Source organism: Nicotiana tomentosiformis, chromosome 2 (assembly GCF_000390325.3).
Source record: "Nicotiana tomentosiformis chromosome 2, ASM39032v3, whole genome shotgun sequence".
NCBI classification, from domain to species: domain Eukaryota; kingdom Viridiplantae; phylum Streptophyta; class Magnoliopsida; order Solanales; family Solanaceae; genus Nicotiana; species Nicotiana tomentosiformis.
The window spans coordinates 81,364,813-81,436,901 of NC_090813.1; the positions used below are offsets into that span (position 1 = coordinate 81,364,813).

Sequence of the window (72,089 nt, forward strand, 5' to 3'; positions counted from 1 at the left end):
ATAAAACGGCTGTAATAACCAACCAAGCCGAGAAAATGCCGAATCTACGTGGCTGAGGACGGTTGGGGCCAACTCTGAACCGCCTCTATCTTCTTCGGGTCTACCTGAATACCCTGGACACCACGTGTCCCAAGAACGCCACTAAACTGAGCAAAAATGCATACTTGAAGAACTTTGCATAAAGCTTATCTTACCTCAACCTCTGTAACACAATCCTCAGATGTTGGGCATGCTCCTCCTAGCAACGAGAGTACACCAGGATGTCATCAATGAATACAATAATGAACGAGTCAAGATAAGGCTAAAACACACTGTTCATCAGATGCATGAACGTTACTGGGGTGTTGGTTAACCCAAAAGGCATCACAAGGAACTCATAATGGCCATATCGGGTCCTGAAAGCTGTCTTAAGAATATCTGAGTCCCGAATCTTCAGCTGGTGATACCCTGACCTCAAATCAATCTTTGAGAACACCATCGCTCCCTGAAGATGGTCAAACAGATCATTAATACGTGACAAAGGATACTTGTTCTTGATTGTGTCCTTGTTCAACTGCTTGTAATCAATGCACATTCTCAAAATACCTTATTTCTTATTTACAAATAGAACTGGTACACCCCAAGGTGACATGCTAGGCCGATTAAACCCCTTATCAAGTAGTTCCTGAAGTTACTCCTTCAATTCCTTCAACTTCGCCGGTGCCATACGATATGGTGGAATGGAAATGAGCTGAGTGCCCGACACCAAATCAAGACCGAAATCAATATCCCTGTCAAGCAGCATGCCCGACAAGTCTGCCGGAAACACATACGAAAAATATTGTGCCACTGGAATAGAATCAATAGCAGGGGTCTCTACACTGACATCCCTCACAAAGGCCAGATAAGATAAACAACCCTTCTCAACCATCCATTGAACCTTCAAGTATGAAATAACACTACTGGGAACATAATCTATGGAGCTGCTCCACTCAACCATCGGCAACCCCGGCATCGCCAATGTCACGGTCTTAGCGTTACAATCTAGAACATCATGACATGGAGACAACCAATCCATACCCAAAATCACATCAAAATCGACCATACTAAGCAACAAAAGATACACTCTAGTCTCTAGGCTCCCAATAGTCACCACACATGACTGACATATACGGTTCACAATAATAGTATCGCCCACTGGAGTGGACACATGAATAGATGAAACTAGAGGCTCACCGGGCATATCCAAATAATGAGCGAAATTCGAAGGCACGTATGAATAAGTGGAACCGGGGTCAAATAAAATAGAGGCATCTATATGGAAGACTGAGACAATACTTGTAATCACAGCATCCGAAGCAATGGCATATGGTATGGCAGGAAGACCATAGAAATAGGCCTGACCACCCCCTGGTCGGCCTCCCCTTCTAGGGACACCCCAAGCTGATTAAGCCCCACCCTAGCTGGCTGGGCGGGTGGTGAAATTACTGGTGGTGGTGCCATCGGCCGAGAACTCTATTGTGGAGTCCCACCCAACAACCTACGGCAATCTCTCTTAATATGTCCAAAATCTTCGCACTCGAAACAACCCCTCCTCTAACAAAACTGTTGCTCCTGATACCCCAAAGAACTACCCGTAGACACCTGAGCTGACGAGGCAAGATGAGAACTCTGTGCTGGTAGTGCACTGAATGAATACTGGCCCTACTGATAGCTGTGTGCACCATGGCCAGATAATGTACCACGGTGAACTTGGCGAGTCGTCTGTACATGTCTAAAGGGACAACCCCTACCGTGGTGGAACTGACCCCCAGAAGGAACACTGCTGAATCCACCCTGTCAAGAGGGCCTTTTGGCCTCCCTCTCAACCCTCTCCTAGTTGCAAACCTTCTCAATCTGACGAGCAATATCGATAACCTCATCAAAAGTAGCACCATACACTCTCTTTAGTCATAATCAATCGCAGCTTAAAAGTGAGGCCATCTATAAACCTCTCGATCCTCTCCCTTTCTGTGGGAACCAACCAGATAGCATGACATGCCAACTCAGAAAATCTCATCTCATACTGCATCACAGACATATCACCCTGATGAAGCTGCTCGAACTGCCTGCACAGCTCCTCTCTGCGGGACTGAGGCATGAACTTCTCCAGGAATAGACCGGAGAACTGCTGCCAGGTAAGGGGTGTTGCGCCGACCGACCTACGCCTATCGTATGCTTCCGACCAACTGAAGGTAGCCCCAGAGAACTGAAAAGTAGTGAATGAGACCCCATTGGTCTATAAAATACTTGATGTATGAAGTATCCTCTGACACCTATCCAAAAATCCTTGTGCATCCTCTCTCTCGGTACTACTGAAAGATGGAGCCTGGAGTCTCTCAAACCTCTCCAATCGACGTTGCTCATCATCAGGCATGACAAGAACCACATAGTCCTGAGCAGCTGCAACCAGCTAGGCTGGTGGTGCAACCGGTGTCTGGAGTCCCTATACCACCTGCTCTGGTGTGCGGGCGACGGGAGTCTGAGCATTTCCCCCGGGCTGAGAAGTGGCTCATATCGCCAAAATAGAGACCACTTGAGCAAGACTGGTACACACGGTCAGAATCTGAGCTAAGGCCTCCTGAAGGCCTGGAATCACAATGGGTACGGGTGGTGCGTGAGCTGGTCCCACAGGCTCATCCACAAATGGAGCCTACTCCTGAACTGGGGCAACTGGTGTATCTGTAGGTGCTGCCCTAGCTGCTGTGTGAGCTGCACCTCTACCCCTACCGTGACCTCAACCTCTCGCGGCCCCGACTAGTGGTACCGGTGGCCGTCCATCCTGCCCCGTAGTACGCGTCCTCGCCATCTGTGAGAGAATTAGAACAACACAAATTTAGTTACCAGAATCAAAAGATTCACACGATAAGAATTCAAGAATGTAAAGTTTCCTAAGGGTTCGGCAGCCTCTTGAAGATAAGTACAGACGTCTTCGTACCAATCCGCAAGACTGTACTAAATCTACTCATGAATCGTTAGACCTATGTAACCTAGGCTCTGATACCAGCTTGTCACGACCCAAAACTCTAACATGTCGTGATGGCGCCTATCGATGGTATATGCTAGCCGATATTTCAATATACTCCAAATATTTCACAAACTAAATCAAAAGCTTGATATGATAGAGTTTTCATAAAAGTAGGATTTAAACTCAAAATACAATGCGGAAAAATAGACAGCAACATCGGGGTGTCACCAAGTCATGAGCATCTAAACAACCAGTCTAAGAAACAGTTTCAACAAGAGTCTGTGTCTAAATGCCAATACAGAAAAGAAAGATAACAAGAAAGGAGAGACAAGGACTGCGAACACCGGCAGCTACCTAGTGAAACTCCGATACTCAACCACGCACGAGATCAACATCCTCCGTAACCGGGTACACCTGGATCTGCACATGAAGTGTAGGGTGTAGCATGAGTACAACCAACTCAGTAAGTAACAAAAATAAATAAGGAATTGAGAAAGTAGTGACGAGCTATACAAATACATTTCATTTCAGTAATTTCAGCAATGAAAGTAGACACGTCTTAATTCCAGCAATTTAAGTCAAGGTAGTTACACATTACCAAGTTCAGGTAAAAAAAACCGGATACAATATTTTCCAGAAGTTCTAGAACAATGACCTAAATCATCTAAGTGCAGCAACAAATGAAACAAGTGTAACCTCTCGGGGAAACAGTCCCCCATGCTCTCTCTCACTAGCTCAACACTCGGCTCTCAGCCCTCAATACTCACACTCAATAGGTACCTGCCCTCACTGGGGGTGCGTAGACTCCGGAGGGGATCCTACAGCCCAAGCGCTATAATCTGCATCGACAACATAAGTGCTGCTCGGACAACTCACATGCTATAGTATCAATATATGGATCCTCACAAACAACTCACGTGCTATAGTATCAATACCGCACAGACAGGCCCTCAGCCTCACTCAGTCATCAACCTCTCTAGTCTCTCGGGCGCTAAGAAATCATAAAGATCATCTCAAATAAAAATAACATGGTGTATCAACAAAACTCAAGAAGAGATTGAGTATAAGACAACAATAAGCAAATAATTCAACAAGTATGCGACCTTTGCGGGTCCCAACAGTACCATCATATAGACTAAGCATGATTTCTAACATGATTTGTAGTAAAATTCCTATAACATAGGGAGAGCATATAGTTAACAACAAGTTATTCAACTTTATAGTTCAATTTGGTCAAAGACGATGCAATAGATGAGAAGCCTTCCACGAAGCGACGATAATAACCGGCTAAGTCGAGAAAGCTCCGAATATCCGTAGCTGAGGACGGCCTGGGCCAACTCTGAACCACCTCTATCTTATTTGAATCAACTTGAATCCCTTCACTGGACACCACGTGCCCTAAGAACGCCACCAAACTATGCCAAAAATCACACTTGGAGAACTTGGCATAAAGCTTATCCTCCCTCAACCACTACGACACAATCCTCAAATGTTGAGCATGCTCTTCCTAGCTACGAAAGTACACCAGGATATCATCAATGAATACTGGGGCGTTGGTCAGCCCAAAAAATATTACAAGGAACTCATAATGACCATAACGGGTCCTGAATGCTGTCTTTAGAATAACCGAGTCCCGAATCATTAACTGGTGATACCCAGACCTCAAATCAATCTTAGAGAACACCCTTACTCCCTGAAGCTGGTGAAATAAATCATCAATACATGGCAAAGGATACTTGTTCTTGATTGTACCTTTGTTCAACTGCCTATAGTCGATGCACATCCGTATAGTACCATCCTCCGTCTTCACAAACAGAATCAATGCACCCAAGGCGACATACTATGCCTAATAAATTCCTTATCAAGAAGTTCCTGAAGCTGCTTTTTCAATTCCTTCAACTCAAACGGTTCCATACGATACAGAGGAATAGAAATGGGATGAGCGCCCGACACCAAGTCAATACCAAAGTCAATATCCCTGTCGGGCGGCAAGCCCGACAGATCTGCAGGAAACACATCCGGAAAGTCTCGCACCACCAGAACAGAATTAATAGTAGGAGTATCAGCACCAACATCCTTCACAAAGGCTAAATAAGATAAATAACCCTTCCCAACCATCCGTTGGGCCTTCAAATATGAAATCACTCTGCTGGCAACATAATTTAGAGAACATCTCCGCTCGATCCTTGGCAACCCCAGTATCACCAACATCATGGTCTTAGCATGACAATCCAGCATAGCATGTCATGGAGGCAACCAATCTGTACCCAAGATCACGTTGAAATCAACCATATTAAACAATAAGAGATCAACTCTAGTCTCCAATCTCCTAATACTCACTACACATGACCGATATACATGGTCCACATCAATAGTATCGCCCACTGGTGTAGGTACATGAACAAATGAGACTAAAGAATCACGGGGCATATCCAGATAACGAGCAAAATACGATGATACAAACGAATAAGTGAAACCAGGGTCAAATAATACAGAAGCATCTCTGTGGCATACCAAGACAATACTTGTGATCACTGCATCTGAGACAATAATATATTTTTCTCTTTTCCTTCATCTTCTCTCTTCCCTTGACAGTTATTTCCACCACCATAACTACCAAATCTCTACGAGCCTGCCACTACCATATCACCAGATGCAAAAAAAAGAAAGCATACCATTAAGCAACTCTCCTGATTCAATAGCATAAAAATAAATCTCTGCGTCATTTTTTCCTCTTCCTATCTCATTGTTAATTCCGGATAGATTTGCTTGCTGCCAATGTAAGTCCGACAACGTTACTGCCACTACAAAAAGGAGAAGTAGTTCGTCGTTCTTCTTTTTCTTATTTTTCTCTACATTGAATTTTTCTCTTTGGAGTTTTAAGGCACAAACATTTTACTTCCATTTCAAAAATCTCTGGCAACTCTAAGCTTAATTTACTGTGGATGTTTACTGAAAAAGTAGTATTTTCGAAGTTATGATTCATGGCATGAATGGATTACTCATCGTTAATGGCAGTAGCTAATATTAGAGAGGTTTCTTAGTTTGACTTGCTTTTACAGTGGGTAGAATTCTCGGATTATCTTAAAGTGAGGGAAGGTGGTCGAAGGTGGTCTCAGGCGTGGGTAGATAGTGGAGCCGGCAATAAAGGGAGGAGCGAGAGATTTTGGAAACGTAATTGAAGAAGATGTTTTTTATTTAAAAGAGAAATCCATGTGTCACATATTGATTGGTCCATTTTTTGAATTAAAAAAAAAATCAGGCGTTTGAGATTCACACACCTTGTTCTGGTAAGAGGTTATCAATTAAATGTTTAATAGGCATATTTTCACCAAACATTAGGTATTTAATAGGAATATGAGCTAGTTCAAGTTTCTCAATGAAAAAATAGGAAAATGTTTAAGAGGCTGCATATGTATTTGGCCTTTTTAAAAATAATATTGTTAGAATTTACTATATTACATTTGAGGGTGGTGGTAATGGTGGAGCATGAAGACTATATATATGATAATGTTCATGATTTATTATAATAAGGAAATCTTTTACATGCTAGCTAGTAGGACCACAAATATAAAAATAAAGTGAGGAAGAAGTTGTTTTCCTGATCTAAATATTTGTGAGAGAAAAACTATGTAAACAACTAAAGACAACCAGAACCACTAGTAGTTCAATTATTGTCTACGGTTTAGTTTAATCAATAGATGATATTAGGTGTTTGTCATGATTTTTTATTATATTTGGTTTTCTTATTCCTTGAAGGGAGGATAACATATTTACCATAATTAATTTTATTTTTTACGAAAAGAAAAATATAATTTTTTCATATTTGGCTAGTCCTTTTTTTAGGAGAAAATTTTTTTAGACTTCTACAAATTGACGATTCTTCCTTCTCATTTAGTAGTATCCACAATGTAGCCATAAGGAGTTTGGGAGTATTGTTTATGGGTAGAATTTTTAGAATAAGTGTTAGCCTACCACTTGTGTGTGCCTCTTTGTGAGGTTGTTCTCTCGATATTTTGTACTCTATTTTATATAGTGGATTGTTTATCTCCGCCTGTGGACGTAGTTCAATTAACCGAATCACGTTAAATGTCAATGTCTCTTTTGATATTTTCTTTGTTTTCTGAAATATCGTCATTTAAGGTTTGCTTTGGTAGCCGCCACATGACACCTGATAATTTCGACTCTAACACTTTGACACAAATTTGACTACAACGTACCCAAAAATAATCGGTGGGCAGAGTTTTGCAAAGCACTGCTTCTGGAAGTCAAATGGGATTCAAAGGGTTATACACCGTATTTTTGGAATATTTAGATAACGGGTGGAAATCATCAGGAGGCAATGTGCTATCTATTCATGTAATTCTTGGTTTAGCTCAAGATTTCTCACAAGTTATAGGTTTCCTGGAGAATGAACAAGACATTATACACTTCCTCCTTTATAACCTGACTATGTAATGACCTTGGGACTTTAGCTGTAAGTAATTATTATATTTAGTAATTATATTTTCAATTTAATTTCTCTCCTTGTTATTTGTTTGAGATCTTGCCTTATGATTTTTTTTCTTTTGATGAATTTGTGATATTCTCACATTTCCCAGTACTTAAATAACAGGCTGAACAGGAGAGAGGTGATGTGCCTTCATCTATCTTGTGTTACATGAGGGAAGCATATGTTAAGGAGGATGTAGCAAAATGGAGATATATTTGGTTTTCAAGATCATAAACAAATCTTATCTTCCTTGGTTGAACCTCTTCTTCTCAAATGAGAGAAATAGTAAAGAAATTAGTTTTCAAGTATCCAAAGAAACAAAAAGGGATAATGCATAATTACCCCATTGGGTTGTCCCACTTTACCAGATGCACTTATACTTTGCGGTGGTCCTACGACCCCTGACTTTGTTTGAACTTGTCACGATCCCAAATTTCCTCCATATGCTATTGTGACGGCACCTAGTCTCTAAGACTAGGTAAGCCTAACAACGTGCGAAATAATTGAAATAAAAACTAAAATTTTTAAAACTTCAACAACTGCATAAATAGAATCTGGAACTCAAAATGTACAACTCCCAAAACCTGGTGAAGTATATAAGTCACAAGCTCTAGTATCATTTCTGAAAAATCCTATTCATCGTTGTCTAAGATAGTATAATGACATAAGGAAAAACATGATAGAAGGAGACTCCGAGGCTTGCAGACGCGGGCATGTGTACCTTGAAGGCTCCAAAGCAACCTCAACTCACTAATGTCGGGACTGATAGAAAGAACTTGAATCCGTACAAAACGATATGCAGAAGTGTAGTAGGAGTACACCACAGCGGTACCCAGTAAGTGCCAAGCATAACCTCATTAGAGTAGTGACGAGGTCAGGTCAAGGCCCTACTGGAGATAATATGAAACAAGAAGAAAGATATAAGAATATAATGACAATGACAATGACAATAGAAATGAAACAATAAGAAGTTTATGAAAAGTTAACAACACAAAATCAAGGCAGTTAATACAACACAGAAGGAAACAAGGATTCACATGTTAAAGAAACAAACAACCAATGCAAATACAGCAAATAGAGAAAGATCAACAAGGGCCACTACTGAGGTACCGCCTCGTAGTAGCCCTGTGAGCGTCCAACCTCTTATCTGTCTTGATAATGAAGGCCTTCATTAGATCTTCTAGACCATGCTGCTTGGACTGCTGAGGCTAAAACTGCTACCTCTGCTGATTTTGGAAGACTGGAGCTCCTTGCCCCTAAGGTCTAGAATTATTCTGTTGCCACGCATTTGCAGTACCTATAGGTGAACTCCATGAAACACTGGGGTGCATCTTACCCATTGCACTATAATTTCCCAAAGCATTCACTTCCTTAGTTGAGTCTTGACACTCATGAGTAGGATGTCCTCTTCCACATATATCACAAGCTGTATGAGGCTCACTTTGTATTGTAGCTAAGGTCAGCTTCCGTATTTCTTTAGCCATAGCATCAAGCTCTACCTGCACAGATGTGTTAGCATCAACCTGGTGAACACATGTCGATCTTCTTCTTTCAGCACTCTCAGAGGGCCACTGATTAGCATCTTCAGATAACTCATCAAGAATTGTTACTATCTCCTCTAGAGTCTTCTTCATCAAATGGCCTCCATTTGCATTGCTTAATGTTCTACGTGAGGCCGGTATCAATCCATCCTGAACGTCATGGAGTTGCATCCAGAGTTCAATTCCTCTATGTTGACACTTTCTAGCAACCTCCTTAGACCTCTCCCATGCTTCAAACACAGTCTTAGTATCTTTGTGGAAGAAGTTGTGGATTTTTCTTCGAAACTTGCCCGTCTTAGCTGATGAGAAATATTTATCAAGAAATTCTCTGGTCATCTCATCCCACGTTCGAATCGATCCATTAGGTAAGCTTCGAAGCCACTACTTTGCATCATCTTTGGGTGTGAAGGGGAATGACCTTAAGTAAACTGAACCTTGTTACACACCATTGTATTGAAAGGTGTTCATAATCTCCTCGAAGTCCATTAGATGGTTGTTTGGATCTTCGTTCACCTTCCTCCTGGAGACACAACAGTTTTGAATGGTTTGGAGTAACCCTTGCTTCAACTCGAAATTATTAGCTGCAATTGGAGGTGGTCAAACACTGGATAATCCTTGATTGTAGACCAGTCTAGCATAACCGCCAAGTGGTCTCCCAAGCGTGGGAGCTATATTTCCGAACTTATCTGCACCCAAAGGTTGATTTTGAGCAATTCTACGACCCCTCTATTCTCTCGCAGCCAAATCCACATTATCATCATTGTTCCCAGCCATGAGTTCTTTGATTGAGGATTGTCCAACCTTTTTTGTTGTCTTGGTGGGATTTCTTTCCTTCTTTAGCTATCACTGTTGCTTTTCTATCTTGGGTTCGTATGGTAGCACTTCCTTCCCAGAAGCTTGAGTCATGCACCAATCTAACCTGTAACCTGCGCACATTCAAAGAACACCAAACGTAAAAAGAGAAAAATAAAATAAACATAAAATGAAAGATTCCTCAATTAGCACTACAAACTATTTCAAACACTATTGATTTCCAATCCCTGACAACGATGCCAAAATTTGACGAGCGCAAATCACACATTTAAATATGTTCGCTAGTCTAATATAGTATACTATAATATTGTATCCACAAGGATTGGAGTTAAATAGTATTATCATAGTTTGTAGCTAGATTACTATCCAATATGATCAACAATTTTGATTTATGTGATTAATACTAAAATTAACTAAGAATCTAGAGCTAATTGACTAATGACAATCAAAGCAAGTACTAAGCAAAGAAAGATATCAATGGGAGAAAATAGGGTTTTGATAGGATAGGTGCAAGATAATTATCTACGATTTAACTCTAGAAAACTCGCTTCTAATGTTTAAGTGAGTCTCTCGAATTCACTTAATTATCAGTACAATTGTTTAGTAGAAACTCCTCTCTCGATTAAGTTTCAAACACAGAATATAAACCAATTGAAGCTCTGTGAAGATATGCAAGAATGCCTAATGGATTGTTGTTTAGGAGAACCTCTCTCGATTATCCATCTAACTAGGTTTAATCAATGATTCAACTAGCCTCTTTCGATTACTAAGAAGAATTAATGAACTCAACCAACAAGATAATGCAAAGATATCACAAGTTATGCCTCTCTCGATTACATGAACATGTGAATTTATATACAACAATTAAATCATTGAAAGCGATTCAGTACATAAAACTAGAGTTATAATCCACAAACAAATATCTATACACCAAATCCATCAAACACCTAAAGGGAACTACTCCACAGGCATGGAGCAATTCATCACAAATATGTTTAAAGTAAAGGAAAACATAAAACGATCCAAACTCGGGTCTTGAGTGAGGATTTAATGATGAACTCCTTGGGTTTGCTTCTCCAACTCCCCCTTAGACTACTTAGGTGTAATATCTGTCAAAAATCCAGGAAATAACCTTTTCCATGTATTTATAACATGTAGGGTTGGGCCCAAATGAAATCACCTTTTGCTACGCAGATAGGACAATTACGCTATAAATTTTGCAGGGGCCGCATGGGGCGACGCGCCATGCGGGGCATTAGTGGGAAAATCCAGAGAGTTGAAATCTGTCAGGCAACAGAAAACTACATACGTGCGGCGCCCCACACGCCGTGGGTGTGAGCTTTTCTTAGAGTACAGAATTTTCCTCGCCTTTTGATATCCAAGTGTGGTTTTCGACCCTCGAATGCGATCTCGGATTAAGTCCTTGGGCCTTTACTCAGGCTTCAAAGCTCGAAATCACTCGAATTCATTCCATACATCTACATAGCTCGGATCACTCCTACAAGGCATAAAACACACAATAAGTGCAAAGCACTATCAATTAAAGCTCAAACACAATAAAAGTGTAGTAAATTAGAGTGCCATAAACGACTAAAACACAAGATTATAGCCTACCATCAACACCCCACAATTAAACCATTGCTCGTCCTCGAGCAATCAAACTACACTTCACATAGACACGACCTTTTTAAACAACTCTTATAACTCATCATACCAAGAATATTTAAAATAGATTAAACACTCTAACGTAACATCCTCACCTCATGATTTGACTCAAAAGCACCATGCATTTTTCAAAACCCGCCCACTCACTTTAGCATAAAGGTCAACGACACTACCTTTCCTTCATGAATCAAGTGCCCTCACACCACAATAGAGAGTAGTTCCACATACCATGAAATTTAAGAACAATTAGGAACTCAAGATAGAAAGAATCCACTCACTCTCAGAAATAAGATTCATCTGCCACAAAAGATGCACCATAGGCTTGCCCGTAGTGTAATACTCTACTAATTGAGCTTATTTAGTCAAGGAGCAAGTAGGGTTTTCATTGGCTGTAATATAGGCTGCAGGATGGGTAGGATACATTTGTATATGAGAGTGACTACACCTCCCTAAGTACTTTTAATACATACAATTAACTATTGAAAATCCACACTTATGTTCGACCACAACTCCACCTTCACATCAATATACATTAACTCTCTGCTTCTTTAAGCACAATTACATCAAGAGTTACCACTATCAACGAATATTTTGCACAACAATACAACACTTCTTTTTTCTTTTCTTTTTCAATTCAAGTGGCTCTTACTTTTTTAACAAAGTGCACCTTTCTTCGAATTTCATTAATTCTACTCAAAAGCCAAACCAACCACCCCACACTTCAACTTTTACAAAATTCATCATAAATTCAAGTACTCACGCGAGGTAAAAGGTTCAAATATATGGTCAATTCGAACAAATGGGTAGGGCTTGTAATGTGGTTGCCAAAGAAACATGCTTACATGCTCAACAGGGTTAACAAAGATACTTAACAATTAGGTGGGTAATAGCTTATAACTGGCTCAACAAAGAAATGCCTTTATCACTTCCACGACGGAACAAAACTACTATGTCACTTTGCAAACACACGGGGCAAGTTCTAGACATCAAATGCAATTCACAGAATAACCAAAAACCTCAAACCCACATGGCACATAACTCACTCGGGATCGGACTATCAAGACACTTTAGTCAAAGCAATTAAGCAAAGTTAGAATCATATAGTTTAAGGTACTTGTACAAGAGTAAAACAAACAGAGCCTAAGAGTCATACTAAAGCACTTACTATTCTCAAAGAATAATAAATTTAAGAGATCTTGCCTTCAATTCAAATCACAGCAGAAGGTTTCCTACTACTAACAAAAATAAAAACTAACTACACCCGATTCAAACAAAACCCTTGGAAAAGAACCGCGACACAAACAAAAACCAAGGGGGAATTAATACACTACCTAACAGAAGAAAATATTTTTGTCTATTTCTTCGACTTTAATCCCTCGAAAAACCCGTCGAATGATATCCGTCATCAGGAATAATCAAATATTTTAAAATTTTTATGGTTTTTTCAATTTCTTTCCTATCTCTATCTACTAAAACAAAAACTAAACTAACACATATACATACAACATTGCAATTATCCCCCACCCCACACTTTAAGTTGTGGCATGTCCCCATGACACGCAATTAAAAAGCATAAGGTAAAGGACACTTCCTTGAATATCTAGTCGGGGTCTGAGTCGAAGTCGGGATCCATTCCTCGCCTTCGAACTACATCCATGCAGACAGCTTCTTCTCAGCTTTCTTGGGGTTCACCCCACACTTATCTTTTTTACTCACCACAACCTTCTCTTATGATCTCTTCACTTTTCACTCAATACTGGCAGCTGGCTTCTCCTTTTTCACCCCCGTTTATACATTCATCTCGAAAGTTACAGTCTTCTCACCCACTCTAAGCATGAGCTTTCTCTAGTGTATATCTAATATTTCTCTACACATTTCTAAGAATGATCTTCCAAATATGAGGGGGACCTCCTTGATTTCTTCCATATTCACCACTATAAAGTCTACAGGAAATACAAACTTATCTACCCGAACTAAAATATCTTCCACTATTTCCTTGGGTATCAAAGTCGTTTGGTCCGCCAGCTACAAAGATATTGGCACTGACCTTATCTCTCCAATCTCCTTCTCCAACTTCCTATAAATAGATAGAGGCATTAAGTTAATTGAGGTAACGGAATCACATAAAGATTTATCAAAATTAATAGAGCCTAAAGAACAAGGTATAGTAAAACTCCCTGGATCTCCACACTTTTGTGGGAGTTTATTTTGCAATATCGTATTGCAATGATTTGTGAGCTTGACCACTGAGGTCACCTCAATTTTCCTTTTCCTTGTCAGGATCTCCTTCAAGAATTTGGCATAGACATGCATCTGTGAGAGCATCTCTATAAATGGAAAATTTATATGAACCTATTTTAACACTGTCACAACCCAAAATCCAACTAGTCATGATGACACCTAACCCAATCCGCTAGGTAAGCCAATTATCAATTATCCAATTCCAATGAATTTAATAAGGTAATTAATTAAAAGGAAAATATATGAAACTAATACATCTCCCAAAAAACTGGTAGTACCAATCATGAGCTTCTAAGAATATAGTTTATAAGGATGGTATGAAGTAAATACATCATCTATTTGAAAAGTACATAAACAAAGTTTTATTATCTAAGACTACCAAGAACAAGAGGTAGCTACATCCGGAACGTAGGTACATCTTCAATTTCAGCTCCCATTGAGTACAACAACATCAGCATCCAAAATCTGCACGCAAGGTGCAGAAGTGTAGTATGAGTACAACCGACCCCATGTACTCAATAAGTAACAAACCTAACATTAGGTTGAAAGTGGGGACGAGCTTGTTCCAAGGTCAGAGTCCAACTCCAATAACCAACAACAATTTATAACAACATAACGCAAGTAATAAAGGAAGTAACTCAAAGATAAAATTCTCAGCTTAAACCACGATTTCTGAATATAGTTTTGCCATTCAAGTACATTAGTGAAAATCCCATGTCGTTTACCGAAGTTGCCAAAAATATAAGTAAGTCTGAAAACTGTAATTTTCCCGAAAATACTTTCAACAATGATAAGATGTTTCATTTCTTTCCAGATAGCCAGTGTAAAACAAATACATATGTCACGACCCAAAATCCATTAAAGGTCGTGATGGCGCCGGACACCGCTGTCAGGCAAGCTAAAAATAAATACTTAATTTGGTTCTCATTTTAGTGTTTCAAAATCATAATTTCCTTCAATTAAATAGTAAAAGATAGAATTTACAAAGTAAATAATAATATTTTTAATAAGTTCAATACAGGACAACCTATAATTATCCCAAAATCCGGTGTCACAAGTGCACGAGCATCAACTAGGAAGATAAAATAAAATACAACACCTATCCAGAATACAAATTGGATAGGAAAATACATAAGTAACTCTGAAGAAGACTCTGCTGGTTGCGGATCGTAGAAAGAAATGCAGCTCACCTAAGTCCCCGCAAATAACCACACCTTTACGCCCTCGAGGCCATTAGGTATATATGTACCTGCACAAAATGTGCAGCAAGTGTAGTATGAGTACGTAAATCAATGCGTACCCAGTAAGTATCCCGCCTAACCCCGAAGAAGTAGTGACGAGGGGTCGACTTCGATACTTACTATGTGCTATAAATAAAATACCAATGATATAATTAAGTATGGATTTCGTAGAATAGCTGTAAGCTCAATATCATGAAATAAGTAAACAATTCTTTTGTTAATAAGAAATTTCCAAATTTATTTTTCATCGTTTATCATTTTGTATCTCAGGCCAATGAAGCAATATCGATAATCATAAATTCCAAAGCAAACAATTTAATCATGCGCAAATCATGCCGAGGTCGTACGATCCGATCCAATATAAATATTTAAATTGTGCACCGCCGAGGGTCGAACGACACAAACCATAGATGTATCGATCTGCTACCGAGGCATTCGGCCCGCTCCACAAAAGAGAAAAACACATTAAGCAAACAATTCAAGATTTATTAAGGGGCAAATATGCCAAAAATTTACAAATTCTCATCTAACGGTCAAGTAAATGAAGTTCAACCTTTTTAAAATTCCTCTAACAAGTTTCTAAATGTTTTAAACAATTAAATTAACAAGTAGGGCGCAAACATCACAAGTACAATATGATATGGGTCCTAGACTACCAGGACATAAGCATTATAATAGCTACGCACGGACTCTCGTCACTACGTGCGTACGTAGCCCCCATAAACAGAGCACATAATGATTTGATTCACCTATGGGGTTAATTCCCTCTTACAAGGTTAAAAAGGAGACTTACGTCACTCCGCAATTCCATAACCTGCTCCGAAGCCTTTCCCACAACTCAAATCGATGCTTATCGCTCTAAAACTAGTCAATAAATGTGCAAATTCATAAATATATACTCTAATACTCATTATAATTCAATTTAGAACTATTTCCAACTTCGTTCGAAAGGTCGACGAAATCACCCTCAGTCCCACGTGCCCGGATTCTAAAAATATTCGAAGACAGGCATTACCCATAGCATTACGAAATCAAATATATAATTTATACTCAATATCATGCCCAAATTCGTGATCAAAATCCAAAAATATCATTTTTTAGGTTTTTCTTCAAAATCCCAAATTTCTACAAATTTCCATGTTTAAATCCATATATAAACCAAGTATTTAACTTGCAATAGGTGGGGATTACTTACTTTGTCATAGATGATGAAAAACTCCCCTTGAAGCTCTCCAAAAATCGCCCAACCAAGTGAAACATGGGAGAAAAATGAGCCAAGTCCCGTTCTTAAATCAATCTGCCAAGCCGACCTTCCGCAACTGCGGTACATCAGCCGTACCTACGGAAATTTCATCGCAGGTGCGGCTCTAGCTCGGCCCAACAGTCCCGCATCTGCGCCTCATGTAGCGCATCCACCCTTCCGCTTCTGCGGCGCATGCGCCGCACCTGCGCCCATCGCCTACTCCTACGTTGCGGTTGCTGGCCAGCCTCCTCTCCTTCGCACCTGCGACTCATGGCTCGCACCTGCGAGCTGGCACCTGCGGCCCTTTTCACGTAGGTGCGATTGCACCAGATATCAGTTGCCTCATCATTTCTTCCTAGTCCAAACTCGATCCGTTAACCATATGGAATCCACCCGAGGGCCTCAGGACCTCAACCAATTATACCAACACGTCCCAAAACACATTACGAACTTAGTCGAGCCTTGAAATCACATCCAACAACGCTAAAAACATAAATCACCCTCCAATTCAAACTTAGTGAACTTTGAAACTTCAACTTCTACAATCGAAGCCAAACCTATCAAATCACGTCCAATTGACCTCAAATTTTGTACACAAGTCACATTTGACATTACAGACCTTCTCCAACTTCCGAAATCAGAATCTGACCCCGATATCAAAAAGTCGACTCCCGGTCAAACTTCTCAAAAACCTTCAAATTCCAACTTTCATCAAATGACTCAAAATGACCTACGGACCTCCAAATCCACATCCGGAAGCGCTCCCAGTACAAGAATCACCATACAGAGCTATTCACAAGCTCGAAATCCCAAACGGACATGGATAACATTGAAATGCACTTCAACTCAAATTTATGAAATTCTTCCAAAATGCCAACTTCCATAATAGGCGTCGAAACGCTCCTATGTCCTTAAAAATGCGATCCGGACATACGCACAAGTCCAAAATCATCATACGAACCTATTGGAACCTTCAAATTCCGATTCCGAGGTGGTTTACTCAAAAATCACACTTTAGTTAATTCCTCCAACTTAAGGTTTCCAAAATTCAAATTTTTTTTTCCAAATCAAGTCCGAACTTCCAGATATTAAATTGCGACCACGCGTACAAGTCATAATACCTGAAGTGAAGCTGCTCAGGGCCTCACATCGCTGAACGACGCGCTAGAGCTCAAAATGACATGTCGGGTCATTACATTCTCTCCCACTTAAACATACGTTCGTCCTCGAACGTGCCAAGAACTGCTCTGGAATTGTCCAAAATCACTGTTTAACACCTCATGCACCTACACGTGCTATCACAACCCAGCTGAGCACATTAGCTCGATAAATTATGAAGATTCTCCCCTTTTATTTAGGAAAATAAGCCTTAGATCTAAATTCCAACATCTGAAATCCTCTACTAGGCCTGCTTCCAACATACGAACACCGTTTCAATCACTACACGATGTACTAATACATGATTGTAGACATTTACTAGATTCTTACCATGCACTGTGTAACTCACATGACCATAATAACACCCTCTGACAACGATAGTCGAAATCCCACGAATCTGATGCCCACAATGCAGCCCAAGAAGCATATAAGCCCCGTTTCCCGCTCTCGCAACACTGCCACGACAGAAGAAATGTGTAGAAACTCATAACCACTTGTCGAATCGCAATTCATGAGTCTCTCCCCCCGACAAGAACCATTGCCTCATTTTGGACTGAATAACTATATTAACTCTTCAATATGCCTTATATAAATCTGATCGCATTGATCCCAAGTCCAATAATCTTGTCTCACCCCAGTACAAGGTGCTCAGGCAATAAGCCACCTCAGACACTGCCAAAGCCTCATATGATGCCACAATGTGCTAACGAGCTATAAACTTGAATGTGATACATAAGGAAAACGAATTCCAAAAAGAACTACTCAACCTACATAGCTGATTTAAAAAACCAAAAAGATGTTATGAAATTTCCCAAAAAATGAGAAACAAAACACATACGGATAGATATGGGGAACTGTAGTCAACGTCACACTGTTGCAGCATGCAACCCGATCCACACATGATACCATTGTGGCATGCAACCCGATCCAACCATGATACTCATGGCGGCGTGCCACCTGATCCAAATAACATATTCGTATACCCAAGGCGGCGTGCCACCCGATCCACACATGAGCATAAATAGGGAAGTACCCATCAAGCCAAAATGCTTATGCCTACGAAATACCCGAATGTCAACACAAGCACGCCAAGTGCACAATACAATCCTTGGGAAGATAGATAGCGCCATACGCTACAAAACTCAAGCACGACTAAGGTGCAATAAATGACCTGCATCTCGAGAGCCCTCCTGCTCATATAATACCACAAACTATATGGGTTCTCAATACGAGTGCAAATAATCAAACCGTATCACAACCCACATGGCACAATAGAGTATTACATGAAATATCTGACGACAACAATAACATCCAAGGCCCGAAGACCCATCTGAAAACAATGTTGTGCTAAAATGAACACATCCGGCCTGATATTGAGCCAGCATTCACACTTAGATCCATCCACGAAACTCAAGCCATTTCTGATCGTACCACACAGGGCTAATAACCTTTCAAAGATCCACAATAACCATTTTTACCATCACACACAAGAACATCCGTCAATCCGGAACAAACTCTTATGGTCCACAACCCAAGAAATAGAATGCCTCTTAGGCATAAACCCTCGCACTTGCGATATCACCATGACCTCTTATATTCGGTCTCAATCTCTAACAATCAAGTGACTGACATGTCACACTTATACAAATCACCTCGTGGGGAATGCTCCCACAACCATTCCGTCCAGGTAGCAAGGTTCGCAAATCCATACCACCAACCATTCTAATTCTGTAGAGTGAATAAAAAATCTACAAGTAAATACACAAGGCTTATTCCACATGACACCGATCTCAGGTGATGCTAAAGACAATACTAGCTTACACTAAACATCTGAATTCTTCCCTGCTCATCCGATCCCTTGACGTTCTTGTCAACAGTGAACTGCTACCTTGTTCCTCAGCTTTCAATTTCCCATGCCGCTCACTGCTCTTAACATGACGATACGTGAGATACCTGAATTCCATAATAACCCCTGATCCACTAATAGAATAAACACTTCATCATGTAGAGACCTTTTATTTAGGTCATTCTAGAAGAACCAATGCAACACGCAACTAAATTCTCAAACCGCAGAAAAATACAAACCTCGAGTAGTGGTCTAAACCACCATAATTCTTCCGGGTTCCATCTACGCATAACATGCCATAATACTCGAATGCCACCACATAAAATCAATTACGGTGACTGTCAAGCCTCACACGTACCTCTACAAATCAAATGTATAACTCAACACACTGAAGGAACTGATCATTGCCACCATCATGCCAGTTCGGCCATTGCTAACCAAACTGACTTCTTCTAATTTACCCTGGACTTGCCTTAGGAATAATAATGGTTCCATTCAAAAAATAACGAACCCAAATCCGCACTCATCCCGAGTGACCTTATTTCATGAGACCACGTTGTCTCAAAACCCATGAACCATCTGATACCCCTCATTGTGCGCATATTCATATCTTTTACTGGTACACCCATTCTGATAATTCCTCTATGAATCCGAAGTTACTTTCCCCCATTCCTCCAATGTTGCACCGCAGACCGAAGATAACATAGAACACTCCCGGCCCCTTTCATAATCCACTACAAAAGCTCAAATACTTAACCATACTACTAGCTCTAATACTTAGGCACCTCACTTTGAATTGTTTTTTTAACCCACTATAACCATTGGTGAGAGCCACCCACTCTGACTTGTTACCCATTATGATCAAATTCCAAGGCCCTGTTAGCACATGAACACCCTCTCAAAGAAGTAACCAGCTGAATTTCTTTACTTATACATCACATCCTCACGAAGCATAGGCTTTGAGTCTTCTCAAAACGTGAACATGAATCACTAAGGCCAAATATAAGACACATTCCTGAAATCCTTTGCTCGAACTACCACCGATGTTTTCTTTCCTTAGTCATGGTAACCCACCAATACACCGATAACCAGAAACTGCACTAGTTGAAAACTACGCAATCCAATCGTAGACGGTGGGGCTCTCCCACTTAGCTTGAAGGCACTATTGCATAACCCTAGAACCCACCAAAATTCCTTATCCCATATTGACATGATCTTGCACAATCAACCCGTCACATTTCCTCGAAATATTTATGTTAAACATTTCATGAACATTCTGAATCACTAGCCGCATTCACATATTTGACCTCTTACTGGACAGTCAGTAAAATTCTTTGTAGAATTTTCAGCTACACCACACAACCGCTAACCTGTTCACAGGAGATATCCCACATGTGGAAATTCCATACCGACATCCTCCAACAACGTTGCACCGAGTACAATTACCATGAAGACAATAATACATCCCGAGTTCGTGCTCATTCACCACCTTTACAAGTCCTTTCACTCCTCATGGACATCAACTAAAGGTGCGACAATACATTTAAAATCCAAAGACTTGTTGTATCCTGCTTCATATTAAGCAACTCCCTCCTATCACACCCAATATTCCTCAATATAGTAGCCAATATTCCAAATTAAGCCCGTAGACCTAGTCACTGTCCACCATAAATGTCACGCCGCAAAACCGAGTAGCGTAACCAGTGTTCAACGGAGTGAACCCGACCGAGCAAGACTATTATATTTCCTTCTACCCAAACTCATTCATGCATAAGGAGAATATATATATATCTTTTTAAATCAAAATAATAAAGTGATCATGTCTACAATACCAATTTCTTACCATTAGATACTTCATTTAAAGTCTCAATTTCACACACAGTTTTCATAATCTGAAATGTGAATATTAATTCAAACACAACATGACAAGTTTGACATTCCAACACAAATATACAACCCACACTATGTCTACGGAGCCTCTAACAGATACAAAAGAATACTATGATAATGCCGCAAACAAGGCCCTGGCAATACCTCAAACAGAATACACAAAGTACAAAAGATTCATGACCCCGGTATGAAGTGGGGCTCACTAAATCAGTTGGGAAGAAGGTGTATTGCGATCACTGATCAATATCTCCTGATGTGGAACCACCTGCATCCATTTAAGGATGAAGTGCCCCCGGAAAAAGGGACGTTAGTACCGTCGAATAGCACTAGTATGTATAACTAAACACCCTCTCAATAAAACAAATAATACCAACAAGAATATCATAATATTAATGACATCAAACCTCAATTTAGGATCAAGAGAGTATTCAAATTAATTTCCATATCTCACATTGGGAGATTTTTAGTATCGATATACCATTGTTCACAATATCATTATTCACAATACCAACACCACCGTACTCTCAGCACGGAGTTCGATCACGAAATAATCGGCTAGGCTATCTCATTAGAGACATCAACCACAATTACTCTTAATATCAATACCACCATCTTTAACATGGTGTTCGATCACGACCCGATCGGCTATGTTATCCATTAAGGACATTGACCGCAATTACAATTTTCAGCACAATCACGACCATGTGCACGACATGGTGTCCGATCACGACCCGATCGGCAATGCTATCTTATTCGAGACATCAACCTTTTTATATCAATCATCGCATTTCATACTTGTTTTACATCTTTCGTCTCATTGGCACTAGTGGACATTTAGTATTTCTTGCTCACCTTTTCAATTTCAAATTGCATCATCATCATTAAAAACAACAAATTCAATTGATATAAAGGTGTGTAGTACACATGGGAGCAAATTAGAGTCTAAGGCACATAAAGATATTTCACAAAATTTGGCATAATAGCCTTTGTTCGAACTTGACTTGAAGTCGAAACATTATTAATGCACAACTCATACTCGAACACATCCTCAATTGATAATATAATATGAATAAAGAATTTAGGATACTTATTGAACATATATCTTTCAACACAAACTTACTCGGAATAACCAATTTTATAATGAACCACTCGGGACTTACATAATTTACATGAATATCATGGGATTCGATTCTTAGAGAAGAGTTTAGCCAACATACCTTAATTGAGCTTCCATAAACTCTAAAATGTTCCGGAATTCTTAGCAACTTCAATCTATTGTAAAAATATAACAAATTGAATCAAAATTAGGAAGATGCTCATGGTTCAAGATCATTTGAGCATTTTATCAAACACTAGGTGTGCATTAAGGTTTCAAGGTCCTTTTATGGAGGATTCCATCATCCCACAACCAAATCTTTACCATTTTTAGCTCAAAAATCTTCCTACACCCTTTGATAACAGATGGATGTAAAATAAACAACTCTCATGCCCAAAAATTATCTTGCTAATTACCCGTTTCTAGAAACATTCGAAATTGAGGGTTAGGGTGTAGAATCTTACCTTTAGGATGAAGACCTTGTGGGTTTTCCTTGTTAATATTCCAAGATTTGAGCAAGAATTGAAGAATCAATTATTAAGGAACACCTTCTCACTCTAGGGCACTCTCTCTCACTCTAAAATGTCAGATTTTGGCTAAGAAATGGCCCAAATCCTGTATTTAACAAAATAGGGGTTTTAAAACCCCAAAAATGGGGCTCCAGAACAAGGTCTGCGATCGTACAATCGATATGCATACCGCATATCGGTCGCATAATTGGCATCCAGAACCGAAAAAACTCTATCTGTGTCTGCGGTCACTATGCGGCTAACAGACCTGTTCTGCAGTCGCATAATGGACCGCAGAAATGCATTTCGCTGTCAAACGTTTTCCTTTACTTTCCAGTGCATTGTTCAACCCAAATAGCCTAGTCCGGCACCATGAAACATTATTTTTCCCTTGCAAAATTTTACGGGGCCTTACATTCTCCCCCACTTAGGATCATTCATCCTCGAATGAGGCTCAAACTCTGTTATTAGCATCTTATGCAACTCAGTTTTCATACCACACACCAGCAGCCCCAAATTTGACTAACTCCTTAAATTTCCAAAAAGTTCACTAGAGTTTCCCCTCTAATTAGGCCTATCCCCATGTCATAGAGCCCTAGAACCACATCCTAACAGTATATACATAATCCAACAATGTAACATAATACAAAACAACACCAATTATGGCCTCACATGCAATATATTACAAGAAAGGAACACTCTTAACGCCAATTGTAAAAATGATACAAAATTCATAGAAAGTAAGTCTTATAATTTTCCTAGATCACAACTTTATAAATACATGGTCATTCAAACAAATAAGGATACTTTTTCTTCATTTCTTCCTCGGCCTCCCAAGTAGCCTCTTCAACCTGTTGGTTTGGCCATAGCACTTTCACGGATGCAATTTCTTTGTTTCTCGAACTTTCGGACTTGCCGATCAATAATAGAAACTGGAATCTCTTCATAAATCAATTCTTCATTAAGCTCAATAGTCTCAACTGGAACAATGACTGTCGGGTCTCCAACTACTTGCTTTAACATAGACACATGAAACACCGGGAGTACTAATGACATCTCAGGTGGTAGATCAAGATTGAACGCCACCTCACCGATCCTCTGAATGATTCTGTATGGTACGACATACCTCGGACTCAATTTCCCTTTATTACCGAATCGCATTACGCCTTTCATGGGGCAACTTTCACGAATACCCAATCATCTTCTTTAAACTCCAAATCCCTACGACGAACATCTGAATAGGATTTCTGACGACTTTGAGCAGTCTTCAACCACTCCTTAATGATTTTAACTTTTTCCATAGCCTGATGCACGAGGTATCGCCCTATCAACTATGCTTCCCCAATTTCGAACCACCTAATTAAAGATCTACATCTCCTACCATATAAATCCTCGAACGGTGCCATCTGAATGCTAGCATGATAGCTATTTTTGTAGGAAAATTCTATGAGTGGTAAATGATCATCCTAGCTACCTTTGAAGTCTAGAACACAAGCGCGCAACATATCCTCAAGCGTCTGAATAGTCTGCTCTGCCTGCCCATCAGCCTGCGGGTGAAAGGCTATACTAAGATTCACCTGAGTACCCAAACCTTGCTGAAATTTCTTCCAACAATTAGCAGTGAATTGTGCTCCCCGATCAGAAATGATGAAAATCGGGGTGCCATGCAACCTGGATATTTCTTTGATATACAACTGAGCATACTGCTCCGCTGTGTCGGTTTACCGGCAAAATGTGTGCTGACTTCGTGAGTCGATCCACAATCTCCCAAATTGAGTCAAACTTGCGCAGAGTGCACGGTAATCCTACCACAAAGTTGATATTAATCATTTCCCACTTCCACATTGGAATTTCTATGTTTTGTGCCAACCCACCAGGCCGTTGGTGTTCAGCCTTCACTTGCTGATAATTTGTACACTTCGCGACAAATTCAGCAACATTCCTCTTCATATCATTCCACCAATAGACTTCCTTAAGATCATGATACATTTTCGTTGAACCTGGGTGCACGAAATACATAGAAGTGTGAGCTTCATTCATAATTCTTTCTCGGAGAACATCCACATTTGGAACACATAGTCGCCCTTGGTACCTTAGTGTACCATCATCCATGCCAAGAGAAAAGGCCATGATCTTATGTTTATGAATCCCCTCTTTCAATTGCACCAATAATGGATCGTTGTATTGCTTTTCTTTGACTTCAACAACAAGCGATGATTTCGACCTATTTTGCACAACTAAACTTCCTTCACTAGAGTGCGCAAAACAAACTCCCAAACTAGCCAATCGGTGAACTTCCTCGGCCAATGGTCTTTGATATGCCTCCAAGTGAGCCAAACTACCCATGGATTTCTGACTAAGAGCATCTGCCACAACATTGGTCTTTTCCGGATGATATAGAATATAAATGTCATAGTCCTTGAGTAACTCACGCCATCTTCTCTACCTCAGATTCAATTCCTTCTTTTTGAAAATATATTGAAGGCTCTTATGGTCTGTGAATATATCCTCATGGACCCCATATAAATAATGATGCCAAATTTTCAATGCAAACACCACCGCCGCAAGTTCTAAATCGTGTGTTGGATAGTTTGTTTCATGATTTTTGAGTTTCCTAGAAGCGTAAGCTATCACCTTGCTATGTTGCATTAATACACACCCAAGCCCGATCCTTGAAGCATCACAATATACCACAAATCCATCTATACCCTCTGGTAGGGTCAACACCTGTGTCGTAGTCAGTCTTGCTTTCAATTCCTGGAAACTCATTTCACAAGCATCTGACCATTTGAACTTAATTGCCTTCTACGTCAATTTAGTCAATGGAGATGCAAGAGTAGAAAACCCCTCCACAAACTTTTTGTAATATCCAGCTAAGCCTAAGAAACTGCGAATCTCTATTGAAGTTGTAGGCCTCGGCCAATTTTTCACAGCTGAAATTTTCTGAGGATCAACCTTAATTCCCTCACTAGAGACTACATGACCCAAGAATATGAACGATTCAAGCCAAAATTTATACTTTAAAAACTTTGCATATAACTGGTGCTGATGTAGGGTTTGTAGAACTACCCTATAATGGTCGGCATGGTCTTCTCGACTTCGTGAATATACAAGAATATCGTCAATAAACACTATCACAAAAGAGTCAAGGAATGGCTTAGAAACTCGATTCATAAGATCCATGAAAGTTGCTGGGGCATTTGTTAGCCCAAAAGACATCACTAGAAACTCAAAATACTCATACCGGGTCCTAAAAGCTATTTTCAGAATATCCCGCTCCCTGATCTTCAATTGGTGATACCCGGATCTTAAATCAATCTTAGAGAAGTACCTGATACCTTGCAAATGATCAAATAAGTCATCTATCCTTGGCAGTGGGTACTTATTCTTGATTGTGCCCTTATTAAGTTGCCGATAGTCAATACATATTCTCAGTGACCCATCTTTCTTTCTTACAAAAAGAATCGGTGTTCCCCAAGGCGACACACTTGGCCGGATAAAACCCTTTTCTAACAAATCTCTCAATTGTTCCTTTAGCTCCTTCAATTCTGTCGGTGCCATTTTGTAGGGTGGAATAAATATAGGATGCGTGTCTGGCATCACATCAATCCCAAAATCAATCTCTCTGTTTGGTGGGATCCTAGGTAGTTCATCCGGAAAGAATCCCGGAAATTCATTCACAACAAGCACAGACTCAAGTGTAGGTACCTCAGCATCGGTGTCCGTAACCCATACCAAATAGTAAATACATCCCTTGTTGATCATCTTTGTGCCCTTAAGGTAGGAAATAAACCTACCCTTCGGAACTACCTTGTCACCCTTCCACTCAATAGCTGGCTCGTTTGGAAATTCGAACCAAACAGTCCTGGTTCGGCAATCAAGCTTGGAAATACAAGAATAAAGTGAATCCATCCCCACTATAACATCAAAATCTACCATTCTCAATTCAATAAGTTCGGCCATGGTGTACCAACCACATAACATGACAACACAATCCTATAGACCCGCGCGGCCAAAATAGACTCACCAATCGGAGTAGATAAAGAGAACAACTCATGAAGCTGTTCCGGTTCTAGCTCAAATTCCATAGCAACATAAGGGGTGACATATGGCAAAGTAGAACCTGGATCAATAGGAGCATACACATCATGATGTTGGACAGTCAATATACCTGTGACAACATCTAGAGAAGCCTCTGAATTCTGGCGACCCTTTATAGCATAGAAATGGCCGAAACATCCTGAACTCTGTGCTCCACCCCTAGCTCCACCACGCCCTACGGGTGTTGGAGTGCCTCGAGCTGGAGGTGGTGTTGTGGATGTAGTAGCTGTAGAACTAGCTGGCTGTGCCATGCCCCTGCCCACACCCTGGCGGGACGAACGACAATCCCTCTAAAAGTGACCCCTCAATTCGCATCCTTAGAATATGGGTAAGTCCATGTAGCATATTCTTAGGTGCATCTTTCCATACCTTGGACATTGGGGCCTTCTCTGCTGCTTGAGTCTACCACAACGACGACCCTGCTGGCAGGAGTGCATATTGCCTAGACTGGGCCTAAAACGGCTCCATTGCTGGTGCTGATTGGGCCATGATGGCGGTGCACTAGCCGAAGACTGAGCAAAAGACTGGGATGGTCCTGACGACCCTCCCCTGAATGTAGACATGCCACCACCAGAAGAACCACCAAAGTTGCTAGTAGACCGGGCCTTATTACTACCCCCTCACTCCATTTTGTTCCTCAATTTGTGAGTCTCTGTGGCTTGAGCGAACGCCACCATCTTTCCATAGATCATATCAGAATTAAAGGCTGTTGTAGCAGCCTCATTAATTACCAAGGGACTAACTCGCTGCACAAAGCGGCGCACTCCAGCCTCCATAGTGGGCAGCATGTAAATAACATACTTAGACATGTACGTGAATCTCATATGGTAATCCCACACACTCATGCTACCTTGCCTCAAGTTCTCAAACTCAGCAGCATGGGCTGCCTTAGTCTCGGCAGGCAAGAAACGATCAATGAAGGCATCGACAAACTCACCCCACCTCGTTGGAGGGCTCCCTTCTTCACGGGACTTCTCCTATAGTTCGAACCAAGAATATGCCACCTCTTTCAGGCGGTATGAGGCCAATTCCACTACCTCTGTCTGAGTAGCACGCATAACTCGGAGAGTCTTGTGTATCTCATCAATGAAGCCCTGGGGATCTTCCTCTAGGTTAGTACCAGTGAACACTGGAGGATCCAACTGGAGAAACTTGTTCACCCTGGAACTAGCAAATTCCCTTGGATAACTAGAAGAAGTAGGCCCAACACTCGATCTCTGGGTCTGACAAGCCACTATCTATTTCAACATTTGTATGGCTCCCTTAAGATCAACATCAGACACACCAAAATTAGAAGATGGAGCTGGAGGTGGAACTGGAATATCAGTTGGAGGAACCGTTGCACCATCTGTAGGTGTAGGGACAGATGTGTTCTAATCAGTTGTGGTAGAATGAGGCAGTGTGGTAACTGGGGGAAGATCCTCACCCCTCAGGTGCCCGCATAATTAAATATAGGATCAACTACCACTCCTGGGGTGGCATTGGATCTTCGACCAGTTCTTTCCTTCTTCATAGGTGTCATGTACTGAAAATCAGAGCAACTCAGTAGTTAAAGGAGGAACAATCTTACAACCAACTTTATCGCATGATCAAGAACATGAAAGAAGGGTATTATTCCTAAATGCCCATGTAGCATCCTAATTATAGATGTGGTCGACAACATGCCGATAATAAGGACTCTACTAGACACGGCTCCGAGACATTCTAGGGCACTTTAAAACCTAAGGCTCTCATACCAAGTTTGTCACGCCCCAAAATCGAGGAGCGCGATCGACGCTCAATCGAGTGAACCCGGCCGAGAAAGCCTATTAGATTTCATTATACCCAAACTCATTCATGAATGAAGAGAATATATATATATATATATATATATATATATCTTTGTAAATTAAAACAATAAAGTGATCATGTCTACAATACCAATTTCTTACCATAAGTTACTTCATTTAAAGTCTCAATTTCATGTACATTTTTCATAATCTGAAATGGAAATAGTAATTCAAACACAACACGATGAGTTTGACTTCCCAGCACCAATATACAACCCACACTATGTCTATGGAGCCTCTAATAGATACAAAAGAGTACTATGATAATGCCGGCAACAAGGCACCGGCTTAACCTCAAAAAGAATACACAAAGTACAAAAGATTCATGACCCCGGGATGAAGTGGGGCTCACCAAGTCTGCAGGGAAGAAAGTTTACTGCTATCACTGATCAATATCTCCTGCTGTGGAACCACCTGCATCCATTTAAAGATGCAGCGCCCCCGGCAAGAGGGATGTTAGTACCGTCGAATAGCACTAGTATGTCTAACTAAAAAACCGCTCAATAGAATAAATAATACCAACAAGAATATCATAATATAAATGAAGGCCTTAATCAACATCAAACCTCAACTTAGGATCAAGACAGTGTTCACAATACCATTATTCACAATACCAACACCACCGTACTCTCAGCACAGAGTCTGATCACGACTCGATCGGCTAGGCTATCTCATTAGAGACATCAACCAAAATTACTCTTAATATCAGTACCACCGTCTTTAACACATAGTCTGATCACGACCGTCAGCTAGGCTATCCATTAAGGACATCGACCAGAATTACCATTTCAATTACAATTTCCAGCACAATCACCATCATGTGTGCGACATGGTGTCCGATCACGACCCGATCGGCTAGGCTGTCTTATTTGAGACATCAACCTTTTTATATCAATCAACGCATTTCATAATTCTTTTACATCATTTCGTCTCATTGGCACTAGTGGCCAAAATTATAAAATCATTCTTGGCACGTTGGCCGTATTTAGTATTTTATGCTCACCTTTTCAATTTAAAATATCATCATCAACAACAACAACAAATACAAATCCAATCAAGGTGTGTAGTACGCATGTGAGCAATATAGAGTCTAAGGCACATAGAGACATTTCACAAACTTTGGCATAATAGCCTTCGCTTGAACTTGACTTGAAGTCGAAACAGTATTAATGCACAACCCATACTTGAATACATCCTCAATTGATAATATAATATGAATAAATCATTTAGTATACTTATTGAACATATATCTTTCAACACAAACTTACTCGGAATAGCAAATTTTATAATGAACCACTCGGGATTTACATAATTTACATGAATATCGTGGGATTAAATTCTAAGAGAAGAGTTTAGCCAACATACCTCAATTGAGCTTCCTTAAACTCTAAAATGTTCTGGAATTCTTAGCAACTTCAATCTATTGTAGAAATATAACAAATTGAATCAAAATTAGGAAGATGCCAATGGTTCTAGCTCATTTGAGCATTTTACCAAACACTAGGTGTGCATTATGGTTTCAAGGTCCTTTTATGGAGGATTCCATCATTCCACAATACAATCTTTACCATTTTTAACTCAACAATATCCCTACACCCTTTGATAACACATGCATGTAAAATAAATAACTCTCATGCCCAAATATTATCTTGCTAATTACCCATTTCTAGACAATTTCGAAATTGAGGGTTAGTGTGTAGAATCTTACCTTTAGGATGCGGACCTTGTGGGTTTTCCTTGTTAATCTTCCAAGATTTGAGCAAGAATTGAAGAATCAATTATTGAGGAACACCTTCTCACTCTAGGGCACTCTCTCTAACTCTAAAATGTATGATTTTGGCTCAACAATGGCCCCAAGTGCGTATTTAACGAAATAGGGTCGGGTTTTAAAAAATTCAAAAATGGAGCTCCGGAATAAGGTCTGCGATCGCATATGCGATCGTATAATCAATATGCGGACTGCATATCAGTCGCATAACTGGTGTCCAGAACCGGCAAAAATTTGTCTGTGTCTGTAGTCACTATACATCCCGCAGACCTGTTATGTGGTCGCATAATGAACCGCAGAATAGTTATGCGGTCACATAATCGACCGCAGAATTGCATCCAAACGGACCCTCTCCTTCTTCACTTCTGCGGCCATTGTGCGGCTCGCAGAGTGATTCTACGGTCGCATAATGGACCGCAAAAACACATTTTTTTCTACAATCCTCACACACGTAAGCCTAGTCCGGAAACATGAAACATTATTTTTATTTTGTAAATTTTTACGGGGCCTTACATTCTATCCCAAATCACTCTAACTTTCCCCAAGGCATGTAGCTATCCTACCACTAAACCCGTTTGCTATTCTGCCAATCTCACACTTTGGTAAAACCCTATCTTTTAAGCAACTAATCGACTTTTGCTTCCTTACACTTGGCCTTCTAGAAGTTTAACCACCGCAAGACACCCCCCACATGTCCTTCCACATCCTTCGCTACCCAGTTGTTTCCTTAACTAAAAATTCATCTCTGTAGCACCCGAATCAACAGATCGCCGCCAACTCCAAACCTCCCTGAAGATCATCTTCCTTGAGACATCAACATTAGGATTATCGATCCGATTCTGAACCACAACACACTGTGACATCTGACAGTCGCTTCCCCGGCACTATTCACAACACTCTGCACCAAAGGCGATATGAAGAAGGCCATAACACCGGCGAACTTAACACATTAAATCAACGACGATGACACCACATCTCGGATGAAGAATCCACCACAATTGAAAATACCAAGTCTCGTTACTCCATTAATCCAACCTGAACATTCTTAGTCTGATTGCCAATCCCTCTGCTGGAAATAAAACACTGAACCTCTGAATCAATCATTGAGAAAAACCTTATTTAAATTCATTCACTACCCCTACACATAGACAAATATCCTGCCATTACTTTAATAATGTGAGATAAAAACTCATGAACATCATAGCAACTGGTGCATAGCCCCAAAACCATCAGAAATACAGCTACTGAGCTGAGATGACAGAACATAATTCCATAAGGCGACGACATTAGCCCAATCCAATACGCAGGGAGAAACATCCTGCTCTACATCAGTAGTGCCATTAAAGTTCATCGATTCCAAATTTATAACAAGCGCTTAACGTCGCACCAGATTGAATTGGAAGGAAATAAAGGCATAAGCCTCAAAGGAATCAAATCGAACGATGAGGAATCAAAAAGGGAAGTGCTCCTATCAGCCTGGTAGTCTCTCGAAGATAAGTACAGACATCTCTGTACCGATCCGCAAGACTCTAATAGACTCGCTCATGACTCATGAGACCTAAGTGAACCTAGTGCTCTGATACCATGTTGTCATGACACAAAATCCATTAAAGGTCGTGATGGCACCGGACACTGCTGTCAGGCAAGCCAAAAATAAATACTTAATTTGGTTCTCATTTTAGTATTTCGAAATCATAATGTCCTTCAATTAAATAGTAAAAGATGGAATTTACAGGGTAAATAGTAATATTTTTAACAATTTCAATACAGGACAACCCATAATCACCCCTAAACCCGATGTCACCAGTGCATGAGCATCAACTAGAAAGATAAAATAAAATACAACACCTGTCCAGAATACAAATTGCACAGGAAAATACATAAGTAACTCTGAAGGAGACTCTGATGGTTGCGGATCATAGATGGAAATGCAGCTCACAAATATGTACCCAGTAGAGGCTACTAGAGATATATGTACCTGCACAAAATGTGAAGTAAGTGTAGTATAATTACGTAAATCAATGCGTACCCAGTAAGTATCTCGCCTAACCCCGAAGAAGTAGTGACGAGGGGTCGACTCCGACACTTACTATGGGCTATAAATAAAATACCAATGATATAATTAAGTATTGCTTTCGTAGAACGACTGTAAGCTCAATATCATGAAATAAGTAAACAATTCTTTTGTTAATAAGATATTTCCAAATTTATTTTTCATCGTTTATCATTTTGTATCTCAGGCCAATGAAGCAATATCAATTATCATAAATTCCAAAGCAAACAATTTAATCATGCGCAAATGATCCTGAGGTCGTACGGCCCGAAACATCATAAATATTTAAACTGTGCACTGCCGAGAGTCGAACGACACGAACCATAGGTGCATCTATCTGCTACTGAGGCATTCGGCCCGCTCTACAAAATGAAAATCTCCCCTTGAAGCTCTCCAACAATCGCCCAACCAAGTGAAAATTGGGAGAAAAATGAGCCAAGTCTCGTTCTTAAATCAATCTGCCCATCCGAGTTCTGCACCTGTGGTACATCAGTCGTACCTGCGGCTCCGCACCTGCGGAAATTCCATCGCAAGTGCGGCTCCATCTCGTTCCAACAGTCCCGCATATGCTCCCCATGTAGCTCACCTGCACGTCCGCTTCTGCGGTTCATGCACCGCACTTGCGCCCATCGCCCGCTTCTGCATTGCCCACTTCGCACCTGCGCCTTCGTAGGTGCACCCAAATGTTCCTTACCTATGGTTGTTGGCCAGCCTCCTCTCCTTCGCACCTGCGAGCTCGCACTTGACACCTTTTTCACGTAGGTGCAATTGCACCAGATATCAGCTGCCTTATCATTTCTTCCAAGTTAAACTCGATCCGTTAACCATATGGAATCCACCCGAGGCCCTCGGGACCTCAACCAATTATACCAACACGTCCCAAAACACATTACGAACTTAGTCGATCCTTTAAATTACCTCAAACAACGCTTAAAAAAGAATCACCCTCCAATTCAAACTTAGTGAACTTGGAAACTTCAACTCCTACAATCGATGCCAAACCTATCAAATCATGTCCGATTGACCTCAAATTTTGCACACAAGTCACATTTGACATTACAGACCTACTCCAACTTCCGAAATCAGAATCCGACCCCATTATCAAAAAGTCCACTCCCGGTCAAACTTGTCAAAATCCTTCAAATTCCAACTTTCGCCAAATGACCTCAAAATGAGCTACGGACCTCCAAATCCACATCCTGACGCGCTCCCAGTACCCAAATCACCATATTGAGCTATTCCCAGGCTTAGAATCGCAAACGGACATTGATAACATTGAAATTCACTTCAATTCAAATTTATGAAATTCTTCCAAAATGCCAACTTCCATAATAGGCGTCGAAATTGTGCACTGTCGAGGGTTGAACGACACGAACCATAGATGCATCTATCTGCTACTGAGGCATTCGGCCCGCTCTACAAAATAGAAAAACACATTAAGCAACCAATTCAAGATTTATTAAGGGGCAAATATTCCAAGAATTTACAAATTCTCATTTAACGGTCAAGTGAATGAAGTTCAACCTTTTTAAAATTCCTTTATCAAGTTTCTAAATGTTTTAAACAATTAAATTAACAAGTAGGGCGCAAACATCGCAAGTACAACATGATTTGGGTCGTAGACTACCCGGACATAAGTATAATAGTAGCTATGCACGGACTCTCGTCACCTCATGCATACGTAGCCCACATAAACAGAGCACATAATGATTTGATTCACCTGTGGGGTTAATTCCCTCTTACAATGTTAGAAAGGAGACTTAGCTCTCTCCGCAATTCCATAACCAGCTTCAAAGCATTTCCAACGACTCAAACTGATGCACATCGCTCCAAAATTAGTCAATAAATGTGCAAATCCATAAATATATACTCTAATACTCATTATAATTGAATTTACAATAATTTCCATCACCGTTCGAAAGGTTGATAAAATTACCCTCGGGCCCATGTTCCCGGATTCCAAAACTTTTCGAAGACAAACACTACCCACAGCATTACGAACTCAAATATCTAATTTATTCTCAATTTCATGCCCAAATTCGTGATCGAAATCCAAAAATACCAATTTCTAGGATTTTCTTCAAAATCCAAATTTTTTACAAATTTCCATGTCTAAATCCATATATAAACCAAGTGTTTAACTTGCAATAGGTGGGAATCACTTACCTTGTCATATATGATGAAAATCTCCCCTTGAAGCTCTCCAACAATCGCCCAACCAAGTGAAAATTAGGAGAAAAATGAGCCAAGTCTCGTTCTTAAATCAATCTGCCCAGCCGACCTTCTACACCTGCGGTACATCAGCCGTACATGCCGCTCCGCACCTGCGAAAATTCCATCACAGGTGCGGCTCCAGCTCGTCCCAACAGTCACGGATATGCTCCCCGTGTAGCTCACCTGCGCGCCCGCTTTTGCGGTTCATGCGCCGCACTTGCGCCCATCGCCCGCTTCTGCATTGCCCACTTCGCACCTGCACCTTCGTAGGTGCCCCCAAATGTTCCTTACCTATGGTTGTTGGCCAGCCTCCTCTCCTTCGCACCTGCGAGCTTGCACTTGACACCCTTTTCACGTAGGTGCAATTGCACCAGATATCAGCTGCCTTATTATTTCTTCCAAGTTAAAACTCGATCCGTTAACTATCCGGAATCCACCCGAGGCCCTCGGGACCACAACCAATTATACCAACACGTCCCAAAACACATTACAAACTTAGTCGATCCTCTAAATTACCTCAAACAACGCTTAAAAAAGAATCACCCTCCAATTCAAACTTAGTGAACTTGGAAACTTCAACTCCTACAATCGATGCCAAACCTATCAAATCATGTCCGATTGACCTCAAATTTTGCACACAAGTCACATTTGACATTACAGACCTACTCCAACTTTCGAAATTGGAATCCGACCTCGATATCAAAAAGTCCACTCCCAGTAAAACTTGTCCATATCCTTCAAATTCCAACTTTCGCCAAATGACCTCAAAATGACCTACGGACCTCCAAATCCACATCCAGACGCGTTTCCAGTACCAGAATCACCATACTGAGCTATTCCCAGGCTCAGAATCCCAAACGGACATTGATAACACTAAAATGCGCTTCAACTCAAATTTATGAAATTCTTCCAAAATGTCAACTTCCATAATAGGCGTCGAAACGCTCCCGGGTCATTCAAAACACAATACGGACATAAGCCCAAGTCCAAAATCATCATACGAACCTGTGGGAACCTCAAATCTCGATTTTGAGATCATTTACTCAAAAATCACACTTTAGTCAATTACTCCAACTTAAGACTTCCAAAATTTGAAGTTTCTTTTCAAATCAACTCCGAACTTCCCGAAATTAAATTCTGACCATGCGTACAAGTCATAATACCTGAAGTGAAGTTACTCAGGGCCGCAAACTGCTGAACGAAGCGCTAGAGCTCAAAATGACCGGTCGGGTCGTTACAGCTTCACTATGGCTATATGTGAACATGTGTGGGAAGTTATGAATGACGTGATACCGTACAACATGAGGAAAGCACATCTCTATGCATGTATGTCATGTGTGCATATCAATGCAATGTATCTCAGAGATGAATTCATGTACTCATACTCTCAGAGTACTCAATCTCACTTTCTCACACATTCCACTCATCATGCTCAATCACTCGGTACTCTATATGGCCAATCCAGCTGAGGGAAGATCTATCCCGGAATATACACATCAACTGATCATCGGTCACTCAGTACCGAGTACGGCCAATCCAGCCTGTGGAGAAGATCCATCTCCGGGTATATAATGTTTCGGACAAGATCCATGTCTAGGGAAGATCCATCCCTCAATAATATCAACCGCGCTCACTAGGGTGTGTGCAGACTCCGGAGGGGCTCCTTCAGCCCGAGCGCTAAAATCCGCATGGGCAACCCACGTGCCATAGTATCAATATCATAATCAATAAAGCCCTCGACCTCACTCAGTCATCAATCTCTCCAGTCTCTCTCTCACGGGCTCACAATGTCATGAAACTAGCCCAAAAATGATGATATGATGTATCAATAAATAACAACAGAGACAGAGATACGACATGCAATGAATGAATATGACCGAGTATGGCAATGCAAAGTAAACAAATAACTCAACAGTAGTGATGACCTCAATGGGTCCCAACAGAATAAGCATGTAGCCTAGACATGGCTTCTAACATGGATCATAGCTCAATAGCTCTAATACATAGAGAATTTCATGATTTCAGATAAATTCAGGTAACTATAAAGTACCACATAAATAATAGGGTCACAGTTCACACGGTGCATGCCCACACGCTTGTCGCCTAGCATGTGCGTTACCTCAAGACCACACACATAACATATATAGTCAGAGTTCATACCCTCAGCTCAAAGATTAGAAGAGTTACTTACCTCGATCAAGACGAATTCAATGTCGACCAAGCTAAACAATGCTCAAGAAATTCCATTTTATGCGTATCAACTTCTAAATGGCTAGAATCTAGCAACAATAAATTTGATTCAGTCCACATAATTATAAGAATTAATTCCATGTCAAAATACTAATATTTTCTCACAAAATCCGAAATTACATTGCAAATATCACCCATGGGGCCCACGTATCAGAATCCGATGAAACTCACAAAATATGACAACCCATCCAATTGCAAGTTCAACCATACTAATTTCACTCAAATCCTACTCCGAATCGATGTTCAAATCCAAAAAATTCATTTTTATGAAATTGTAGAAAATTCCTCCGATTTCTCTTGAAAAATTAATAATCTAACGCCGAAAACAAAGATTCATTCATGAAGTATAATCAAAAGGGAGTCAAGAACACTTACCTCAAGTTGCGTGGAAAACTTCCTCTCTAAAATCGCCCAAACCGAGCTCTAAATCCGAAAAATGGATAAGAATAGCGAAACCCCGAATTTATGCTTCTGTCCAGCGACTTCCGCATCTGCGGACAAGAGGTCGCATCTGTGACCCTCGCTTTTGTGGAAAAAGGCACACATATGCAAGTCAGGCCGCTTCTGTGATGGCCATGGTCGCATCTGCGCTCGTGAACTGCATCTGCGGTTGCGCAGGTGCGTCCAAGCACCTACATATGAGGTCCTCACGCCCTGCTCCCTTCATGCTTTTGCGATGGCACTGCCACTTTTGCGGCTCCGCACCTGGGCCCAACACTCCACAGGGGCGGTCACACAAGAACCAGAAATATTCCAGCCTTAGCCATAACTTCCAAAATGCTCTAAACCTTGTCCGAAACTCACTCGAGCCCCTCAGGACCCCGTCCTAATATACCAACAAGTCCCATAATATAATACGCACCTACTCAAGGCCTCAAATCACATGTAACAACATCAAAATGATGAATCGCACCTCAAATCAAAATCTATGAACTTTGAACTTCCAAATTCTATATTTGTGCCGAAACACATCAAATCAATCCGGAATGACTTCAAATCATAAATGACATAACGAAGTTATTCCCATTTCCAATTCTGACCCTGATAGCAAAAAGTCAACCACCGGTCAAACTTTCGAAAAATTCAACTTTCGACATTTCAAGCCTAATTCCACTACAGACTTCCAAATAATTTTCCAGACACGCTCATAAGTCCAGAATCAGCATACAGAGCTATTGGAATCATTAGAATTCAAATCCGAAGTCGTTTACCCATAAGTCGATATCCGGTCACTATCTTAACTTAAGCTTTAAACCTTGGAACTAATTGTTCCAATTCATTGCAAAACCTCACCGGACCTGAACCAAACACCCCGGCAAGTCATAAAACAATTGTAAAGTACAAATTGAGCAGTAAATGTCGGAACAAGGCTAAAATACTCAAAACGATCGGTCGGGTCGTTACATTCTCCCTCACTTAAACATACGTTCGACCTCGAACGTGCCAAGAGTTGTTTCTAAGGCATCAAATCACTATTCCATATTACCACGCACGTACCCGGGGGTGATCCCACGTCACCCTATTCCATATAGGACTGACAACACAATACAACTAAAAATCATTAATTTAACCTTAGCCCAAAAGAAAACCTTGGAATTTAATTTCCCACCTTCATGATTTCTTTTCAAGACACGAATCTTACATTTATACACTATATGAGTTTGAACAAGTTGTATCAAGCCTTAAACATAACCCAGATATAACCACATAATATACTACACAACTCGCATGCTTGTAACAACATTTCTCATATCACAGTAACTACTCTAAAACCAACAAAGTACTAGTACTAAACCCCATATCGAACCAAACCACATCCCAAAATCTTCATCATTACTGATAATGAAAGAAACACGAAGAAATCTCACGACCCCTTATTAGATCAACAAGTTATGGAGCTCTCATGCCTCAACTAGAACTATAATCACTTTCTAAGCCAATTTTCAATATTATCCTCCCGAATATACCGTAATCAAACCTGATAGTACTAATTCTAGGTCCAATGACCTTATATTATTAAACACAATTATCCCATAGACATGACACACCAATATAACTCAGAGCCACAAGATGTGCCATCCGTGCGCCAATACGCAACAATTTAGATGTACTCAGTCATGAAAAATGAGTCAGATGAGAGAACTGTCCCGCAAGATTAATAAGTACCGCCACACGAAATGATGAAAATCCATCACATATCGTAGAACTATCACCTGATTCTAACACAAGGTCCATACCTTAACATAACTCCGCTGCAATGTGTGACCCCATCCAAATGCTAGTCCATATTATATACCTCGAGCCACGCTACTCAAAATCAATAACAACGGAGAGGAAAATGACACAATGACACTCACAAAAACCTGAAAGAACATAACCAATACGCAATCGATCATGTAATACCCAAATACTCACATCGCTCGAATTCCGCCATGAGGCCCCTAATAGAACCGCATCATATGTGCATATAACCAATGAATCACAACTCCTCGTAGCATAGAAGAGTAACTCACATATCATTTCAGACCACGAATAAGTTCAACATCAACCGAATGGCACATCCCTCAACAATAGCAGTATGGAGCCAACCAATCCAACTAGGTGTAGAATAGACATCCTAATTGGGCCTACCAATGGACCCCCAAATCAACTCTGGTCACCGACAAAAAAAAATACATAACGCTCCAAAAATCCACAATGACTGAATCATAATACATACTATAATTTGGCTAGCTTCAGCCACGACTTCACTGTCCGCAACCATGAAATAATCTTCTCCTGAAATCTCCCAGTCTCCAAATCCATAGAACACACGAATCACCATTTCTAATCTCATCTCCACCGCCCGAAGGTCTAACACATCTCTCATACAAGATTATCCCACTAGGAATACTTCTCCTATTCTTTCGTGCCAAATAGCAACATCTTAAAATCATCAGTTGATCAACCAAGAGAGTGTCGTAATACCTATGACATATCCATAATTCAAAACATAGTGCACCTTCTGAAATGTACATTCTACTCACACAATACCAAATAGTTATAGCATTCATCTACACATTGAAAACCGTCCATGCCCTCTAAGAATTTGTGACCTCCCTTTCAAAACTTAACCGTGAACTTGCACTCGCAAACCTTAATCCCACACAACACACCGCATCTATCATGCCATCATATGAAAAATACAATAACCTCATAATCATTTTGAGTCACAAGTAGAATACATATCCGATCAGCCAGAAGCCTTCCATTTGATCCCATCCGGTAGACAATCATAATACTCAACATGCTCCTCAGGCCGGCGGAAATATCCATCTCAAACAATGGTAGAAATCCTCAAGAATGTCTTGGAGTCCATTTGCACATAATCAAGCCATCAGGGGTAAATCTCTCTAAATCAACCAAGCCATGCAGGTCGCCAAACCCAAGAGTATTGCCACAAAGCACCTGTAGAAAACCCCCACATCATAAGCACCCAAAGAACCGATCATACCCATTACCATACTGATCCAACCTACTACCAAGATGTCTTATTTCTCTGAGTACCTTCCAAATTTGTCTTCAGATTGATACTTCTCCTTGCTAAAACACCACGATCTTTGACCACAACTCAACCCACGAACCCTAGCATAGAACCACAACGTCCTAAGGCCCATAAGCCACTGAATTGCCTCTTAAGTATCCCAAAAGTACCACAATCGAGACATCCACTCTAAAAGACCTTATGTGAATTTAAAATTATTCCTCCTCCCTTTTGTTTTATACTGAAATGTAGAATCCATAGTCATACAGAATTATCGCAAGTCCAGAGACCATCCAATGTAAATAATCGATTCTAGCGATATACGAATCCGAAAAATTTTCAATTGCCACTAATACATTTTTGTTGAATTCCATTAGCACCTTCTCGAGAGTCACCCACTTTGCTCAAATATAAATTGCACCGCCCAAATGGGCTGAAAGACACGTGCCCCATTAGCACATCAACGCTCAAAGAGGAAATCATGCCCTAACACCACTGATCAAATTCATACTGCATGCGCACAAAATAATTCACTAATAACAACTCACTCATCCCATGAATCTCATATACTCATAAGTTCAATATAACCCGTATTTAGGAATTTCAGTACTCGAGTCATCCTCGATCTCAACCCCTGCCCCCAAATCATCCGCTAAGCTCGCAATCATTCTCTTGACACTCAAGTCAACCTTCTCAGCCAGATTCAAATTCAAATCTAAACACATACGCCATGCTGGCAGAAAAGAAACTTTCCACTCACATAGAAGGAACATACCTACGTAGATTACTCCGCAGGGGATAACCCACCTACTTAGCCTCAAATTGGTATCTTGTTATACCCTTTTGCAGTCACAATTACTATGCAATTACTTAATCTTTTCAAGTCCAAAATTATTAACAAGACATGAGAATTTCATTTATCCCAAAATTTAACAATGTGAAGGATCCTTCAAAACATTCATACTCGAGATTGTACGTCACATCAAAATGAAAATAAAGCACCCAATGGACTTTCCTTTACATTTCAAGGAAACATTTCTCGTCATATTAAAATCATCTTAACATATCCCGCGGTCACATCATACCCATCACAAAGTGATTCCACCGCTCATTGAGCCACAATTTCCACTCGTAGGGTCATTACCGGACATATGAGTCTAATTGTACAACTTACAACTGAAGCTGTGAGCTTAAGTTGTAGTCTAACTATGGCCTTAAGTCCTCCAAACTGGCCCATCACCAAAACACTGAATACTCACCTCGAACCTCGTTCATGGAATCACAAGCCGGTGATGCAAAGCTAATACCGAACGCTCATGTGCGCATACGAATGCGTGGAAGGAATTCAAGAGTTATGCCTCAAGCTAAATCAATTCAGCACGATAAGGAAAGAAAGATGGGAAGTATATATCCTAAATTCCCTGTAGCCTCTCGAAGATAAGTATGGATGTTATCATACCGATCCGCAAGACTCTACACTTGCTCATGACTTGTTGAACCTATGAACCTAGTGCTATGATACCAATTTGTCACGACCTAAAATCCAACTATTCGTGATGGCACCTAACCTAACCCGCTAGGTAATCCAATTATCAACTATCCAATTCCAATGAATTTAATAAGGCAATTAATTAAAAAAAATATATGAAACTAATACATCTCCCCAAGAACTGGTAGTACAAATCATGAGCTTGTAAGAATAGAGTTTACAAAGCTGGTATGAAGTAAATACATCATCTGTTTGAAAAGTACATAAAAAAGTTTCATAAATCTAAGGCTACCAAGAACAAGAGGTAGCTACAACTGGAACGCAGGTACGTCTTCAATTCCAGCTCCTGATGAGTACAGCAATATCAGCATTCAAAATATGCACGCAAGGTGCAGAAGTGTAGAATGAGTACAACCGACCCCATGTACTCAATAAGTAACAAACCTAGCGTTAGGTTGAGAGTAGTGACGAGCTTGTACCAAGGTCAGAGTCCAACTCCAATAACCAACAATAATTTATAACAACATAACGCAAGTAATAAAAGAAGTAATTCAAAGATAAAATGCTCAGCTTAAACCATGATTTCTGAAAATAGTTCTACCTTTCAAGTACATCAGTGAAAATCCCAAGTTGTTTACAAAAGTTGCCAAAACTATAAGAATGTTTCAAAACTGTAAGTTTCCCAAAAATCCTTTCAATAATGATAAGATGTTTAATTTTCTTTCCAAATAGCCAGTGTAAAACAAATGCATCATTATGCCCATATGTCAAGATGTGTGGGATGTCATGAATGACGTGATACCATACAATATGAGGAAACCACGCATCACTATGCCCATATGTCAACATGTGTGGGATGTCATGAATGACGTGATACCGTACAACATTAGGAAAAAACATCTCTATGCATGTATGTTATGTGTGTATGTCAATGCAATGTATCTCAGAGATGAACTCATGTACTCACACTCTCAGAGTACTCAATCTCACTTTTCCACACATTCCACTCATCGTGCTTAACCCCTCGGTACTGTATATGGCAAATCCGGCCCAGGGAAGATCCATCCCGGAATATACACATCAACTGATCATCAATTACTCAGTACCGAGTAGGGCCAATGCAGCCTGTGGAAAAGATCTATCTCTAGGTATATAATGCTTTGGATAACATCCATGTCCAGGGAAGATCCATCCCTTAATAATATTAACCGCACTCGCTGGGGGTGTGTGCAGACTCCGGAGGGGCTCCTTCACGCCAAGCGCTATAATCTGCACGGACAAGTTACGTGCCATAGTATCAATATCATAATCAATAAGGCTCTCGGCCTCACTCAGTCATCAATCTCTCTAGTCTATCTCTCACGGGCTCACAATGTCATGAAACTATCCCGAAAATGATGATATAATGTATCAATAAATAACAACAGAGACAGAGATATGATATGAAGTGAATGAATATGACTGAGTATGACATTGCAATATAAACAAATAACTCAACAGCAGTAATGACCTCAATGGGTCCCAACAGAATAAGCATGTAGCCTAGACATGGCTTCTAACATGGATCACAGCTCAATAGCACTAATACATAGAGAATTTCATGATTTCAGATACATTCAGGTAACTACACAGTACCACACAAATAACGGGGTCACAGTTCACACGGTGCACGCCCACACGCCCATCACCTAACATGTGCGTCACCTCAACACCAAACACATAATAGGTATAGTCAGGGTTCATACCCTCAGCTCCATGATTAAAAGAGTTACTTACCTCAATCAAGATGAATCCAATGTCGACCAAGCTAAACAATGCTCCAGAAATTCCATTATGCGCGTATCAATATCTGAACAACTAGAATCTAGCCACAATAAATTTGATTCAGTCCACATAGTTATAGGAATTAATTCCATGTCAAAATACTAATATTTTCCCACAAAATCTGAAATTACACTTAAAACATTGCCCGTGGGGCCCACATCTTGAAATCTAATGAAACTCACAAAATACGACAACCCATCCCATTACAAGTTCAACCATAATAATTTCACTCAAATTCGACTCCAAATCAATATTCAAATATCGAAAATCCATTTTTATGAAATTGTAGAAACTTCCTCCAATTTCTCTTAAAAAATCAATAATCTAACGCCGAAAACAAAGATTCATTCATTAAATATAATCACAAGGGAGTCAAGAACACTTACCCTAAGTTGTGTGGAATAATTCCTCCCTAAAATCACCCAAAACGAGCTCCAAAATCCGAAAAATGGAAAATATTGCGAAATGAAAAATTTATGCTTCTGCCCAGCGACTTCCGCATTCGCGGACAAGAATTCACATCTTCGACCCTCGCTTTTGGGGGAAAAGGCAAGCATATGCGAACCAGGCCGCTTCTGCGATGGCCGCGGTTGCATTTGTGATGCTCGCTTCTGCGCACGTGAACCGCATTTGTGGTTGCGTAGGTGCGTCCAAGCACCCACATCTGCGGTCCTCACGCCCAGCTCCCTTCCCTCTTCTGCGTTAGCACTACCACTTTTGCGGCTCCGCACCTGCACCTAACACTCCGCAGGTGCAGTCACCCCAGAAGCAAAAAATTTCCAACCTTAGCCATAACTTCCAAAATTCTCCGAACCTCATCCGAAAGTCACTCGAGCCCCTCGGGACCTCGTCCGAACATACCAACAAGTCCCATAACATAATACAAACCTACCCAAGGCCTCAAATCAAAATATATGAACTTTGAACTTCCAAATTCTATATTTGTGTCGAAACACATAAAATCAATCCGGAATGACTTCAAATGTTGCATCCAAGTCATAAATGACATAAGAAACTTATTAATATTTCTATAATCGGATTCCGACCCCGATATCAAAAATTCATCCCCGACCAAACTTCCAAAAAATTTAACTATAACGACTCGGCCTGTCGTTTTGCGAGTTATAGCCCTGATCCCCTATTAACTGCTTCTTCCATATCTTATTCTGCTATTGTGACTTACCAGGAGGTTTTGTTTTGGTTTTTGGAGTGTTTTGGGACACTTAGTCCCTAAATGGAGGCTTAAGCCTTAGGTTTGGACTGTAGTTGAAACTATGTGAAGACGACTCCGGAATATAGTTATGTCGGTTTTGTTAGCTCTGTTAGGTGATTTAGGGCTTAGGGGCGTGTACAAATTGTATTTTGCAGGGACATAGCTTATTTAGGTTTGAAATGGCGAAAGTCGAATTTTTGGAGATTTGGACAAGTAGTGCAATTTTTGATATCGGGGTCGGATTCCGATTCCAAAAATTAGAGTAGGTATGTAATGTTGAATATGACTTGTGTGCAAAATTTGGGGCCTCGGGTTGTTTTGGATGATTAATGGATCACTTTTGGACTTTGGAAGATAGCATATTTTCTAGTGTTTTGCTGCAGACATTTTTCTTCATCGCGTTCACGAGGGAGTTATCATGTTCGTGTAAGGTATCTGGGAAGACTAGCTGATTTACTCTTCGCGTTCATGATGTGGTTTCCACATTCGCGAAGATGTGGAACCTTGAGGTGATGCGTTCGTGACATGGTCCTCGCTTTCGCGGAGATGAACGGGCATATGGAGCTTCAGGCATTTAAGCCTACGCGTTCGCGAACAGGGTCTCGCGTTAGCATAGGGTCCGCTAGTGAAAGGTACGCATTGGCGAGAGGTCACTCGCGTTCGCGAAAGAGGAATTTCTGGTCAACATATTATGTTCAACATGAACGCGAGGCTTTGACCGCATTTGTGAAGAAGGAATTAACTGGGACAGATATAAAGATTCAAAAATGAGGGTTTGACCATTTTTACCAAAACTTCAGTTTGGGAGCTCGGATTTGGACGCGATTTCGATGGATTTTCAGAGACATCGATAGGGTAATGATTCTACACTTAATTTTGGTTATATCCCACTAATCTATCATTAATTTCATCATTTAATTTTAGATTTGGGTTGAAAATTGTGGAAAATGGGAAGTTCTTCAACTAAGATTTTAGGTTTTGATTGGGATTTGACATCGGATTTGGATAATTTTGGTACGAGTGAACTCGTGAATGAATGGGTGTTCATATTTTGTGACTTTTACCCGATTCCGAGATGTGGGCCCATGGAGGCTTTTTAGGGCGATTTTCTAATTTCTTGCTTTAGCTTTGATTTCATTAACTTGATTAGTTTCTTATAGTTGTACTTATGGTGTTAATTTGATTTTGTCTAGATTTGGGCCATTCGAAGTCGGATATTCGAGGAAAATGCATTGTTACCGATTGATTGAGCTTGGTTCGAGGTAAGTGGCTTGCCTAACCTTATGTGGGGGAAATCCCCTTAGGATTTGGTGTTGTTATGATATGTGAGTGTCGTGTACGCGAGGTGACGAGTGCGTACATGGGCTATTTGTGAAAAAACCTTATTTTTACCGAGTAATAGCCTATTTTCATCTTATCTGAGTATACTAGCTTGTGTAGTTATCCTGTTAGCCTAGTATAGCATGTCTACGTATCCTAATTGCCTATTTGAACTCTTTGCAGTATGCTTAGAAAAATCCTACTTCTTTCTTGACTTGTACTTAGTCTAAATTATAGGTTTCATGCTGTAACTATTATATTCATTTGTTTGAGCTGCGTATTTACTTTGGGACTACGGGACGGTATCCCGGGAGATCACCCTGCATATTTACTTTTGAGACTATGAGGAGGTTCCTCGGGAGTTCTCCCTGCACATTTACTTTTGAGACTACGAGGCGGTTCCTCGGGAGTTCTCCCTGCATATTTACTTTTGACACTATAAGGCGGTACCTCGGGAGATCTCCTTGCACTTTTATTTTGGGACTACAAGACGCTATCTAGGGAGATGCCCTACTGTTTATCCTTATGTGCTGCGTTGCTACTTTGATATGTTCTCTTTGTTAAAATTCTAGTCTCTTGTTATATTGTTATACTATCCTGCTTATATATTACATACCAGTAGGGCCTTGACCTAACCTCGTCACTACTCGACCGAGGTTAGGCTTGGTACTTACTGGATACCAATGTGGTGTACTCATGCCCTTTCCTGCATATGTTTCTCATGTGTAGAACCAGGTTCCTTTTACCAGCTTCGTCCTTAGTTGCAGTCGCTGCTATTTTCGGAGAACTTTAATGTAACGACCCGACCGGTCGTTTGGAGTATTATAACCCAGTTCCCCCATTTACTGCTCAATTTATGCTTTATATTTGTTTTATGACTTACTGGGTTAGTTGGTTCGGGTTTGGAAGGAATTCAGAATGAAATGAGACACTTAGTCTCATAATTAAAAATTTAAGTTAAAAAAGTTGACCGGATGTGGACCTATGTGTAAAACACCTCGGATTTGAATTCTGAAAATTCCAACAGCTCCGTATGGTGAGTTTGGACTTAAGAGCGTGTTCGAAAATTATTTTGGAGGTCCGTAGTGAAATTAGGCTTGAAATGCCGAACGTTGAATTTTTGGGAAGTTTGACCGGGGGGTTGACTTTTTGATATCAGTGTCGGAATCTGATTCTAAAAATTAGAATACCTCCGTTATGTCATTAATGACTTGTGCAAAATTTGAGGTCAATCGGATGTGATTTGATAGGTTTCGGAGTCATTTGTAGAAATTTGAAATTTAAAAGTTCATAAGGCTTGAATTGAGGTGTAATTCATTGTTTGAGGTGATTTGAGGGTTCGACTAAGTTCGTATGATGTTTTAGGACTTGTTGGTATATTTGGTTTAGGTCCCGAGAGGCTCGGGCGAGTTTCGGATGGTTAACGGATCAATTTTGGACTTGGCATTCCAGCTGAAGAATGTTGGTTTTCTGTCACTGGTTTCCTTCTACATGATCGTATGAGAATGTTCGCGATCACGTAGGCTTGATGAGGCAGTGTTGATTTTACTCTATGTGATCACATGACGTCAACCGCGATCGCATAGGTTGGGCTAGTCTATGCTACGCGAATACGTGGGAGAGGACGTGTTCGCATAGGGGAACATGAGAGGAAGCTGGGCCACGCGTTTGTTCAATGCGATCGTGTGAAGAGGGATGCGATCACGTAGAGCTGGGATCTTGTGCATCGCGATCGCGTGAAGACAACCGCGATCACGTAGGATCTTTTCTGGGCAGTGGAAAATTATGCTTCGCGATCGCATGTGTTTGTCCGCGATCGCATAGGGCAAATACTTGTGCAGAGACCCATTTTCCATTTTTGACAGATTTGAGCTCGGGAAGAAGTGATTTTCGGGAGTTTTTCAAGGAAAATAATGGGGTAAGTGTTCTTAACTCAATATTGGATAAATTACCCGAATTCATGGTTGTTTTTATCATTTATTGGGTGAATCAAGTTGGAAAAGTTAGAAAACCCTATTGGTTTAAATTGAAGATTTGAGGGTCGAGTTGAGGTTGGATTTTGCTAAAATTGGTATGGTTAGACTCATGGTTGAATGGGCTTTCGTATTTTGTAACTTTTGTCAGGTTCCGAGACGTGGGTGCCACTGGCGAATTTTTAGCTAAATTTCGGATATTTATGGAAAATTAGCATTTTTTTTGGAATTAATTCCAATAAATTTTATTGACTGAATCGAATTATTTGTGGATAGATTCGAGGAGTTTGAAGGCCAATTCACGAGGAAAATCCATTACAGAATAAAGAATTTTACGGTTTGAGGTACGTAACAGTTTTAAATCTGGTCCTGAGGGTATGAAACCCCAGATTATTGGATTATGAAAGTATTCTGGAGGTGACGCACATGCTATGTGACGGGCGTGTGGGCGTGCACCGTAGCAATTGGGACTTGGTCCATTATGTGAAACTGTAAAGTTGTATAACTTGTTGCTAGCTATATGCTCTCTCTATGTTATAGATATTTGACTGCAAATTATGTTATAAACCATGTTTAGGATGCATGTTGGTACTGTTAGGACCCACAAAGGTCGTGTACATGTTGAGTTATCTGCTTAATTGTTGTTTTGTACTCAGTCACAATTTACTTATTTATTTTATCTCAGTCTCTATTGTTCATTATTGATACTATGATAGCACGTGAGTTGTCCGTGTAGCACGTGAGTTGGCCGTGCGGATCCAAATATTGATACTATAGCACGTGAGTTGTCCGTGAAGCACGTGAGTTGGTCGTGCAGATCCAGATATTGATACTATGGCACGTGAGTTGTCCGTGCAACATGTGAGTTGGTTGTGCAGATTATAGAGCTTGGGCTGTAGGAGCCCCTCCGATGTCTGTACACCCCCAGTGAGCGCGGGTACCTATTGAGTGTGAGTGCATAGGGCTGGGAGCCCAGTGAGTGATTGTTGTCCTGAGAGGTTGTACTTGTTTTTCACTGGTTGATCCTTCAATTCTTTTGGAGCCATGCAATACGGTGGTATAGATATAAGATGGATATCCAGAGCCAAGTCAATACATAAAGCAATATCACGATCTGGTGGCATGCCTGGAAGATCTGAAGGAAATATATCGGAGAACTCCCGGACTACAGGCACTATATCAATCGCCAGAGTCTCTGCAGTAGTGTCCCGAACATAGTCTAGAAAAGCCAAACAACCTTTCTCGGCCATGTGTCGAGCCTTCAGAAAGGAAATAACCTGATTAGATCCACTGACAAACGAATCCTTCCACTCCAACCTAGGTAATTCCGGCATTGCCAAAGTAACTGTCTTAGCATGGCAATCTAGGATGGCATGATATGGGGATAGCCAATCCATGGCCACTATGATGTCAAAGTCGGTAATATCAAGCAGCAGAGATCTACTCTAGTTTCATAACCACAGAATGTAATAATGCATGACCGATAGATCCGATTCACAAGCTTCACAATTAATAATAATTATTAATTAAAATCACCTATGGGTAAATTCCCTCTTACAAGGTTAGACAAGAGACTTACCTTGTCTCAAAGCCCACCTCCAGATCACAACGCCACGTTAAAGTCTCAATTCGATGCCGAAAAATCCTAAACTATCCAAATATTATACAAAATAATTAATACATGCTCAATAATTCGAAATTACACTATTAAATTAATTACTCGACCCAAAATGGTAAAATTCCTAAAATTTACCCGGACCCACGTGCCCAGATTCTGGAAATTTTCAGAGGAAATCGTTACCCATAATCTCAAGAACTCAAATATACAATTTCCATCCAATTTCATAGCCATTTTCGTGGTTAAAATCTCATTTTTATCAAAACCTAGGTTTTTCATCTAAACCCTTGATTTCCACAATTTACAGGTTATAATCTACCCATAATCTATGTATTTAACTCAAAGTGTGAATTAACTTACCTTCAAGTTGCTAGTTGAAATCCCCACTCAAAAAGCTCCAAAATCGCCCAAAAATAGAGGAAATATGGGCTAAAATGGCTGAGCCTCGTTCTCTTTAAAAGCATTTTGTCCAGCAACATTTTCGCTTCTGTGGCTATGCATCCCCGCAAGTCATAAATTAGTAAAAGTACATACAGGGTGTCTTATTTAGAGGAATGAGGTTCTAAAAGTCAAAACGACTGGTTGGGTCATTACATAAAGTTCTACCAACATAAAGAAAATAATATATTAGCCCAACTTTCTCAATATTTCATGATTAACTCTGTATGACTATAGTTCTCTCTTTTATTTTTTTAAAGGAGAGAGGTTCTGAGTGTTCGCAAGCATCCCAAACCCCAAAGCTTGTAGGAACTGGCATACAAATGCCACCTTCTCTCTTGCAACAGCAGAAAGTTAACTCTAACATTACCTTTTTGTTGTGGGATAAAACATAATTACCCCATTAAGGTTATCCTATTTACAAGATATATTCTTATATTTTGTGGGTGTTCTATGGCCCCCCGGCTTCGTTTGAACTGTAATAAATACTCCTTTTTGGCTAACGTGCCCCAAAAGTATCATTTTTAATTAATTTTTTTTATTTTCTTTTTCTCTGTCTCTTTCTCCATTTTCTTTCTTTTTCTCTTTCTTGTTGCTTCTTCTTCCATAAGTCATTTCACCTCACGTTAACCACATTCATCTCCAAACTTTCACAATAGCTCACTCTCCCTTTTTTTTTCTTCTTTTTTCTCTTTCTTTACTGTCTTTTTTTTCTTTTTCTTTTTTCGTAACAAACTTTATGATTCAATATATATAATAGGTTTGCCATGACTCAAGTTTGCTTTTTGGGTTAAAATGTTTCTTTCCCTTTGAGAAGATCTGATATGGAGGTAGGATTGACGGGAATTTATCGTTGGATGTAGGGGTGTTCGTGGTTCGGTTTATGTTGGTTTTTCCCTAAAAGGAAACCAAACCAAGTAAGTCGATTTTTCAAATATTGGAACCAAATCAAACCAATTAAGTCAGTTTTTTATCGATTCGATTTTTGTCTGCTTTTCAATTTTTTCAGTTATTTATCTATTTTTTTCTTAAATATGAGACATACACTACCAAACGCATATTCCGACGACTACATTTTCAACGTAACACTATCAAATCAGTTGCTTTTTGAGAAAGTTATTATTTACCAAGATATATTGATGATAATTAAATCAAACAGTGATGAATAATTTAAGCACTCAATTAAAAATTGATTATTTTTGACGTGAAATAAATTTTTGTACTTAGCAAAAGAAAACTACCAATCAAACTAAAATATAAAGGCAAAGAATTAGATTATTATAATAGCAAAGAACTACAGTAAAAATACAAATGACTAATATGTACCATAAAATTTTAGAAACTTTATATAAAACTATACATATATATAGGTGTAATAATAAATTTAAATAGCTACTTTTATAGTCGGTTTGGTTCGGTTTTTTTCAGTTATTGTTTGATTAAAACCAAAACCAAACCAAATTTGATCGCTTTTTAAAATTCAAAACCAAAACCAAACTGTAATGATCCGGCCGGTCGTTTTGAGAGTAATAGCCCCGATCCATGATCCCCTATTTTTTTTTGCCTAGTAGTTATTTTATTAATAATAAAAGGAAAAGAACAACACATAGGAAAAGTACAAATAAAGGGGGCAATAGCACCAGTAGTGTTACCTATATACCTTAGCTATATAATCACTCTTCTGCACCTCACATTGCCTTATAATGGCAGCCTCATGTAGAGGTCCATGGTGTAGTTGCTGGCAAAGTCTCACGAGGGCATATAATCACATAGCCCTTTGGATATTTTTCCAAAGGCATAGTACTAAAGCAACACAAACTGGGCTAAACCTTACCTTACTAATACTATTGAGGTATAAAAGGCTAAACCTTACCAATCCCTTATTTACTGCTTATCTCATATCTATTCCTGCTATTGTGACTTGTCGGGAGTTGCGTTTTGATTTTTGGAGTATTTTGGGACAATTAGTCCCTAAATGTAGGTTTAAGCCTTAGGATTTGGACCATAGTTACAACTGTGTGAAGACGTCTCTAGAATGGAGTTCCGTCGGTTCTGTTAGCTCCGTTAGGTGATTTTGGGCTTAGGGGCGTATACGGATTGTGTTTTGGAGGTTCATAGCTTATTTAGTCTAGAAATGACTGAAGTAGTGGAAATTTTGATATCAGGGTCGGATTTCGATTCTAGAAATTGGGGCAGGTCCGTAATGTTGAATATGACTTGTGTGCAAAATTTGGGGGCAATCAGATGTGGTTTGGTTGGTTTCGGCATAGGTTGTCGAATTTGGAAGTTTTAAGTTCTTTAAGTTTGAATTGGAGGATGATTTGTGATTTTAGCATTGTTTGATGTAGTTTGAGGATTCAACTAAAGTTTGTATCGGGTTATAGGACTTGTTGATATGTTTGGTTGAGGTCCCGAGGACCTCGGGGTGATTTCGGGTGGTTAGCGGCTCGATTGGAGTTAGGAAATTGCAGCTGAAGTGCTGCTGCTACTGGTGTAACCGCACCTGCGGAGTGGGAACCGAAGGTGCGAGCCCGCCGAAGCAAAAGAGGAGCCACAGATGCGGCCAACAAGGAGCTGGGCAAGAACCGCAGGTGCGAAGAGTTTCCCGCACCTGCAATAGTCATAGATGCGATCGCATAGCCGCAGGAGCGGAGCCTGGGATTCTAAGTGTAATCCGCTCCTGCAATGGTATTTCCGCATGTGCAGCATCACAGATGCGATAGAGAGTCCACAAGTGCGATATTTCTGAACAGAACACTTAAATGCAAGGGTTCGCGATTTTTGCTCATTTTTAATATTTTGAACTCGGGTTTGGCGATTTCTTGAGAGCATTTTTGAGGGGTTTCTTGAGGTAAGTCCCTAGTGCTTTTTTGTGATAAATAATCTTGCTTCCCAATTTATGTTTCCACCTAGTTAGTGTGTATTTAAGGTAGAATTTGGGAGTTTGAGACTAGGGATTTGGAAATATTGATTTGTGGTTTTGAAGGACCACCATTCGTGCATTAACACTCACAATATGGCACGGCATCACCCTTCGTGTATTAACACTCACAATATGGCACGACATCACGCTTCATGCATTAACACTCTCCCTTACCATAATGCAATGCATAAATAACAAGAGGGAGATAGAATAATAAGTACAAACCTTACTTCAACATTTGGTTCCATAATATTAATCTCAACTTTAAAATAAAAACTCAATTATCACCAGAAAAGTCGTAAACATGATAAGAACGATAAATTGAACAACACTAGTATAACATGTAACAATTTGGCAGATGAATGAGGCAATATAAGAAAAATAGAGAAAAATAGAAAATAGGTAAATTGGCGGCGCATAAGTACTCGTCACCTCACAGATACGCCGCTCACATGAATTTCACTTAGCAAATAATCTAAGATTTCTAATTCCCTTAAGTCAGGGTTAGACATAACACTTACCTCGCTCCGAAGGGCACTTAATTCTCAATCACAACTTTTTCTTTGGAATTCACCTCCAAACCACTCGTATCTATTCAAAAATGACTCAATAATATCAAATATTGCTAAAGGAATCAATTATATTGCATAAATTAAATTTTCCAAATTTTCCTCCGAAAATTTGAAAAATCGACCCCGGGCCGGCTTGGTCAAAACTCGAGGTTCGGACCAAAATCCATTTACCCATTCAACCCCGATCCCGAATATATAATTGGTTTTGGAATCCGACCTCAAATTGAGGTCTAAATCACCAAATTCCCGAAATCTCTAATTTTTACCCTAACCCCTAATTCTACCATGAAAGCTCTAGATTTTACGTTGAAAATTCAAGAAATGTAATGGGTAATTGAAAGAAAATGGTTTAGAATCACTTACAACCACTTTGGGGAAGAAAATGACTCTTGAAAATTGCCTTTACCCATTTGGTTCTTGAAAAATGTTGAAGAAATGGTTTAAACCTCTGTTTGGAGTCTGTTTTAAGTCACTGGACAGGCCTTCATCGCATTCGCGAGAGGCATGTCGCGATCGTGATGCACAACGGCCTAAGGCCTTCGCGTTCGCGAGTCATTCTATGCGTTTGCATAAGGCAGCTCCCCCCAAACCTTCTCGTTCGCGACCCTGTGGACGCGTTCGCGTAGAAGAACATGACCCCATCCCTCAGGTCCCTTAAACTACCGCGTTCGCATAAGACAGACCGCGTTCGTGAAGGGTACCACGCCCAACGCTTCGCATTCGCAACCAGTCCATCGCGCTCGCGAAGAAGAAATTTCTCCTGCCCCCATTTTACATTTCGCGTTCGCGACACTACCTACGCGAACGTGAAGAAGGGCACACCAGAACAGCTGTTGCAACGAAAATCTCAGATTTTCTAAGTGCAAATCACCCCGTAGCCTATCCGAAACTCACCTGAGCCCTCGGGGCTCCAAACCAAACATGCACACAAGTCTAAAAATATCATACGGACCTGCTCGAGCGATCAAATCGCCAAAATAACACCTAGAACTCCGAATTTAGCACCAAATCGAATGAAATTCTCAAGACCACTTTAAAATTTCTATTTTCTCAACTGGACGTCTGAATCACGTCAAATCAACTCCGTTTCTCACCAAATTTCACAGACAGGTCTTAAATATCATAATGAACTTGTACCGGGCTCCAGAACAAAAATACGGACCCGGTACTAACAATGCCAAACATCAACCAATTCTTAAAACTAAATAAATTTTCAGACTTTTAATTTTCATCAAAAATTCATAACTTGAGCTAGGGACCTCCGAATTCGAATTCGGGCATACGCCCATGTCCCATAATTCGATACGGACCCACCGGGACCGACAAAATATGGATCCGGACCCGTTTATAAAAAATGTTGACCGAAGTCAACTAAAATCAACTTTTAAGGCAAAAATTATTATTTTTATCAATTTTGAACATAAAAGCTTTCCAGAAACCTGCTCGGACTGTGCACGCAAATCGAGAAGGATAAAATAAGATTTTTAAGGCTTAAGAGTGCATATTCGAGTTTTAAATCATAAGATAACCTTTTGGGTCATCACACAAAATTTCCAAAAATCATCCAATTTCCAACTTCCACCAATTGGCATCCCGATTTCGGACCACCAAATCAACATCTGTACACGCTCCTAAGACAAAAATTATCATACTAACCCATTGAAACCTTCAAATCCGGGTTCCGAGGTCATTTATTCATAGCTCAAACCTTAGTCAATTTTTCCAACTTAAAGCTTCCGAAATTTGAATTTTCTTTCCAAATCAATCCCGAACTTTCTGAAATTAAATTTCGATCACACATACAAGTCATAATACCTAAAGTGAAGCTACTCAAGGCCTCAAACCGCCAAACGACGCGTAAAATCTCTAAACAATCGGTCGAATCGTTACAATTATGGTAATAATAAAAATTGAAAATAAGAATAAAAGTAGTGTGATGAAATAAAAACCGCTAGTAGGCCTAGACAAAACATTATTAGACTAGACAGAACAACGAGAAAAAAATGCCCAACTACCCCTAACCTACAGCTCTAATGCTCGACTTCCACTCTTTCCTATCCAGGGCCATATCCTCGAAAATCTGAAGTTGCGCAATGTCCTACCTGATCACCTCGCTCTAATATTTTTTAGGTCGCCCTCTACCTCTCCTCGTACCTATAAAATCCATCCATTCAAACCTCCTAATAGGGGCATCTAGGCTCCCCATCCGCACGTGCCCAAACCATCTAAGCCTCGCTTCCCGTATCTTGTCGTCCATTAGAGTCACGCCCACCCTTTGCCGAATATATTCATTCCTAATCTTATCCAGTCTAGTATGACCGCACATCCATCTCAACGTCCTCATTTCTTCTACTTTCATCTTCTGGATATGAGAATTCTTAACTGGTCAACACTTAGCCCCATACAACATGGACGGTCTAACCACCACTCTATAAAACTTACCTTTAAGTTTCACCATGACCACCACCCATAAATATAATATAGTAAATTCTAACAACATTATTTCTAAAAGGCCAAATACATATGCGGCCTCTTAAACTTACCCTATTTTTTCATTTAGACACTTGAACTAGCCATGTTCCTATTGAATACCTAATGTTCGGTGAAAATGTGCCTATTAAACACTTAATTGATAACCTCTTCCAAGAACAAGGTGTGTGAATCTCAAACGCCTGATATACTTTTTTAATTCAAAATATGGACCAATCAATATGCGACACATGGATTTCTCTTTTAATGAAAAAACTTCTTCTTCAATTATGTTTTCAAAATCTCTCACCCTCCACTTTATTGCTGGCGCCACCATCTACCCATGCCTGAGACCACCTTCGACCACCTTCCCTCACTTTAAGACAATCTGAGAATTCTCCCCACTAGAAAACCTAGTCAAACTAAGGAACCTCTCTATTAGTAGCTACTGTCATTAACGATGAGTAATCTGTATGGAAATGACACTAGAAAATAACAATAATACATCAATAATATTAGTGAGCGGAAATACACGAATTGGCTTGAGCCGTGTTGGGCACTGTCCTAAGAAACTATTTTAGCAATGTGAAATGTTTCTTCAAGATTAAACAAGTCTACCTCTATTTATTTAGAGGATATAGGAATCAATAAAATTAAATAATACCAGCAAGTTTGAACTGAGAAAATAAACAAACGTTACAAAAGAAATTGGATTACACAAAAGGCTAGGCGTAATTGAAATGAAAAGGTTTGTAGTGATGATTAATAATCATTAGCAATCATGAGAGAACAAAATATTTTTTGGTGTGTTTTCGGAGGGTATAAGAAGTGAGTATTTATAGTTGTAAGTATTGTGTAAGAAAGTGACAAGTATTCATCTACTTGTCAAAAACTTTCCATGCAATGAGACATTTGGTAGGTGCTCTACACACTTCGCCATAGCATTAAGGAGATCAAGCCATATAACCATTTATGTAGCCATTTGTCCACAAAAATATTGAAATACTACCACAGTCCCACATTATTTCAATTTTTTTGTTGTACAAATAAAAGAGTAATGGATAGAATAGTAAAACTTGTTGGATTTGACTGGTCCAAATGCAGTAGGTTTGGTGTCTTCAAGAATGAACCAAACTTAGATGATAAAACTTTACTCACAGAATTACTAGTGAAATATAATATTTTTATGAACTAATAATTCTTATTGTAAGTCAGAGATTTTATCAATCACATTTCGACTCTCACAATTTTGTTGTTCAACACCGTTTTACGCCACTAGGTCATGCGCTTTCCTGGATATTCATGAGAGCTCTAGAGACTAGGCCAAAATCTCATAGGAGTGTCCCCACTCCACTCTCATATATGTGAATTCATCAAGTATATACTGCTTTGAAATACACCATGCATAAGGAATATGAATTTCATTAAGAGTTATAACTCATCCTCTCAATTAGTAACAGTCAAGAACTCTCTTTCAGTGTCAATATTTACTTGTTATTAATCATATGAACCTAATTCATGGGATCTCCAATCACATAGGTTGGGTTACCATCTCTTTTGACAACATGTCGGCCTTAACCCCATCTCTTTTGAGGTTTGAAGAATTAATTTTCTTCCCATAGGTTTAGTGAGAGGATCGACCAAATTTATCTCTAACTTCACATAGTCCATGAAAATTATTCCATCTCTCAGCAGCTGCTTTATGACATCATGTCTCATTTTCATGTGTCCACTTTTACAATTATAAGATTTATTCTTCACAATAGCTATTGCAGCTTGACAATCACAATGCATAAACACAAGAGGCAATACGTCATTTATTAAAGGGATATTAGCTAAGAAGTTTCTTAGCCACTCAACCTCAAAACCAGCTAATTTCATAGCTACAAACTTTGATTCCATAGTCGATCTAGCTATGATAGTTTGTTTAGCTGATTTCCACGATATTGCACCACCACCAAGGGTGAATAAATAACCATTAGTGAATTTTGTCTCATCTGAATCAGAGATCTAGTTTGCATCACTGTACCCTTCTAAAATAGAATCTAAAATAGAAGGAAGTCCACTACATATGATACCATAATTCATGGTTCCTCTCAAATATTTTATTAGTCTAGATAATGCAGACCAATGCTCGTTGTTGGGATTATGAGTATATCAACACAGTCTACACACATCATAGCCTATATCAGGCTTTGTAAAATTCATTAAACGCATCAGACTCCCAATAATCTTATCATATTTAGACTGAGCAATTGGGTCACCATTATTATTTTTCAACTTAGAGTTGGCATCAAAAGGAGTGCTCACAGATATGACATTAAAATATTCAAACTTCTTAAGAAGTCTCTCAATATAATGTTCTTGTGACAAATTATTCCATCTTCACTCCTTATAACTTTAACTTCCAATATTGTATTTACTTCACCTAGATCTTTCATACCAAAATTAGCAAACAGAAATAATTTAGTACTTTGCATAATATTTAAATTTGTACCAAATATAAGCATGTCATGAACATACATACATATTATCATATAATTATTGTCTATCACTTTAGTATAAACACATTTATCCACCTCCACTGAAGAAAAACCGTCCCTCAGTAAGACTTATTTAAATTTTTCATACCACTGCTTAGGATCTTGTTTAATGCCATATAGAGATTTAATTAATTTACAAACTTTATTTTTTTATCCAGGAATGACACAGCCTTCAGGTTGAACCATATAAACTTCTTCTTCTAAATCACCATTTAAAAAAGTTATTTTGACATCCATTTGATGGATAAAAATCTTACGGATTGAAGCTAAGGCAATTGAAACTCGAATAGAAGAAATTCTAGTCACTAGTGCAAATGTATCAAAATAATCTATATTTTATTTTTGAGAAAATTCTTTTTCTACTAATCGAGCTTTATATTTATCTAAAGATCCGTCTTCATTAAATTTCTTTTAGAAAATCTATTTACAACCAATAGGTTTTGCACCAGAAGGTAAATCAGTTAAAACTCATGTATTATTTTTCATAATAGAATCAATTTTAATTTTTATTGCCTCTTTCCAATATTCAGTATGAGAAGCAGATACAACTTCAAAATAATTCGATGGTTCATTATTAGCAAGACAAGTTTGAAAATCATTTGCATAAGAAAAATATTCCTTCCTAGGCCTTTTGCTCCTTCTGAGTTCCTCGTTAGAGTTAATTTTATTATTTGTTTCAATAGGTGTATGAGAAATTTTATCATTTAGTGGATAAATATATTCAAAGAACTCAACATTCTTTGTCTCAATTATATTAGTGCGATCAAGCACATCATTGTTTAAACAAGAAATATGTATACAACACTATGTTCATCATATCCAATAAGCACACAATCAGTAGTTTTAGAACTTATTTTTCTCTTTTTAGGTTCAGGCAAAAGGACTTTAGCAAGGCATCCCCATACTTTTAAATATTTCAAGTTAGGTTTATAACCCTTCCACAATTCATATAGAGTTTTGGCAGTTCTTCTATGTGGTATTCTGTTTTGTAAGTGACATGTAGATAAAATAGCTTCACCCCACAAATTATCAGGAGTATTAGAACTAACTAACATAGAGTCCATCATCTCTTTCAATGTTCTATTTTTCCTTTCAGCTACTCCATTTGACTCCGGTGAATAAGTCGGAGTTACTTCATGAATAATTTAATTCTTTTCACAAAAATTATTTAAAGATAAATATTCTCCATGTTTATAAGATCTAATTCTCTTAATTTTTCTACTAAGTTAATTTTCAACCTCGGTTTTATAAGAAATAAAAGCATTAAATGCATCATCTTTATTTCTAAGCAAATACAACTTAGTAAATCTAGAATGATCATCAATAAAAGTCATATAATATCTTTTACTACCTGTAATCATAGTCTGCTTTAAATCGCCTAAATCAGTTTGAATCAGGATAACAATTCAGTTTCTCTATTGACAGAAAAATAAGTCTTTCTAGTACTTTTAGTTTCAACACATATTTCACGCTTGTCAATATTATTTGAGTCTAAAACAGATATTAATCCTAGTGACTGCATTTTTCTTATATGTACGCAACATTAATATGTCATAGTCTAGCATGTCATAAAAAAACAGACTCAACCATATAAGCAAAAGAAGATGCATTTTCATTTCTAGTATCAGAAATATTAAGCACAAATAAATCATGATTACAATATCCATTGCCCACAAAAATATATTTTTTTGTCAATACGACCTCACCATTCTCGAAAGAAACCTTCACTCCAACTTTTTATAATAATCCCACAAATATCAAATTGGTTTGTATATTAGGAACATACAACACATCACTCAATGTTAGAGTTTTACCAGATGTGAGTTTGAAAATGCAAGTTATCCTTGAGTCACCAAGATAAATAGTTTCTTCTCCTTCCTCAATTTGGATGTGAGATAAAAATTCATTTTTGTTTGCACAAATTTTCCTAGTAGCACCAGAGTCTATCACCAAATCTATCACATTGGCCACATTATTTATTTAGAAAATTACTACAACAACTATATTATCCGTTTTAGTCAAATTTAATTTTGAATTAGAAAGATTATCATTTATCCCAATTATTCTCTTACATTGAGGTTCATTTTTCTCTAAGGTTTTAATATTAGCATTAGATATGTAACCATGTCTATTCACATATATACCTGTATTTTGACATTAGTGTCTGCCAAAGTTGTGGATGCAATAAAATATCTTTAACACCATGAATATCTTGCAGGACAGTTGGAACAGTAGCAGCGGAGAACAACACCAAAATTGGTAGCACCGTCAAAAATTTTCGTAGTAGTATTATTTGTCATAGTTTCTTAGATTGTAGGGAAATGACACGAGGAAATAACGATAATACTACAATAATATTTGTGAGCGAAAATACACGAATTGGCTTGAGTTGTGCTCGACACTGTCCTAAGAAACTATTTCAGCAATGTGAAATATTTTTCCAGGATTAAACAAGCCTACCTCTATTTATTTAGAGGATACATGAATAAGAAAAATTAAATAATACCAGCAAGTTTGGACCGAGGAAATAAACAAAGGTTATAAAAGAAATTGGATTACACAAAAAGCTAGGCGTAATTGAAAATGAAAAGGCTTGTAGTGATGATTACTAATCATTAGCAATCAGGAGAGAACAAAATAGTTTTTGGTGTGTTTTCGGAGACTATAGGAAGTAAGTATTTGTAGTTGTAAGTATTGTGTAAGAAAATGACAAGTGTTCATCTACTTGTCAAAAACTTTCCATGCAAAGAGACAGTTGGTAGGTGCTCTACACACTTGGCCATAGCATTAAGGAGATCAAGCAACATAACCATTTATGTAGCCACTTATCCACAAAAATATTGAAATACTACCGCATAATCCACTCAGGCCACGAATCATAACTTAAAAAATACTACTTTGTCAGTCAAAATTTGCAGTAAATTAAGTTTAGCGTTGTTAGAGATTTTTAATGGAAGTAAAAGGTTTGTTCCTTAAAACTCCAAAGGGAAAACTTCAATGTAGATAAAAATAGGCAAAAGAAGAACGTCAAACTACTGCTCCTTTTTGTAGTGGCAGTAACGTTGTCGGACTTACATTGGCAGCAAGCAAATCTATCCAGAATTAACAATGAGATAGGAAGAGCAAACAATGATGCAGAGATTTATTTTTATGCTATAGAATCAGGAGAGTTGCTTAATGGTATGCTTCCCTTTTTGCATCCAGTGATGTGGTAGTGGCAGACTGGTGGAGATTTGGTGGTTATGGTGGTGGAAATGACTGTCAAGGGAAGAAAGAAGATGTAGGAAAAGAGAAAAATATATTTATTAAAAATAAAGACTTTGGCCATTCACGCTCTTTTTGGAGGTGAGACTCACACACACTGCCATGTCAGCATTGTATGACCAGTAGGCACATTAGAACTTGTGCTTAAGTGTTCAATAGGAACAAACGATAGTAGTTAAAATGTTTAAATGGAAAATTTGGACAAGTTTAAGGGGTTGTATATGTATTTGGCATTCTAAAAAACAGTGATTGGAATTGTTCTCCTTTTTTGTACAATGTTTTTCAAGAAATTAAAAGTAATTTCCACCATATTAAACAATTTACGTAATAAGAAAAGGCAAGAATAAGAATTAAAATGGTGAATGCTTGTAATTAATCATAAACATATATACCTACATAGGTGGTTCCCGACTTTGATGTTTATGGGTTCCTATAACGATCTCAAGTTATTAATTGAGTTTACAATCAAATATTTTTAGATATTTAATAATTTTTTTAATATATATACAAGGACTGCAAAAGTTACTGGGTCCCCGGGAAACTTGCACGTTACCCTCTAGATCTGCCACTGAATACCTATCTACAACATTCGGGAAGATTTTTAGGTCATGGAAAGAGCCATAAATATCATAATCGTCAATTACTATAATGAAAGTGATGGCTTCACAAGAGGAGTTGCTCCGATAGTCAGTACCCTCCACCTACAACCTCATGGTTGTGAGTTCGAATCATCAAAAGAACAATAACTCCTATAAAAGGGATCAAAAGAGAATCAAAGAGGAGCGTAATTTTTTTAAAAAAATAATGTCCTTGGAAAGGTGAAATGAGGCTCAAAAGCAACTCCCATTGACAAGCTTAGATTTTCTATCAGTCCAAGTTTCCTCCACCACCTATCTCGAACAACTGGATAAGATATCAACTTGGTTATACAGTATCCTGTTTTAATTATTAATTTCTCTAAACAACCGGACAAGATGTCATTTTTTTTCTTTTAAGAATATCATGTTTTTATAATTAATTTCTCTAAACAACAGGACGAGATGTTACTTTTTTCTTTTAAGAATATCTTGTTTTTATTAATTTCTCTTTATACTTTTTTAGAATGTCTCTTGTTTTTATAATTTTTCCAGGAGAGTTAATTTTTATATTCTACCGGTGAGAAACGGATCTAGAATTTAAATTTTATGGGTTCAAGAATCCAGGACAACAACTTCAAATACTAATAACAAATTCAAATTTTAATATTTGAACATATTAATGAATTTTCCAACACAAATATAAATAATTCGGCTGAACCCACGGGCCACAGTTTAGAATGTGGATTCCCCTAACGCAAGTGTAAAGAATTTTCACACTAAATAATTACCAGTAATTGTCTTCTAGTGGCTGATGGTATACAAATTTTATTACCTCAAAATATCAACTAGATCTTTCTGATGCTCAGCTTAGACCAATTCAAATTGAGTTTAGCTAACTGGAGAAGCTTTCAGTTTGACCCCCTTTGTTCTTTTTCCTGTTTGGAGATATAACTTTTGCTGTTGTACCATTGCACCTTCCAATGCAGTGGGGGATTGCCCCTAAATTACTATTTTTTTATATATAGTATATTATATTATTTATATAATTATCTCTTATTATTGATAAATTTATTTTTTTATTATCATATAAATTTTTAATAACTCGATTTCTTCCTCTAATTAATATAACTAAAATAGTTTTCTGTCAATCTTATTTTACTTTTTTACTTAATTATGTTTCTCTATTCATTAGTTGGTCACGTAACTATATCTAATAATCTAACTTATTATTTATTTTCCTTACATAAATTATACTCTCTCCATCCCAATTTATATGAAAGTGTTTGAATGGACATGGAGTTTATGAAATAAAAGAAGGCTATTGAAACTTGTAATCTTAAATAAATCATAAAAATTTGTGAGCTAGAAATCATCTCATTAACGGTAAAAAGATGAGACGCTTCAAATAATTAATTGCACCGTTGCTTTTAGATCCAGGTTTGCGTCTACATCGAATTGATTACCCATTTCATCCATACAGGCACAGCTAAGAAATATATCTGTCTCAATTATACGTTAATGGGAATTAATTTTATTTTGCAAAAACAAAAAAATAATTAAGTTAATGGTGAAAGTTATATCCTACTAGAATGGCACATTATAGCCATACTGCCTTAAAATCCTAAAATTTAAGGCAGTGGCATAGAGATCCATTTAGATCTCGTCTTTCTTGGTTATGAAGCAAAACAAAAGGTTATATGATTCTAAAAAAATATACATTTCTAATGATTTAAATTTTTAGATGACATAATTCACACAATATCAGAACTACTCGCTCTTGATATATATGAGCATTTCTCACTTAGAATAAATAGACAAACTTTATGCAATCATGCGAGAATAGATGATACTCTAATATTGTGACACATATGTTAGAAGCAAGCCCGAATTCGTAAGCTTTCATCGTTTTGCTATCCACAATATAAACGTGGTGTAATTGAAATGGTAATTGTGTATTAAGTTTATAATAGTAATCCAATTGAATTCACATGGCTAAAAAACCATCACACTTACTGAATATTCACTCTTAAGATCATGCAGGATGTCGTACTTCCAAACATTTGGTTTGTAGTTAGCATTTCATCGTTGAAGGTTTTGATCTCTCACAAAATGATTCGGTCTTTATTTGGTTACAAAAGACAATTTGCTGCTTGTTTACCCTCAAAATCGGATAACAATTGAATTTGTAAGTAGTTTTAAGGATACGTGGATTTACTTGACAAAAAATGATAAATTAGATTGCGATTGAAATAAAAAATGATAAAGTAAATGCAAACCACATGAATTGGACAATTTCAACCTTGGAAGGTTAGCCACCCTCGAGCCGAATGCACTTCGATCGGTAAGGTATCAAGACAAAGAAGAATAAGAGCTTAAAAAGAATAATAATAATGTATTGCTTTGGAATGCGTGTTACAATGTGCTAAATAAATTATCAGACCCCCTCATATAATAGAGAAATCCTACTTTAGGTACAATTCTATAAAAGGTAAAAAAATCTCTTGATTTGCCGATTGTCGGTTCCTTATAGATACGTGCCGAGATTTCCGCCGTAATATCCGGCCGGTTACGGATATTTCGGTCTTCTGTTATGCTAACAATGTTTCTTCGAGCTCATTCGGGGCTAAGATCGATTCCGGGATCGCAACCTCGATATTCTCGAAGGCAGGCGTTCCAACCCCGGGTTCTAGCCCGGTGGAACTTGGGGTCGATCTTCAGTCCTTTATTGCCATGTTTCGAACTTGAACAACCATGTCGTAAGGGAGCTCGATTTTGACCATATACAGGTAGTCCCCTCATTTTTCGGAGAGTAGACGACAAAAAACGACATAAGCTTCCGATTCTTACTTCGATACCGCGCGACAGAAACGACAAAACAAATGAAACGTCTCTCGTCAGTCAAGTCTTAATAGCATTAAATGCATATCAGCCGCCAGTCGGCAATTACTGGATGTGAACAACCACTAAAATACTATAAATACCTCTTCCTTTGTGCATTCCAACTTTACATTCAAACCTTCTACCCTCGTACCTTTGAAATTTCAATACTTTCTAGCAGTTATACTTTGGTCATTTGAGATCCTTTGCAAGAACCCTTGTTCATTTCCATCTGAAGCCATCATGTGTACTTCCTATTTTCCCTCATTTTCCCTCCATTTTCAAAGAAATGGCGAAGACTTCAAAAACGTTCCCAAAAAAAAAACTACTTCTACCTCGTGGCCGGCTACCGAGGAGACCGTTTTGCGTACTACTGTCGAAGAACCAGTACCGGAACCCCCATTGAAAATGTTCGTCCTTGGAGGATGCTCGGTAACCGCTGATTTCAAGGTTGAAAAACCTTCTCCCGTACAAGGCTGGTGTGAGGAGGTCTCGAGATACATATGCTCGATCACTGAAGAAGTCCTCCCTAAGGTAAAAAAGGATTACAGTTGGGTTGATAAGCAAGTGGCAGTTCCCAGACCCGATGAAGACATCATCACCCACGCCGAGGGATAATTAAGTGTTTACCCTTATCCCTTTACACTAGGCCTATTGGATCCGGTCATCATCAAATTCTGCAAAAGATACGAGGTATGCCTCGGTCAAATTCACCCCTCATTCAGGAGGATCGTGATCCTTCTTTGGTTCTTTGTGAGTAAGATCGATGGATGCTCATTAACCGTCAACCACCTCATGCGCCTATACAGTCCCTGAATCTTTCGGGGAGGGGGGAGGGGCTGATCAAGATCGCCTGTCGGGCCAGTAAAGCCCGTTCTCGAGTATTGATGAAGATCGGGATTGAGACTGGATAGGCTGTTTCATCCGAGTGAGGACCTCAGACTTGATCCCAGGTGAGCACATGTCGTTCCCTGAGAAGTTGAATATATCACGTAAGTAAAATTTCATTTTCAAAATCTTATTTTACGCTTTTTTCCTTCTTTCTTATCGATGCTTTGTGGTGAAACAGCTGTCGCTCGGGTCCCGAATGCAGTCCCTAGACTCAAGAGTGGGTCGAGGGCATCGTGTTACAGTGGCCATATTCCGAGCTATCATGACGCGAACTTTCGAAGGGCTGGTGGGAGGCCCGTTCTCATCGTGAGATTCCTTTTCCGAGTAAGTAATTTTTTTGTTCCTCTCGTGTTATTACGTTCTCACTTGTTTCAATTCCTTTTGCAAGTTTATCCAAGGATGTCACATTGAGGCCTCCATCCGGTGGCGAGAACTTCCCCGCCAAGTCCCCTGCTCCGAGATAGGGTGATGAGAAGAAAAGGAAGCGGATTCCGAGTTCTCCGAGCTCGGAAAAGAAGAAATAAAAGAGAAGGTTGGTGCACAAATCCAAAGAAAGCACAAGCGCTCGAGCACCATCTTTAGATTCACTATATCGGTTGAGGGACGAATCCGAAGAAGAAGGAGAAGCCTTCGATCTGATAGCCCACGTGTCATCGCGACTCGAGGGGCAAGGGACCTCAGAACCAGAGAGAGGCGAGGCCAATTTGCCTCAAGTTAGGGAGGCCGACGAGGAGGCCTTGGCCTAAGCTTCCTGGGATGTGGGAAATATCCTAAGGGGGGCCATGGAGCGGATGACCCCTTCGCATATTTTTTGATAGCGTGGATTCTACCGCCATAGAGGACGTCACCGGATTGGGTAACTTAGAGGTGCCGAAGAAAAGTCCATCTTCGGGAATAAGCGGACCTTCCTCAAGCCCGAAACTAATCAACCGGTTCTCAGCTCCGAGTGTGGATCCTGAGCGGAAGCGATCGATCGTTATCTCCAATCCGAAGGATGCCCGGGTCCTCTCTGCCCCTGTAGGGGTGGCCAGTTACCTTTGGCGTCTAGTGACCGAGGAAGATCAAGCCAAGATTAACGAGGTACCTTCCTATTCAACGAAGCACAACGGGCGCTAAACTGGGTAAATTCACATACCTCTTGATAACTTTTAATTTGTACTTAGAATAATTTATAGATAATCCTAACATTTTTCTTGTTGTGTGTAGGCCTCGGTGCTTCATCATGAGACTTTCTTCCTATATCGGGACGAGCTGAACCAGCTTGAGGTTGAGGGCTCACTAAGAAAAGAGATACTTACAAACTTCTTAGCGAGCAGTGTGAAGGGGAGGCTAAAAGCCTCCGACCTGAGATGGAGGTGGCTCTGAAGCAGCATGCCGACCGGATTGAGCAGGTAAAAATATTTGAGGTTAGTGACGACGAGCTAGATTTGATGACTAATGTTCAGAATCCGTAGGTCCAACACAAAATCGACCGGATCGCCCAACTTCAAGCTAAGATGGATGATGTCAAGGCTGAGACCGATGAATGGAGAGGCAGGATGGACCGTCTGGCCTCAGAAAAAGAGACTACTCCGGTGTAGCTCACTTTGGCTGAAACCCAGCTTCGAGCGGCAAAGGAAAATGCCGAGGTGCAGGCCAAAAAGTTTGAAGAGCTCCAGTCTCAGCTAAGTGCGGTTGTCTGTGATCGAGAAAATCTTGCCTAGGAGCTTGAAACAGCCAAGTCGGCGGTCTTGGTGGTTAAAGTCGATGCCGATGAGATGGTGGCCCAATATAAGGTCGATGCTTAGGCGGCCCAGGATCGAACGAAGGATATCGTCGAGCATGCAAAGAGGAAATCCCGAAGGGAGGCCCTTAAGGAGATTCATGCTCGTGGTTTCGTATTGTCGGCTGACATCGAGAGTGCTAATGGGCTTGAAGCCGAGGCCAAGAATTTGTCTTAACCTGAGGATGAATAAGGCTTCGTGGGTTCGAGCGGATCTGAGGATGGAGGAGACTCTGAAGACCCTGGCGACGAGGCATGAAGACCAGGCCATTTAAGTGACTTGTACATTATTCTTTGTTTTTTGTATTTTTGTTCTTTTGTCCATTTTGTCAAGGCCGTTTGGCCTTTGTAAAGACTATATATATATAATACAAGGCTTCCTTTTCCCTTTGAAGATTTTTGAGTTTTGTTTTCCTTTGCTTTATTCTTTATGTTTGCAAAGATCGAAATGCCTTAGCATGAAATAATTAGGTCATGTTCGGAGGTTCGAACAGGCCTTGCCTTCGACATTATTTTATTTAAGGCATCGTGGGGGTTCGGTATGACCAGAACGTTTCCCTAAAGTACTTATAATTTTCTAGATTGTAATTTGCCGAGGGTGGCCTTTAGAACTGGTTAAGAAATATTTTGAAGGCCTTGTTTTTTTTTTCTGGGTCTCGGACGTCTCCGAGCCGTTTTAATATGGTCGTAGCCTTTTAGTTCAGGTTTTCCTTTGGGGAGCTTCACCTCGAGTTATCCGTACTTACCTAAGATAACAGTCCCCGAATGGGGATTGCCGTATACTTTAAGGTTCGGGCGCTGCCTAATAGGTCTTGTGCACCTGGGCTCTGATAGCCCGGGCCGTCCGAGTTTGTTTCCGGACGACTGTCCCCGAGTGGGATTGATTTTTTGAACCAGGATAAAAGCAGACTTTGGGCTCGATACCTTTAAGGGATCGAATGTAGAAAATTCAGAAAGAAAAGAAATTTTCTAAGGGATAAGATGTTTATCCGCAAGGTAGAGACTTCCTTTTATTTCTGTGCATAATATATATGATTACACATGCGTACAAGCTTCATGTCAGGGTTCGAACAGTATATGTGGACACGGTTAATTCGACTGTATGGCCCTTACAGTAAATCCTGTCGACAGAGCCGAGACCATTCAATCAAAAATTTTCTTTCCTTGCTAAAGTCGTTATCCGAGGGTGATGCCCCCCAGTTTTCAGGGCTGATCGTAAAGAGGCCTCGAATACTGTTGTCATGATATCCGATACTAGTTCGCAACCATCCTTCAATTCTAAGTTAGCACGATTTAATGTTGCCTCATTAAAAACCTTGCCGGAAAACCTATTTGGGACAAAACCCGTTCAAGGGAAAAGGAGTGCAACGCGTGCTTTCAGGCCTACAAATTGTGTCGTTATTTGATGGTCGCCTGCAAGTGTTAGTTAAAAATGCTAACAAGTAAAAGAGATGAATGGGGTCGTACCTTAGCAATAATACCGCTTCAAGTGAGTTATATTCCAGGCGTTCGGTAGTTGGTCACCATTCATTATTCTGAGTTTGTACGATCCCTACCGGTGATCTCAATAATTTGATAAGGACCCTCCCAGTTCGGTCCCAACTTCCCTTCGTTCGGATTCCGGGTACTTAGCTTGACATTCCTTAAAACCAAGTGCCCTACATTAAAATGTCGAAGGTTAGATCTTTGATTGTAATACCTCTCGATCCGCTGCTTTTGGACGGCCAACCGAACAAGTTAAGCTTCGCGCCCTTTATCTAATAGCTTCAGGCTTGTATTCATCTCCTCGTCGTTCGATTCATTGGTTTCATACCAGAACTAGAGACTTGGTTCTCCTACTTCAACCAGTATTAGAGCTTCGACACCGTAAACCAGCGAGAACGGGGTGGAGGTACTGGACTTCGAGATCGTACAGTATGCCCATAGGACTTCGGGCAGGATTTTCATCCATTTCCCTTTTGTATCAGTTAACATCTTTTTGAGGTTTTGCAGTATGGTTTTGTTAGTTGATTCAGCTTGTCCATTCCTATTAGGGTGGTATGGTGTAAATAGGATCCTTTTAATCTTACGGTCTTCGAGAAACTTGCTCACTTTGCTACCGATAAACTGCTTCCCGTTGTCGCACACTATCTCGGCTGGCATTCTGAACCGACATATAATGTGATCCCAAAATGAAATCGATGTCTTCTTTTTCTCTGACCTTCTCATATTCCTAGGCTACCACCCACTTAGAAATATAGTCAGTCATAAATAATATAAATTGAGCCTTACTAGGTGCCCATTAAAGTGGTCGACGATGTCCATTCCCCACTTCATGAACGGTCATGGTGACAAAACCGAATGCAGCAACTCCTCGGGTTGGTGAATCATCAGAGCATGTGTTTGACATTCATCACATTTTTGTACGAACTCCTTCGCATCCTTTTCCATATCAATCTAGTAATAGTCGGCTCTCATTACTTTTCAAACCAATGATTTGGCGCCCGAATGATTTCCACAGGTGTCTTCCTATATTTCCCTCAGAACGTACTAGGTATCACCTGGTCCTAGACATATTGCGAGTGGGCCATCGAATGTTCTTCTGAACAAGGTTCCATCTTCGGACAAACTAAATCGGGATGCCTTCGTACGTAGGGCCCTCAATTCTTTTGGATCCGAAGGCAATTTTCTGACCTTCAAATATTGTATATATTTGTTTCTCTAATCCCAAGTAAGGCTCATTGAGTTAATCTCAGCATGGCCTTCTTCCACTACCGATCTCATGAGTTGTACGGCTTCCCCTGAGTTGAACTCCCCATCCTCGACCGATGATCCTAAGTTAGCAAGGGCATCATCCTCACTGTTTTGATCCTGAGGTACGTGTTGCAAAGTCCACCCCTTGAACTGATGTAATGTTACCTGTAACTTATCCAAGTATCTTTGCATTCGTTCTTCTCTGACCTCGAACGTCCCATTAACTTGGTTCACCACGAGGAGGGAGTCACACTTAGCTTCGATCACCTCCGCCCCCAAGCATTTGGCTAGTTTGAGACCTGCAATCATGGCCTCATATTCGGCCTCGTTGTTAGTCAATTTTACAATTATAATAGATTGTCTAACTACATTGCATGTTGGTGGCTTCAATATGATGCCAAGTTCGGACCCTTTTGCGTTCGAGGCACCATCCGTAAAGAGGGTCCAGCTCCCCGAAGACGTCCCCGAGTTCACCATTAACTCTTTTTTGACCTCAGGTTTTAAGGTAGGCATAAAGTCGTCCATGAAGTCCGCCAATATTTGAGATTTAATGGCGGTCCGGGGTCGATATTCAATATCGTACCCGCTGATATCCATGACCCATTTGGCCAATCATCCCGAGAGCTCAGGTTTATGCATTGTAATTTCGCAATGGGTAAGTAGTCACAACACATATAAGATGACATTGAAAATACGGTTTCAGCTTCCTAGAGGCGCTTAGAAAAGCGAGCGCTAATTTTCCAAGGTGAGGGTACCTAATTTCGACCTCACCTAGAGTCCTGCTAACATAGTAAATTGGAAATTGCGTACATTGCTCTTTCCGAACCAGGACTCCACTTACCGCAATCTCCGATACTGCCAAGTACAGGTATAATTGTTCGTCTCTCTTCGGCGTGTGAAGCAGCGGTGGGCTAGATAGATACCGCTTGAGTTCCTCCAAGGCCCGTTGGCACTCTGGGGTTCATGAGAAGTTATTCTTCTTCTTCAATAGTGAGAAGAATCGGTGGCTCTTATTAGAGGGATGAATCGCCCAAGGGCGGCTGTGCATCCGGTTAATCTTTGCACGGCCTTCACGTTGTCCACAACCGTGATATCTTCGATGGCTTTGATCTTGTCGGGGTTGATATTGATTCCCCGGTTGGA

At 39.7% G+C, this 72,089-nt stretch overlaps 1 protein-coding gene across 1 annotated transcript; it reads right to left on the bottom strand.

Moving 5' to 3' along the window:
- Nucleotides 1-19,197: 19,197 nt before the first annotated feature.
- LOC138905143 (uncharacterized) lies at nt 19,198-49,675 on the bottom strand. The gene is made up of 8 exons (XM_070193649.1): nt 49,295-49,675; nt 28,288-28,347; nt 27,860-28,060; nt 26,749-26,932; nt 26,060-26,638; nt 24,596-25,087; nt 20,012-20,102; nt 19,198-19,333 (listed from the first exon to the last, which is right to left on the bottom strand). The coding sequence occupies exons 1-8, from the start codon at nt 49,673-49,675 to the stop codon at nt 19,198-19,200; spliced, it is 2,124 nt and encodes a 707-aa protein (XP_070049750.1).
- Nucleotides 49,676-72,089: the final 22,414 nt, after the last annotated feature.

Coding starts and splice junctions, on each gene's coding strand:
- LOC138905143 (XM_070193649.1), bottom strand. CDS start 49,675: ATGGATTGGCTATCCCCATATCATGCCATCCTAGATTGCCATGCTAAG. Junction 28,061..28,287: donor CCAATGCCACCCCAGGAGTG/GTAGTTGATCCT, acceptor ATGTTGAAATAG/ATAGTGGCTTGTCAGACCCA. Junction 20,103..24,595: donor GGCTGAACACCAACGGCCTG/GTGGGTTGGCAC, acceptor ATGTGCTAACAG/GGCCTTGGAATTTGATCATA.